The sequence below is a fragment of the Seriola lalandi genome, unplaced genomic scaffold (assembly GCF_002814215.2).
Source record: "Seriola lalandi dorsalis isolate HSWRI2012SDOR001 ecotype SW California unplaced genomic scaffold, Sedor1 jcf7180002054476, whole genome shotgun sequence".
NCBI classification, from domain to species: Eukaryota; Metazoa; Chordata; class Actinopteri; order Carangiformes; family Carangidae; genus Seriola; species Seriola lalandi.
The window spans coordinates 1,779,023-1,850,754 of record NW_019525029.1 but is presented as its reverse complement, the minus strand read 5'-3'; the positions used below and the strand labels follow the sequence as shown (position 1 = coordinate 1,850,754).

The 71,732-nt window shown below is 41.5% G+C and overlaps 3 protein-coding genes across 4 annotated transcripts in view; 2 read left to right on the top strand and 1 right to left on the bottom strand.

Annotated features, from left to right (window-relative positions):
• fam91a1 (family with sequence similarity 91 member A1) overlaps positions 1–23,094 on the top strand; it is a 23,956-nt gene extending 862 nt beyond the window's left edge. The window contains exons 2-24 of one of the 2 annotated variants that reach the window (XM_023412301.2): positions 925–1,009; positions 1,628–1,779; positions 3,578–3,635; positions 5,707–5,774; positions 6,163–6,276; positions 6,895–6,985; positions 8,410–8,472; positions 8,895–9,001; positions 9,146–9,184; positions 10,989–11,101; positions 11,746–11,855; positions 12,412–12,524; positions 12,628–12,714; positions 12,916–13,045; positions 15,240–15,388; positions 16,106–16,240; positions 17,387–17,500; positions 17,653–17,725; positions 18,332–18,478; positions 19,011–19,109; positions 19,303–19,426; positions 19,560–19,629; positions 20,584–23,094. In XM_023412301.2, the coding sequence (XP_023268069.1) occupies positions 925–1,009; positions 1,628–1,779; positions 3,578–3,635; positions 5,707–5,774; positions 6,163–6,276; positions 6,895–6,985; positions 8,410–8,472; positions 8,895–9,001; positions 9,146–9,184; positions 10,989–11,101; positions 11,746–11,855; positions 12,412–12,524; positions 12,628–12,714; positions 12,916–13,045; positions 15,240–15,388; positions 16,106–16,240; positions 17,387–17,500; positions 17,653–17,725; positions 18,332–18,478; positions 19,011–19,109; positions 19,303–19,426; positions 19,560–19,629; positions 20,584–20,769 (2,427 nt within the window). In that variant the 3' untranslated portion in view covers positions 20,770–23,094. Of the gene's footprint in view, positions 1–924; positions 1,010–1,627; positions 1,780–3,577; positions 3,636–5,706; positions 5,775–6,162; positions 6,277–6,894; positions 6,986–8,409; positions 8,473–8,894; positions 9,002–9,145; positions 9,185–10,988; positions 11,102–11,745; positions 11,856–12,411; positions 12,525–12,627; positions 12,715–12,915; positions 13,046–15,239; positions 15,389–16,105; positions 16,241–17,386; positions 17,501–17,652; positions 17,726–18,331; positions 18,479–19,007; positions 19,110–19,302; positions 19,427–19,559; positions 19,630–20,583 lie in introns of both variants that reach the window. The other variant, XM_023412300.2, reaches the window with a different exon arrangement.
• Positions 23,095–25,712: 2,618 nt separating this feature from the next.
• lratd2a (LRAT domain containing 2a) lies at positions 25,713–27,783 on the top strand. Its single transcript, XM_023412133.2, has one exon. It carries the CDS (start codon positions 26,200–26,202, stop codon positions 27,022–27,024), a length of 825 nt encoding a protein of 274 aa, XP_023267901.1. The 5' UTR covers positions 25,713–26,199; the 3' UTR covers positions 27,025–27,783.
• A 26,459-nt stretch (positions 27,784–54,242) lies between these two features.
• On the bottom strand, positions 54,243–62,066 carry trib1 (tribbles pseudokinase 1). The gene is made up of 3 exons (XM_023412294.2): positions 61,339–62,066; positions 60,169–60,461; positions 54,243–56,786 (listed from the first exon to the last, which is right to left on the bottom strand). The coding sequence occupies exons 1-3, from the start codon at positions 61,657–61,659 to the stop codon at positions 56,312–56,314; spliced, it is 1,089 nt and encodes a 362-aa protein (XP_023268062.1). The 5' UTR covers positions 61,660–62,066; the 3' UTR covers positions 54,243–56,311.
• Positions 62,067–71,732: the final 9,666 nt, after the last annotated feature.

The following is a 71,732-nucleotide window of genomic DNA, read 5'->3' as shown; positions in this document are numbered from 1 at the left end:
ACAGATCCCTCATCCTGCATAAACGTTTTGCCGTTACGCCAACATGTCGTGGCAAAGAGGAGGCGGGCACGTGCACATGTAGAGTATCTGTGTGCTGTTGTTCCGGCTGCCTGCATCCCAGTGCATCCTCACCAAAGCTGAATAACTGATCAGAAAAAGACTTTCAGGCTTACTCTGTGTCAGCTGGGTTATGCCAATATAACTGATCATTTTAAGAGTGCACCAAGTTGTCAGGTTTTTTTCCACTGATACCGATTTTGTTATTTCAATTCTGACAATAGGAGTATGATTTGATATCAGTGTTGATTTCCCTTGAATTTAAAATCCATATAACTCACTGCCTGGATGTAATGAGGCCATAGATTGCCATGGCACTAAAAACTGAGTTGGTGGTCTAAGCTGATAGTGAAAACGTTAATTTATAATAATAATAATAATAATGACATTGACACAGAAACAGAATTTAATGTGGATTGGTCATGTCACGGCCCATATCTGATTCACTTAATAAGGTCAGTTCTGGTGCTGATACTGATCAGGCATACTAGATCAGTGCATCCCTAGAAAATCTGTTTGGAAGTATGCACTACTAAAACACTATATCAGCTGACACAACAAACTTAAAATGGCCCTTCCTTGATTACCTGGTCCTGTTTTGGGTCCCTGTGTCAAAATCTAGTTTTTAAGACCTTCATTGTTTCAGTTTTGTGTTTACATCTTGCATGTTTTTAAACTGATGTGTTAAATCAAATTACATTGTAGTAAATCTGGGGCCAGGTCATATTCTTGCATAGAAAATCTGTAAGCATTGCACACACAGTGGAAAGAAAAGGGGGTTAAAAGGGGCCTAGTAGCTAGTTTATTTGCACCCTAGCAGGTTAATTCAGGCATGGTCCTCACCTGTGTGCTGTGTTTGTTCTGCAGAGTTTGGGGAACTCTCAGCGCGAGTATGAGAAGCATGTGCTGCTGTACAGCATCCGCAACCAGCTGCGATTCCGCAATAACCTAGGTAAGTAAGTTTGTCCATAACACCAGTCCAGTGCTAAACAGGCACATTCTACTGTATGACATGTCATGATTCGGTGTGAGATTAAAAAGAGACGGAGCAAACAAATTCTTTTGCATTTTATGGGTCTAGAATAAAGCATGTGAGTACGTTTCTGGATTGGCCAGATATAATCTCAATCATCAAATACATTTAGGATAAATCTAATTGGTTATTCTGCATTAGCTTAAGTGTATGTAAAAGTAAAATAGCTGCTTAGTGTTAATTGTAACTGCACCAGACCAGGTTAGCATGTTTTATTGCAGGTACATTCAGCAAAATACTTGACTACTCTCTCGGTTCGTTTGTATGTGTATGAGTTGCTGTTATATTATTGGCATTATCCTTAAGCATACTTGTCTGCAATGATTGAGAAAGTGATTATATTACGACTTAATTAAAAAGTCCATGACACTTTATCTAATCAATAATGTTATTTCTCTTGTGACCATTCGGAGCTTGTTCCGGATCAATATTCCTTTTTCAACCTAGATTGATCTGGTATAGATTGACTAGAAGTGTTCCCTCATACAGTAACCCTGGCTGTGACCTGACTGCTGTGTCTGTGTGTTTTATGAGCAGTGCGCCACGTGAGGAAGGATGAGCGCAAGTACTATGAGGAGCTCCTGAAGTACAGCCGGGACCACCTGATGCTGTACCCATACCACCTGTCTGACATCATGGTCAAAGGGCTGCGAGTCACTCCGTTCTCATATTACATAGGAATCATGGAGGTGAGGAACTCATGCTGCATTGCAGAATAGAAGTGGCAAGACTGGTGTTTGATGTGGCTAAGCTTCGACACTTTTTGTGTTATCATAATCTCAGTAAGCAGGTACTCTCACACCTGAACATCTATCTTTGTGCACATAGTATGTGAAATCCCTCGCTGATTCAGGAGTCTTGCGTTTTATTCAGAAACCCAAGACAATAACACTGGTGATTTCACAATTTTACGTGAGCTTTCAGAACAATGAGCTGGGTAAACTCAAAAGAACAGAGCAGGAATTCTTGTTGTGCAGCAGCAAAGATTCTGTAATTGGTTTGGAAACATCCAGTCTCTGTTCATTTAAACTGAACAATGTCTTCAGTTTTGTAATCCCTGGAAACAACTGCAGAAATGGCAGTTTCAGGCAAAACAGGGAGTCGAAAGAAACCATTATAATAAGAAGGATCTGAGCTTTTTACAGCTCTGTGCTTTCATGTGTAGTGTGTTCTTTGTTGCACTAACAATGGCAATATACCAAATTATATGCTACTTCTCAATAAATCTAATAAAAGGTATCATTTTGTGCACTGAAAGCATTACTGTATGGTCAGTATATATAGAGGAGAAAGTCTTTGTCATTGGCTTGCATGGGTGAGTAGTGCAATTGAAATTTCATTTTGTTTGCATGCCAATAAGAGGGGAAATGTTGTAACCTAGCAACAGAGTTGTTGCATTTGATTATGAGATATACCCAGGTAGTTTATTAAATAATCTGCTGTTTTAGAAGAACATGTGGTGCAATATTGTACATGTAATGTTGCATTTCCTCACGTTGATAGTCTTGGCATCAGTCAGGCACTAGGTGTCAGTCAGTGTCTAGTGACAGTGCCTCATGTAGCAGTTCAGGGAGAAGACTGATCCCAGGACCAACACACCCAGAGAAAAATCTCTGTTTGTTCTGCAGTCAGTTTGCGCTTTGCCTGCACGGCGGCTCACTCCCACTGCTAAAGCTCAGTCTGTTGTTTGAGGCCGTCACAGCCGGGCTCACAGAGAACCAGTCTGTCGGAGACTTTGACCAGCCGGGTTCTCCTTGACTTCTGAATTTCTCAATTACATTACAAAGTCGACCAAGCACACATGTTCACGTGGCTAGAAGTGTTGCTTCTGAAAAGTAATCCATACTACATATATTGTAGTATATATGTAGTAAAGTACTTATCATTTCTTAATGATAGTAATTCAGTTACCTCTGTTCTGTTACACTTGAAGCAGATTATAGATATATTTATTATGTGATTTCTGTACATAATTTCCTCAGATGTATCTCCATTACTTCACAGTGTGTGTGTGTGTGTGTGTGTGTGTGTGTGTGTGTGTGTGTGTGTGTGTGTGTGTTCATTCATACTGTGTGTTTGCGGATGCTAGCTGCCACATTTGATTGTTCCACATTTAGCATACTTCCCATTTCATCAGAGCAGATGTGACTAATATGTTCTTTCTTATGACTTCACTTACAAATGTGAATAAAGATGAGCCATTTAGTTTTTAGCTCACTTAAAAAGGCTTCACCCACTTTTATATGCATGCTAAACTAAACTTGACTGAGCTTTAACTGTGGCCACTGAATTGCTGAAAGCTATGTCATATTCTTATAATCCGTCTTAAGCACTTAATGAAAACGGGGAGTAGAAATTAGCATGGCCGCCCAGATCTGCTAATCCTGTTATTAATCAGAGGCAGGGGACATAGAAAGGGGAGAGGAAAAATGAGTTTAATTCTTCTTTTCCCTGTCTCCTTTCTCCTTTCTTTTTTTGCACCTCCAGGATATTATGAACAGTGAGAAGAGTTACGACTCCTTGCCCAACTTCACTGCTGCTGACTGTGAGTTCTTTCCCCTTATATTTTTCCCCCTTCTCTCCTACACTGTTGAAATGACTACACTGGGCTTCTGTGTAGCCCCCCACCACCACCTCCTTTTTCTGTGTGTCTGGTCTCTTTTCTACATCTTTGTTTTTAAAATGCTGTCAGAGTACAGGGCGGTAGAACAGTCTCTATGAAAAGATGCAAAGTTTTCAGGAAGCTGAGGGTCAGGAGGTCATTGGAGGGGCACTTTAAAACTTTAGAGATCTCCAATGGTTATTTGACTTTGCTGTATTATTCATAGTGAAAATCAGTTCTTCAGTACTGACCCTTACAAATGAGGGGACAAGGTAATTAATGGACAGAAAATTAATTGGTCACTCTTTTTAAAATCAGTTAACTGTGTTTGTGTCAGAAAAATTTGGAGATGTCATCTTTAGGAAATTGTCACTGCCATTTTTGTTTTACTTTTCTGGCGTTTAATCAACCAAGCAAATTAATCGGGAAAATAACTGACAAATTAATTTACTTAATTTATGTCTTGTTTCTTTTTTTCTCATTGTGAGACTGCGTTTCTAACACAGAGCAATTAAAAGATAAATTAAGCTAATCAAAATGTTGTTGTTTTTTGGAAAATGGGCTATTGGCACCTGAGTGCCAGCCTTTCAAGCAGGTGGAGCGTATTTTATTTTTTTATACATTTTTCTTGGCAGGTGCATCAGATTTGTTTCAAGTGTTTTTGATCTGCTTCTGTGTTTTGGTTTTTAAGTACTGGGGGTTTGAGTTTTCTTAGAAAACTTACTACTACTCCTCTTAAATAACAGATCCTACAATAATGTTGTCTGTAATAGACATGGTTTTCATATCTCCTGACTAGCATAACTAATGAACATAAATTATTTCATTGTATTTCCATAACCAAACCAGAGCACTGGCCAAATGGTTTTTGGATTGGTTGTTATAAATCCTATTTCATAGTAAATCAAAATTGCTTCTCAAAAAAGAAAGCTGTCGCTTCTCTGATGTGTTACTCCGTCATTGAGGAGCCGTATTCCTCAGAAATTATTGCAAAACCCAATTAAGACTGCGTCAGCTGAAAGTCAAGTGTGAGGTCAGTTGTAGTGTTCTTTGACTTTCTGCTGTCAAGTGAAACAGGCTTTGGCATTGGCCGGTGAGTGACTGAGTCCTGGCAGTACAGGACCTTCATGCTGTGGAGACAGAAGGCTGCCAGCAGGCTGTCGGAGCCTTGCTCGGAGGGGCCTCTCTCCTCTAATCTCCCTGGAGGAGCTTTGGAAGTGTGTCATGCAGAAGTGGGTGGATGGAGAGACAGTGAAAGTGTGTGCGTGAGAGGTTTACGTGGGTGGATGTTTGTGTGTTGTGTCTGTGTCTCGGGGAAAAAGCAGGATACGCATGTTGGATTATGCCGCTTTAGGAGGCAGAAATGCGAACGTCCCTTACTGGTCACTGCTTGCATTGGCAACCGTCCCAGCACATTTTGCTCTGCCCCTTGCAGGCCTGTGCAGCACAGGCAAGAGGAGGTGACAAGGTGGGATTTGGAGACAAATTTTCATAACTCTGCTCTACACTAACTGTAAAACTTTTGCTATATGGCACAGCATCTCCTCAGATTCATAATGTACAGGTTAATTTGATTACAGATAGAAATGCCTGGACACACTTTTATTGGTAGACATACCTTGTGTGTATGTTGGTAGGTGGATTAGAGGTGCTTTAGTGTGTCTGTATATACGTGCGTGGGTAAGTGTGTGGACGTACACTGTCGGCAGAGTTTGGATGAGTCACTGTTACCGCTTTCGAAGCTCCTTCGTTGGTTGAAATAACTCTCCAATATGAAGTTGGAAATATCCAGAAAAACTCATTCTCCAACTTTGCTTCTTGTTGTAATTCTCTCCCATTTTTTCCCCTAAAGCTTCAGAAGCTGTAATTGAAAAATGCCAGGGACACTTTTGCAGCTGCATTGCAGCCAGATTTATTTTCTGTAGGGTTAATGTGTAGTGATTACAATTTCATAGCCAGTTACTGAGGCATGATTGAGTTTTACTGAGTCACTCATTTCCCCATCGTCCCACAGGTCTGCGGCTGCTTGGCATTGGGAGAAACCAGTACATCGACCTGATGAACCAGTGCAGATCCTCCAAAGTAAGACATGTTTATAAAATAGGCTTTTTAAGATAGCTGGATAATTTATAAAATGCAAACCTAACACTTAAGACATATAGATGTCATGTCTCTGCTTGCATTATGGACTCTGTTATGTTTGCACCTTTAGTGTAAAATACACATGGGAGTATAGGATATTGAATCCAGTAGTACTTAACCTGTTTGGCATCCCAACAACAAACTGCGCAGCAATATTCAATTTAAAAACACATCCTCATAAATGTAATTAATTGCTGTGATATATAGAGTGAATATTTGAGTCTTGTTCCACGATACTCTTTATAATCAAAATATCAACACTTCACAGTCCTTCTCAGTTTGTTTGGGTGACTTGAGCTCTCCACACCTGATGATCTTTTTTTGTCAGAAATTCTTCCGCAGGAAATCGGCGCGGGACCTGCTACCGGCCAAACCTGTAGAGATCTCTGTGGAGCCATGGTGGGTTGCACAGACAGGCTACATCACCGAGGACGATATCAGGGTGAGATAAGGACTTTGTTTCTTTTCTTTTCCATGTTTCAGTTTAAGTTTGATAATAGACATGTGTGTTTACATGTTTTATTTGTAGTGATAGCAGTTTGAGATTATGAGTAATATCGTGGTCGTAGGATGGGAGGAGAGAGAACAACATGAATTTTTTGTGAAAAGGTCTTTGTGGTGTGTCAGGTTTATTAAAGTTGAGCTATTTAATGAGTTCAATGACAAAACCACTGAGGAAGCAACACTTTATTTTAAATCTTTTTATAGTATGAGCAGTACATGTATAATAGATCTACAAATTGAATGAAAGAATGAGTGTTGATTTGATTTTTAACCTGAGCTTAAGTTACAGCTGTTCATCCCATGAGCCCCCTCATTGCATGTTGAGATCTCACCTGACTAAAAATCATTATCTGCCAAGTTTACAACAGTTTTTTCTGCCTCCCACAAAAGGCAACGCTGGAAAACAGTCCACACTGTTATCGCATGCAAATGATTTCATCCCTCCCAGTAGCTGCACTACCACTGTTGTTCGCTGGAGGTGGTTTTTGACATCCATGGAAACAAAGCCACAAGTACAGGTGCACTCTAATGTTGCATCTATTGTGTGTGATTACAGATCTGTTCTCCAGCAGAGAAGAAAGCCATAGATAAGATGATAGATTCTGGTCCTCAGCTGGCTGGTACAATGGAGTACAATGTAGTGTTAAGTGAGTATCTGCGACATGTTGATATAACTGTATCTGTATACATTAGTCTTTAAGATATGATAAATGTAATACTCTGATACCGTACTTTGGCAAAATGAGCCAAAATGTACACTAATGTTCAGTGTGTTTTCCTCTCTAATTCTCTGGTAATGCTGTTTATATATTGTTTTAATTCTAATAACACAATCCACTTTCTCGCTGTCAGTCTGTCAAAAACATTCAATAAATTCCTTTATCTTTTGTAACACTATTTATAAGTTTATGGTAAAATTTACCATACATGGAGATAGAGGGGGACTAAAAATATGAAGCACTTTTCAGTATAATGCAGACCAGTATAACACCATTGTTAAATAAAATACCTCCCATCTTCACACCCCTCATAAAAGCATGTTAACTGCATTGTCCACCCTCAGGAGTATGTTTTATTTTTTCTAATAAGACATGAGAACAGCAACATGATAACTATGCGACGACTCAAGATTTTGCACATAGCATTGCTTCATTGTCTTCCTTTTTCCAAATTTGATTTGGTCCAGTCTCTTGTTGAATTATGTCGCATCATATATCTTGTTTCAACAGGAATTATGAAAACAAACTGTCTGTCTGAGTAGAAAAAGCACAGGTATTACTAATAACATTAATTATGGCTCCTTTCTGTTAACGTGTGACAGTGACAGTGAACCAGCATGAACAACACCACGACCCTGAAACTGAAGCAACTGAATGGAATTCAGCCATCATTCATTTTATTATTTACACAGTGACATGTCAAAATGTGTTTGGTGAGAAAGGTCTATTGAATATATCTGCTTTTAAACCATTAAAAATAGGCTGATGAAATCATAAAATATTAAAAGCAGTTTGTTCAGATTTAGGTCCACTGGTGCAGGACTAGCTCCATCTATTAAAGCTCCACCCTCACTTAAGGGTACTAAGAATTTGAAAAATATGGGATTTTGATATAAAATACAAGAAAAACTTCTCATATAATGCCAAAAAATGTTAAGTATATTTAATGGAAATTTTAACATGGGCAAATAACGTCCTCATCAGTGTTCTGGTGTGAATTTAAAAGATGAAGCATGGGGACTGAGGTTGTGTCCAAGCAGTTTAAATGTTAATTAGAGAACACTTTGACAGTGATGAGCCTCTGCCACTGGAGTGCTGGTGACTGAGTGGGAATAGATACAGTTAAACACAGGAGGTGCTGCGTGATTTGAGTACAAGTACCTGTTTAAATGAGATTTTATTTCTTCCACTGCTCTTGAATGTCTACTCTTTCTGTTCTAATCAGACGAAGTTCAGTATCTAGATAGTAATATTATATATATATTTTTTCGGAACAACAACAGAGATGTTAATGTGAAGAAGCACAATCATGTTTAAAGAGTTGTTTTTGTATTTTTGTTCTTTTATTGCAGGCTTGTACAACCGGGGCTTCATTTACTTGGATGTTCCCATATCTGATGACAGCTGCATCTCAGGTGTGTGTGTGTGTGTGTGTGTGTGTGTGTGTGTGTGTGTGTGTCTGTGTCTGTGTGTGTGTGTGTGTGTGTGTGTGTGTCTGTGTCTGTGTGTCAGTGTCTGTATCTGTGTGTGTGTGTGTGTGTGTGTGTGTGTGTGTGTGTGTGTGTGTGTGTGTGTGTGTGTTTTAACATCCTGTTATTATCTTCCCTGAAAAATTGCCTTCACTAAACACTGTATGTAATTAAGTGGCAACTGTGGGAACATAAATGAGCACTATGCTTAATGGACTTGCATTGCAATGCCTTATTTTGTCATTACAGATACATACAGTCTTTAAAAAAGAAAGCAGAGAAAACACTTAAGCAGCAAAATTAAAGAATGTAAAAAAAAAAAAAAGGAAATTTTTGTCCAGTTGTTCATCACTGTTTGTGTTTTTCAGTGCCCCCGCTGGAAGGCTTTGTCATGAACCGGGTCCAGGGCGATTACTTTGAAACGCTTCTCTACAAAATCTTTGTGTCCATTGATGAGCAGACAAACGTAGCGGAGGTAGGCTTTAGAAATATGTTTCATTGAGCCTGCTGTGCTCATTAAATGTAATATGACTGTGTCTGTGTGTCTATTGATCAATTTTTCAACCGAGTCCTATGTTCTTTTTTTCTTCCTGATCCTTTCTCCCTCTGTGACTCTCAGCTGGCGAATGTGTTGGAGATTGACTTGGACTTAGTGAAGGTGGGTGTCCATTTGCTGCAGAATGCGACAGTCTTACTGTAATGCCTAGACTAAAACACTGTTTTTCACAACAGGATGGTAAAACGGTAGATATGAGAAGTATGGCCCTGTAACTTCTCAAAAAGTTACATAATGCTCACATAGTGCACCTCTATCATACTGCTATATTATATGTAAAGGATAATTATGTAAAGATATTTTAAGGATGTTTTCATGGTCTAATGCAAAATACTTTCACAGTCGACTGCATGAAAGAAAGCAAAAAGCTCTTTTCTCTTTCATTTTGGAGCCAAATGTTGAGATTTAAGTTTGGAATCTAATCTGAATATATATTATAATATATATTATGTCATTTTGTTACAGTGGTACATTGGCTTTGCTGTTATTTTTGTTGCACTGGCCATTTCAAGTGGAATAAGGTGCAAATTGGTGAGAAAAGCAGGGACACAGTGTAGCCTAGGTGGTTTTACTCTGAATACATACTCACACACACCTGAGAGGTACACTGTGACACTCATACGCAGCACACACACAGTTTCAGATTAGATCCATCATGCCCCATGACTCTACCAGAGGGCTGAACAACACCATTTCAGTTGAATTGATGCTCAAGTTTGACCCAGTTTTCCCCAGTTCCCTATTCATTCTCTATCAGACACAGAGCCAAACTGCCTGTCAGTGTTACGACCTCCAGTGTGAAGCGCTGAACTCCCCTGTCCCTTGCTCTCATCTCATTCCTGCCGCTGAAAGGCAACACTTCAGAGAAGTGGTTGAAGGCAGCAGTGGCAGCGATTCTCCAGGAGAAACCCTGTAACGTCAGAGATGATTGAGATGTCTGAGAGGTCTCCTTTGTGTGCAGAACTTTTCCCATCGTGACCTAAGTTTAACTTTCTCTCATGTAATGACTACCTCATAGACTAAGTCACTCGAAAAAATTTTCTTCACTGTGCTTCTTTTGATATGATAAGAGGATAGCTAAGAGTTGACTTCAGCTTGCACCTCTAGGGCATCAAGGTGTAGAAAGCAATCACGTCTACCATACTTCACTGAAGTAGCCTGTTCAGTCTGAATAAAAGATTTAACAGCAAGGCAAGTTGACGACTGTATATATTCAGGAAATAATGGAAAACCCAGCCAACTCTTAAGTGGAAAGTACACAGTAGCACCTTTCTTTTCTTCCTTTTTTGAGACAGTTTGAGTCAGTGGACATGTAATGACTTTTTATTGTAGATGCTGTCTGCTCATCAAGTGAGCATCACCCCAAAGATCATTCAGGTAGTTTTTAATCTCTTTTAGACTCTCATAACTCAACATTGATGTCAGCAGAATTTGACCATGTGTTACAAAAGCAATCTTCTTATAACCAGCAAACCGTCGTGTCTATCAAAGCGGCCATATTTTTTTGGACTACACTGTCACAACCTTCACGCATTGTTTAAATCGTTTTTTCTGAGTACAGTGATGGTTTCTAGTTATCTCCTCCGAATGAAGGTTCAACTCTGACCATTTTGAGTCAATGTTAACACCAGCAATCATACATTAAGAGATAAAGCTACCCCTTTTTCCAGCGACAGTCTCAAGACACTTTATTGTGAGTAAGTGCTGCAACCCGACTTTCTCTTTTTCATTTCCTGTTCATTGCCCTTTCTCATGGTCTATCCCCACCGAAGGTATAACTCAGGCAAACACTAAATGTAGTATAAATAGTAAAGGAGGGTTACAGGTTTGTGATATTGGCAGTGAAAGAGTAACTGAGGACCTGACTAGTGAAGTCAAATATTTTGTCTCTACTGTGTTTTGTTAGAATGCAGTGTCCATGTACTGTCGCCTCGGCTTTGCTGTAAAGAAAGGTCAGGTGTTCAGCTCAGACCAGCTCCACCCGACCTGGAAGAACGCTCCATCTGTCAACAGACTCAAGTATGTGCATCCATCCATTACTTCCACAGAACAAGCAAATTGCAATACGTCGTCTTAATTCGATCCATGGTCATCCCATAACTAGGAGTATATTTTCTTTTGAGAAGGTTGAGACGGTTGCAGAGTTTTACAAAATTGTGCTTACACTTGAATCATTTTTAAACACCAAAGGAAAACTTACTTGTATTTTATTGTAATTACAATGAAAAAAGAAACAAGACTAGGTAGATAAAACACCTAGCATGTGGCTGGACCACATCGTAGGCTATTTGCATTCTGTCTTGTGTCAGCTAGTTTCAACCCTTCATCTGTTTGCCTCTCTGTGCTATACAGTACTTTAATACAGCCAAATTTCCAACAAAGCTGACATATAGTCAGGACATATAGTCCTTTTTAAATGAACCAAGGACTCATTCCTGCAGCACTCTATAGGACTGGCCCCACTGTTGTGGTGCAGCCAAAAACGTACATATGTGAGGATTATTACATTTTACATGGTCAAGGAAATTATATTATATTGAAAGACCTAAACCACCTTTATGGTTAGGGGCTGATGATTTCAGTACACAATGTTTTGATATGTTCAATCTGCATGTTGAGTGTGTGAGTACCGGTGTCAGTACCTTTTCTGTGCTCTGTGTTAGGAGCACCATGGACCCTCAGAAGATGCTGCTGTCCTGGGAGCAGGGCAGTCCTGTCATGGAGGGAGGCTCCTCTGCCACCGACACCGACACCACCAGTCTGGAGGACCAAGGTCTGGCCACACACACACACACACACACACACACACACACACACACACACACACACACACACGGCTTGAAAGCATATTCAGCAATGTATGCAAATTAATACACATGCTGATGAATGCACACAAAGCACTTTCTGAATGTTACTTCAGAGGTTTTGAAGTAGCAGTGCTAATTAATCCCTAAGAAAGCTTGGTCATGCGTTTGAAAGTCATTCTCACATTAACAGGTGTTTGTCTAAAATGGTCTAATTTTTGGTCTGGTTTTAATATTGTTGTGCATGTTAAGCTTTATTGTTGGGTTGCTCGAACTAACAAACTGGATATTATGAAAGTATCCTGTTCGTCAACCACATTTATATGTTAATTATCAATTAAATTTAATCTATTTGAAAAAGAAAATGTTTTAGTCCTTATAAAAACATTTAATCTTCACAACATCACAGGCTAATGTCATCAGTTCAAGAGGGATAACAGCTGTGCAGTTGTGCAGTATTACATGCATTAATCTTACTGCACATAGTTCTTACTCTTGCTATGTGTCTTTTTTCTGTCTCTGTAGCAGACACAGCCAGCGTCAGCAGCCTGAGCATCCCAGCTGCACCCACCAAGAGGATCGCCTTCCTCTTTGACTCCACCCTTACAGCCTTCCTTATGATGGGCAACCTGTCTCCGGTTGGTGAATGGATGTGAACTTGAACAAACTTGAGCTGTCAATGTTAAAAAGGCTTATTACAAACAGAATCATTTTAATTTTGTGTCTTTGTCTTTGTATCAGAACCTGAAGAGTCACGCGGTGACCATGTTTGAAGTGGGTAAGCTGTCTGATGAGACTCTGGACAGCTTCCTGGCTGAGTTGGAGAAGGTGAGGCCATCAGTTACAACAAAGAAAATAAAGCTAGTGAAGCCTTTGTCAGAACCTTGTCTGATTGGCTGTCATTTGCGGTTAAAAAAACTAAAGGCTGTAAATTCGATTCAGCAAATTATTGTGTATATACTCATGAATACGACATGCATGCACACGAACACTATGGTTTAACTTCTCCGCTGGTTTCTGCGGCTCCAGGTGGAGAGCACAGCAGAGGGCGAGGCACAGCGTTACTTTGACCACGCTCTGACCCTGAAAAACACCATCCTCTTCCTGCGCTACAACAAAGAACTCACTCAGGACCAAGGACCTGATATCCCAAATATAGGTAACTAGACAGTTACACTCTCTTTTCCATTGCCTTTACGGGTAACCACATACAAGAATCAGACTTCATACACCTGCACGTGTCTATAGATGTGTTGTGCAGACCAGATTTGGTTTCTTGTGTTTTGCAGCTGTCATTCCGGTTTTGGTTTTAAGTTCTTGCTGCTTTCCCACCTCCAACAGCAGAAGGGCACAAAATAGAAACTCAAATTTTTGTCTACTATCTGCACAGTCTGTGCTTCGTCTGTGTTTTCTGGAGTCAGGTGACATGACCTGTGGAAAAAAAAAAAAATGCAGGTGACATTTTGTAACGATCGTTTCAGAATCACTCTCAAACCTGCACATAGCAGTCAGACTGAAGTTTAACGTGAGAGCCGCGTGGTGTGAAGTGAATGACACACACACACACACGCACACACGCACACACACAAGAAGAGAGACTATAGCTGTTAATGTAACATACATTTGCTCTGTAGCATGACAGATGCAGAATCATTAAATCTTGAAGTACATTAATTACACTACACCTCTACGTGTCTCGTAACATTGTCTTTTGATCATGTGTGTATTAATTGGTGTATGATTCAAAGCGCAAATGACTCATTTTAGTAAAAACAGATATGTATTTCTCTATGTAAGTCTTTAAACAATGTGCAATTCAGGTGAAAAGAGAAATCAACAGCTCTTTAACACTTTGTCCCAGTCGTTTATTTTGTCTCTGTGGTAATTCAACGATATTCTGAACTGTCAGTACCACATTTGCAACAAACAGCTCCTCTAAATGATTCATATTCAGCTACCTAAACCTGTTTTGTGGTCATAGAAAATCAATAACTCATTAAATGTTTAGGTTGTGTATAAGGCTGGGAACACTCTTCTGGGAAAAACAAAGAGGAAAGTGGCAAACTACTTCTTTGTGTCACTCCCGGCTGTCTGTTCCTCACCTGTGTCTGAACAGTTTTTCTTGAATATGGTTCTGGATGAAGAGGCATAGTGCGAGTCCACAGTAAAGCTGTATTGTTCTACTCGTGTCTCTAGAGGGAGCAGCAGAGACTGAGTCCTCCAATGACGACAAAGCAAATCTCTGAGTTTCCATGTAGCTACCATTGTGCCACCAGATGCTGTTTGTTTGGTTTGGCTGCGTGCCTCATTCCTGATTGTCTTATCTCTCAGTCCTCCTCAGCTGCTGCTCCAGGCCTCTGCTGAGGAGTGAGTGCAGCGAGAGCCTGCTGCCTGAAGCTAAACTAAGCCCTTAATGATACAAAAACTCTAGTGATGATTGCTCATTTAGGAAGTGAGGAAAATTTATATTGCCAACAAAAATAAATTTTGTAAATTCTCAACAAACCAGACTTAATTTGGCTGCAGATTGTATTTGAAAGGCTGTAGAAAAGAAAAGAAAAAATAATGGAGAGTTGAATTGTGATTCCAACATATAGAGTTAGTTAATGATGGCCTGTTCACTATGGAGGCATTGATTTAGTGAATATGAAGCAGCATCATTATCACATTAACTGGATTTGTAAAGAACTTGCTCTCTCTGCATTGTGAAATAAATATAAACCTCTTGACCTTTTTGGCTGGGTTTTAGTCAGTTCTTACATCATACGTCTGTGACACTCAACTCTGGTTATAATTTATCTGTTAATTATCACTATCAGCAGCTCACAGACACTTCCTATATTATTTATATCTTCTGTTGGAGGCATGAGGTGATTCTTAATTTCAAAATGTCAAGATGACACTTGTGTCCTTTGAGAGGACGCTCTTCATAAGTCAGCTTGGAGAGAAAATTCTTCTTAACACCACTGTTATAAATGAAGGAAGGATCTATACTGTGCCTGATCCACTGCTCTTCAGCTGCGTCAGTGTCTGATGCAGCAACAATAAGTTGCATTTTGTGAAATGTGGTTATTCACTTCCCTTCCTGAGAGGTAGATCAGAAGACTCATACCACTCTCCTATCTGTGATTAAGCTTTAGCTAGCAGTTTGTTTAGCTTAGCTTAGCTTAGCTTAGCAGAAAGACTGGGAACAGGGGAAACAGCTAACCGAAATGTTGTTTTATTGCTTGAAAGAAAGAAATGTACTATATAGAAGATACAATAGTGTAAACTAAGTGCACACACCCAATGACTTGCACTCGGCTCTCAGCCTATCCTGTATAAAAGTTGTGACTGCCCCCCCCCCCGACTAGGATTCCCCTTGGACATGTTGCGCTGTGAGAGCCTGCTGGGTCTGGACCAGGCCACCTGCAGCCGCGTCCTCAACAAGAACTACAAGCTGCTGGTGTCGATGGCGCCGCTCAGCAACGAGATCAGACCCATCAGCAGCTGCACGCCTCAGGTACAACGCCAAGAGGGAGGGAGAACAGAGGGGGTACTAAGTAGCATGCTTGAATACTGGATCCAATATGTGTGTGGGTGTGTGTGTGTGTGTGTGTGCGCGTTAGGATGTGAGAGTGCTCTGTGTGTTTGTGTTTTAGTCAACAGTTAATGCGCTTATGCTTGTGTGTTTTGTGAGGTTGTGTTTGCCCTCTCGCTGTGTGTTCACACTTGTGTGGCCTGAGTGATTTGTGACTGTGTGTGTACGCTTTGTGAGTGCTCAGCCCGCAGTTGCCCCAACAACAAGACTACACAAAGAGAGAGAGGAGAGGGAGGGAGAGAGGAGGAGGCAAGGCTCATGAGTAATTCCTCTGCCTGGCCACACTCCAGATTTCTAGCTGAGCTCAGAGAGACAGAGGGAAAGAAGTTAAACTCTTGTTGTGCCATTCACGCTGCTGTTTATTCTTACACCACCGGGACTCGGTGAAGTGGAATTCAGTGAATTCTTCTTTGTTTTCTACTCACATCTCTCATAGCAGCTTCATTTTCTACATCTCAGACAGAAGAACAACATAAGACCAATTATTCCTCTTTGTGCTCGTTGCTCGTTTGAAATATTTGTTTATGTGAGAAATGAAATGGAGAGGTGTCTGTCTGAGGATGTGTACATGCAGGTGCATTAGTTCTGCTCCTGTGCACTTGTGTGTGAGTACATGTGTGTGTTTGTTTCTCCCTGCAGCACATTGGCCCGGCCATCCCTGAGGTGAGCTCCATCTGGTTCAAGCTCTACCTGTACCACGTGACCGGCCAAGGCCCGCCGTCTCTGCTGCTCTCCAAAGGCTCCAGGCTCCGCAAACTGCCGCTCATATTCCAGGTTAGTCTAAACTAATTATTAATCAGGCAGGTTAAATATGTGTAGGTATACAGTGGACTGAGGATATGTGTGCTGATGCAGGTATAAGCAAAAGAAACCTCTTTGAAGTTAGATAAGAAAAGCCACACATGTGATTACAGAAACAGTACTCTGGTTCTGATCAAAGACGTGTACGGGTAGTTTTTCATTCATCTTTGACACCTGCCCTTTTAAAATGTTGACCTTGCTGTTTCAGTTGGACGAGCAGGTAATCAGAACACTGGAGGTGAAATTCAAGGCTTTCCTTCATCCACCGTCAACCTTCATTTTTTCATCAAAGCACCAGAGTTCATCAGAGTCACAGTCGCACCACACTGTGCACCTGCATTTTCCTCCTTCCATGGCCTCCCAGTGGTCTTGGAATTTTATGAACTATTCTGGGAATGCACAGCAGGGAACAAAAGAGAATTGGATGTAGTGAATTCTCAGGGGAGGACGGGTAATATCGTGCAAATGGGTCACTTTATGGAAACATGGCAGCTTGTATTCCTCTACACGTTTCAGACGACAGACTGTTTGTCTTCATGGTGAACCTACCTGTAGTAAAAACCGAACTTCTTACCCCTTCACCACTTTCAGAGCATAATACAACTATTTAAAAAAACAAAACAAGAAAAAATAATAATATCTTAGCTTCATGGAAAAGTTGAGGCTTAATCAGGCAGAGTCCCCCCAAAAGTCATAGCAGGTAAAATCAGTGCCCGACTGGAGCTTTAATTACTTTAATCAGTTAATGTTTGCCATAGTGGGAGGTTGACAAGTTGACATGTTAATTTAATTGGAGGATTGAGGTTTCCACTGCTTCTTTCTTGTTTTTTGCCTCCCCAGATTAAACCGTTTCTAATATAAACAATAGAGAGGTTTCGTATTAAATTTAGAAACTTGATAAGCGTTATCGCCTTTGTACAGCTGGGAGATACTGAACAATACTTTATTTCATCTACCTTTAACTTCACTGAAAATTACTCCAATATTAAAAAATGTATAAATGTTTATTGTTTTGTATGTTGAGTTATGAGCTGCCTGAGGAAGATGTGCTCGCATGATGGTTTCAGTTATTAGCAGCTGTGGAAGAATTCATTGTTTAACCATTTTTACTCTGTTCAGGTGTATGACAGGTTGTTGATCACTTCCTGGGGTCATGACCCTGGAGTCGTCCCTACGTCAAACGTGCTGACCATGCTCAATGATGCTCTCACACACTCTGCTGTCCTCATCCAGGTGAACACAAATACATGAGCCTGATCTTTCTGTGAGGTGTTTCATGTTATCTCAAGGTGTTTTTTTGCATGTTTATTTCAGTTGTAACTTGTGTATTTGGTGCCAAGTCTCTCTGTGTTGATGTTCAAACTGTATGTGTGTATAACCCTCAGGGTCATGGTATGCATGGCCATGGAGAAACGGTTCACATCCCGTTCCCTTTCGATGAAGAGGACCTGAAGGGGGGTAAGATACTCTTTGTGCATGAGGCTGTACCATATGTTATATTATAAAGAATAATTCATTCATATAAAACCAATTCAATATAAGTCTTTAACCAAGCAATGTTTGTTTTTGAAGTTTTTTGAAGTGTTTATTGGTGGTGTTGTAAAATGTCTTCATACATATGCAAACTAATTAACACACAAAAAAGACATCATATCTGTTTATAACTCCATTATAATGTAATGTATGATTTAATTATATAACAATTATGTGTTTCTTTACTGCTTATAAATGATAAATGGGGGGTTAAAGTGTCAGCCTCTTTTCTTGTGTATACAGCAGAATTAACTTATTAATTGATGATATTATACCGTATGTTATTATATTCTCAGAGCAATGTTGTGTATAAATGACTGAACACAACCTCAGTCAAGCACAAAAACTCAATTCATTCATATCAATCTTACCCATCTTCATCATTGTGAGGACTCTGGCCCGTCTGGAGTTCAAGGTTACACTTGAAGCATCATTCCCATTGGTCGTGTTGTCTCTCTCTCTCTCTCTCTTTCTCTCTCCCTCTTTCTCTCTCCCTCTCTCTCCCTCTCCCTCTCCCTCTTTCCTGTGCAGAGTTCTCCTGCTCCAACATGTGTGTGCACAAAGCGCTGCAGAAGCTGAAGGAACAGGTGGACCTGGAGCACCAGTGTGGCTACATCACCATGCTCAACTCCAACAACAGGCACCGTCGCAGGGCCAGCGACAGTGCCGAGTGCAGAGGTGAGGGCAGCCAACGCAAGCACACTTTGTTTTTGTTTTTTTTTGTTTGCACTCAGATGTGCGTCTATGTGAGCACTGAACAGGCAAGACTTATAGTTGAATTAGTAACAATGTCCTTGCCTCTGATGGCCATTGGCACTGATGGTGCAAATTAGATAAAGATTGCTCACAGTCCACTTTAATTATGCTGTTTGTCTGCATAATTGTGCCTCCTATTGTGATAGCCTTTGCTAATGGACGTGGATCGAACTGCCTTAGCCTTTACATGGAGAATCACTGATTTAATCTTGCTGACAAAAGTGATCAAAGATTTTGTTTAATGTAGGTATTTATGCATATTACAGTACGCAGTTCATGCAAATAGTCAAACTAATATTTATTGAGCAAAAGGGAAATTATTCAAAAGTTCAGCCTTTAACGAAGCTTCTTAACTGAAGGTCATTCGAGCCTTAATCCAGCTGTGATCAGTTTCCCAGAAAAAACATTTCAATGCCTTAATGTTGATGGAGGTTTGTTGACTTTCTCCAAGGAGACACTCACCTAGGTGGAGGCCTGGACACCAATGGCAGCACTGAGTCCTTTGAGCTTGTGACAGAGGAGAATAATGGGGAAGGCAAAGGAAAGACTGACAGTAGGTTTACTGTTTTGGTTAATGTATTTATTATTCATTAATGTCTTCAATAACTTAATCAGATGTATGAGAGTTGGACGAGGTGGTGAGGACAGCAGAGAGTAAAGGATAACCTGGCACAAAGGTCTCACGTCAGCTTCAAAATGAAAGTCATCCCCATCCCTCCTCTCTCTTGTCAATCCCTTTCTTTCAGCCCTTTCATCTGAAGATGAATGGGTCCCCCTCGAACTGTGCTTCGGCATGCCTCTCTTCAGCTCCGAGCTCAACCGCAAAGTGTGTCGAAAAATCGCCTCGCACAAGCTCTGCAGCAACGAAAGGTGAAAAAAACCAAACCAAGAAAAAACCCCACCCAGCTTCCTCACAAATTTCTCTTTTGTTTAAAAACATTGAGACAAGTGTAAAGAAAAGTGTTGCAGCAGTGCCAGACTTCAGGCTTTGTTGTTCTTTCAGCCTTCAAGAACTACTTCACTCAAGCCGAAAGCTGTCGCTGAAGGTGTTGAGCTTTGTTCAGTCATTCCAGGTAAAAACATGCTGCTGTCTCTTCAGGCTGCCACTTGAGAAAACTGACAGAGAAGAAAAGATGGAGCTGTGTCCAATGAAAATATCAGGAATCAGGAATTTAATTTTACAGATGGAGTTTGTTAGAATGAATCAAAATTAATGAGTGATTAATAATTTATAAATACATTTAGCAGAATTGTTGTTTTAATCTGGTTTTGATTATTCAACGCTGTCCAGCAGCCACATCATTAAACCTTTTGTTTTGAATCAATATCAATCAATCAATACAGTGTGCTACTCTTGCACCAATTAGTTCATTTAGAAGGCATCTTAATAGATTTGCCAAACGCTTAAATATATTAAACAGCGACTTAAGTTTTTTTATTTTATTTATTTATTTATTTATATATATATATATTTTATATATATAAAAGACAAAAATCCAAACATGTAAACAGTAATGTGTATTGTACATGTAGTGTCCTGAAATTATAGGAGAAATAAAAGAAATACATAGGAGACAAATAAAAGAATAATATGTGACTGTTGAAAATTGAGTGCAACAGCATGAGAGGTTAATGCGAGAGATGGGTTGAGATGTAATAAGGTTTTCTGTTGATTTGCAAATGTATTGGTGTGTGTGAGAATGTGTGCGTTTCAGTCAGTGTTGATGTGTGTAAAGGTGAAGAGAAAGGTGGAGAAAAACAAGGCAATTTAAAGCAGAATGTAAAAAATAAGAGAAAAAAATAAAAAGGAAGTGTGAAGGACGTGGTAAATATGTACTTTTAGTTTTAAACATCATGTCTCTTCTGCATGAGGTCTGCTCTGTGACACACAGACTGGAAATCAGACAGGAGCCATTCTACTTAGCCTTTCCTGATTTGTTGTTTTAATCCCAGAGAAACGTAACCTTGTCCCACATATCCTCTTTGCCCGGTGTGCTGATCTGTGACCTTTGCCCTGTGTTTGGCAGGACGGCAGCCAGCCCTCTGACCTGGACAGCGGCGTGTCGAACCCTCTCAGTCAGCCCCCGGCGGAGTCCGGTGTCCCCCTGCCCGCCCTTAACCTCCTCTTCAAGGACGGACAGCTGAGGGAATGGAGCGGACGGGCCCCTCCTGCTCTGGACATCTCAGCCCTGCAGAAGGACCAACCCACATAAACCAACCACCCCCTCCCCACCACCACCACCCCAAGATTTGGTCACGAAGAAAAAAAACAACATCTCCTTGAAAAGGACCGCCCTCTCTTGCAGCGTCGCGTCTCTTTGAGGAAATTGTTACTCGAGGGTCGACCCTACATCTTCATATCCGACCACAAGGAAACACTTCATAAAACTTTGCCCTCTCTTGTTCATCAGTATCCAATCACGGGAAAATTAGCCCCGCCAGCACTTTGTCATTTACCTACTTTATGAGGAATCATCCTTGCCAACACTAGTTTGACCCCCCCCCTCCCCCCGACGCTTCCCTCTGTGATTCCTCGTATTCGTAGCACGGCAGTGTTATTTGTTGGAGTGGTGCTATTATCACACTATATAAAAGTGATGCAGGTAAACATCATATAACCTGGAAGACCATTTAACTGGAACACAAGTGCTGTTCTCTACTGACTCCCCCTCCCCCCTCCCCCCTCCCCTCCAACCTTTCAATCAATGGATGTTTTGTGATCTTTGAGAGCGGAGTGTAAAGTGGTTAATATTGTATAGATGTTCTAAAAATGACCCACGAAATAAACAATGAAGTGTTGAACAGACTTCTTCAGGAATCAATTGGTGATATGCATATTCTAGGACCAAGTTATTTGGACTTGCCAGTCAAAGGAGAGTCTAAATACAGACTCTCTCGCTGCCTCCCTGTGTTGTCTCATGTTAAGTGATCTGATGCATGATACCGTTGCACAACCTGTACCATAAAAAAATACTTCACTCTTGTAATCAATATTGGGCATTTTTTTTTTTTTTATTTGCACTTTGCAGGATTTCACCAAACCTGGGGATGAAGAAATGACATTTATTTTTTTGTTTTTAAACAAGGGATCTCTACTAGTGCGCACATGATTTTAGAGCTCACGTCTACCACAAGGAAGTGTTTCCTCTTGGAAACTCAGACACACTAAAAATCGACGGGGGCGTCAGCGAAACTGCTGTTTTTTTTATGCTTTGTTATCATTCTTTCTCAGTGCAAGAGAACACCAAAGACCAATTTTTCTCCCTGTAAAATATTTTATTTCACTTCCGTTTTACTGTCCTTCCTTTTCATTTTGTTGCCTTATTACTGTCAGCCAATCAGAAACTACCAGGTCTCGGCTCAAATCAGCTGATTTAATTAGATGTTTTTGGGTTTTTTTTTAGGTTTTTGCAAATTTAATGATTTAAAATGATTTATGTGATTTTCATTGAGTCTATATAACAAATACAATCAACAGCATTGGGTCACAAACTACCAACCATGACCCCTGCTCGAGAGGCTGGCAAGATTAACCAAGTGTAACTAACGGGACTGAATGGGAACAGTCAGGTCTGTGTGTTTGACCCAGGCCTGTTGCCGCTGTTGCCTGCCAGTATCTCTCCCTGGATCGACTCCAGTTTGGGTGCAGTGCAGTGCAGTGCACTCTTGGCTATCCCCGCAACACTCTCCAGGGGATTCTGTTTACATCATGTTTTCAAAAAATGTGGTTTGTAGTCGAGAGAGAAGAAGTCGACTTCGCTGTGAAGGCTGTCACAGACCCAAGGGATGGAACTGCTAATGCTTTGCCCAGCTTCTCAGAGATGTAATGGCCCAAAAAGTGTCTGAAGTCTGTCATGAATTTTCAGTGTGGTTCCAAGAATATAAAGTACTTTATATTGCATAAAGAATGGTAACCCATTTAGTTTTGTTTTTTTTGTTGGTGTTTTCTTTTTGATTCTGGCCTTCTGTAGTTTTTGACCCACTTGTGGTTGTTGTTTCTAATAACGTGATGCTGAACTAGAAAAAAAAAAAGACTTAACATGAGGTCCCATTGAAGCATGATGACTGTGTAGAAACTGTTGTGTGTATGTTGTGTATGCGTGTGTATTGTACACCTTACTATTGGTGTGTTTTAATACACGCCTACCTTTCACAATAAGAGTCCCCACCCCCACCCCCAATCCTGCCTGTCTGTTATCTGGTTGCAGTTATTTGGTCATCCCAGATATCCCCCATCCTCTCCCAGGTATACATCCACCACAGTGTTTCAAAAAATGCTAGTTTTATATGTCAGCCTATATTTTAGGAAATCTTTGTTGTAGCTTGTTTAATGGGACTGTGAATATCATTGACTGAGTTAATGATGATGCTCTTGAAATTAAATGGGGAAAAAAAAAGAAAAGAAAGTGACATTCCTTCAACATGCCCTCCTCTTCCATTCTTGCTCCATGTCCGATCTGCTCAAGATACATGTTATTATTACAAATAAATATGTAAAAAGTATATGAAAATATAAATAAATATGTAATAAGAACAAACTCTTTTTCCTCCCTGAAAATGTCTCTAAGTGTTGTTTCTTTTCTGATCTATACTTTGAGGTTTTGTATCACTGATTCCAGCCTCTACTTGCTCTGAATTGTAGCCAATCGCATTACACGATATTAGGCCGCTAGATGTTTTCGAAGCCAGGTGGAACAGATGGTGTGCAAGACGCAGCGGCCCGGATGCTCTGTCCATCTGCTTCAAGTATACACTTGTTCACCAATCCTTGTAGATGTAAATGGATGCTGAGCTGAAAAACAATGTCTGATACATGGGTGTGAAGCCTTTGAGAAGCTATGAAAAGCCCACATTTCAGTCTGTGACTGGTTGTGCCCCCACTGGACAGGTGGAGTCCTGCCTAATTGACTGTGTCTCCCAGGTCTCCCTGCTTCAGTAATTTCCCAGCACCACAAATTACACTGTGTCACCTGGGGGGTGGGGGCGGCACCAGGGGCATAAACTGGGTCACACCACCTGAGGATAAGGAGCTCGAAGAAGCGGTCAGATAGGCTGCATGTCACCACTCTCACAGTTCATTTCTTCCCTAACACCCTCAGCCACACACTGATACAGAACCTTGTGCTTGGGAAAGGTGTAATGCGGATCTGCTGAATTCATTTTGCAAATTTGGTATTTCTGAATCCCATCATATGTATTGTCAAACTGGGAGTGCTGCAAGGCTTCACAATGAAATAGGAGCAAAACCAGGAATAGAAGACAGAGAAAAAAAAAAAGGTTGTGTGCATACACAGTACCTGCATAAAATTGAGCCAAAGCTGGGGAAAGGTCTGTAATGGTGAAATTATACCGGCCTCTTGCATGATGAATTCTGCTGCTTTGTCATCTTTACATCATTTTTAGCAAAACTGGAAGTTGATAATGATCCTTTGAATCATGTTGCGTCATTATCGGATCAGCTCATCTCTCTGGGTGTTAGCTGTCATAGATGTCCACTTTTGTACTGAATGTACCTAGACTGCAAGAGGACTTATAACTAGTCTGTCTGTATCGCTAAAGATGACATGGGAAACACAGATCTGTGATCTGTACAAGATTTCATGGCACTCCATTCGATAGATGTCCATATATGGATATGTCATCCACAGAGCTGCTCCGCTAAGGTAGCTAACAATCACGTGATATCCACTGGTGCAATCTTGGTTTGGTAACCTGTATGAAGAAATCTGAACTCTGTGACCCAGGTTGAATTTTCTAACTAACCAGGGAAAACATTCAATCTGGATTACACAGTGCTGGAAATCACACAGTGTGATCCTATGCAGCTCCAAGAAAGCTCAGTCTCTTAATTAACCTGATAGTCGTGCTGCCCAAAGGCCTCCTAACTAATCTGCTGAGTTCACTGTGTTAACTGGGGCCTTTCTGCCTGTTTAAACCAGACGGACGGATAAAGGGAGCACTGCTTCTACTGAGACACGTCCTTTGTCATATCTAATATACTGAATGACTTTGCAGTTGTAATGGGTCCCTCCTGTGGGTACCCAGCTCAGTAATGGGGTCAAACACAGGCTCAACCGCCCTGTTAACAAAGTTTGTGTCTCTGTCTGTCTCGCTTCTTCACAGATATGAACATTTGTTTCCCTTTACAGCCTGTGAAACAGCGTCTCTTGCAGCCTCTCACTCACAGCCATAACGTTTGCAGCACAGGTGTTTTTCACACAGAGGCTGCTGCAGCGTTTGCCATTTTTGGGGCATACTGAGCGCATTCCCCTTGCCTGTGGGATACAGTGGTGAGAAAATAGCCCATAACCGCGAGCGAGTCTAGGCAGGACACAAGCCACTACAAACGTAATGGAGACATTATGGTCCCAGCAGGAGATGGAGAGGGAGCGAATGACTGTGCAGCTTCAGTTCACTCAAGGACAGACAGGTGGTCAAAACAGTAAAAAAAAAAAAGATGTTGGAGCCCTCACAGTCCTCCACACTGTGTAGATTTGTAATGTGCCATAGGGCCACATTCACCTACAGATGGAGGTTTGTCTACTCTGTGTAAACAGATAGTTTTTGATCACAGTGTTATTCACAACAAATAAGATAAAGTAAGAAAACTAACAAGATGAATAACTAGAATAAAATGAAATGGAATGGATGTAAAAATACCAGTAAATCAATAAATAAAATAAAAATGGTCAAACAAAATACTAAATAAAACAAAGTACAGTAAATATAACCAACTATAATACAAGTACTAAAAAGTAAATAAAAAAAAAAAGGCTACATTAAAATGACTACATACATGTATATTAATCAAAAAATAAGTGTAATGATATAAAATAAAACATAAAACAACATACAATAAATGACAGTAAAAAGTAAGTAAGTAAATAAAATAATTAAACTAATAAGTAATTAACCAACTAACTAAATAATTCACAGCACTTTTATTTCAGTATTACGGTAGCGAGGTAGGCCTATCAGTATTTTTTTCTTCATTTTAATTAAAGCCAATCTGTGTATCAAATTAAAAAAAAAAAAAAACTGTTGAGCATTTCAAACAAGCTTTCAAGTTTTCTTTTCCTAGGAGCGGACATTAAAGGTGCGGCGATGAAAATTACGCGCACTTCCGCTTTAAAAGCGGAGCTGTGAGAGTCGCTGTTGATGCCGAGGCACAGAGCTACCTTCACTTCGGCGGGTGTCTGCTGCACTGTGCGCAGTCTGCTCGCCGTCAGCGCAGTGGACTGGTTTATCTGCGGTGAAGACAAACACGTGAAACAGTCCCGTGTTTGGATTTTAAGTCCCTTTGTTTTTTGTGTGCGACAGCTGGGGGACGGAACTTTACGCAGGGGAACGATCGGTGAGTCTGCGAGGCAACACCTGAGGATATTTGTTCAGGGTGAATGTGAAACCAGTTTGCGTTCTCCTCCCAACTCCACACTTGTTGATGGGGCACTAACAGGTTTTCCCAGCAGTCATCACGGGGATATTCTTATGCGTAATTTGGATAAAACCCTGTCCGACGGCGGCAGGGCGACGGAAGTTTTAAGCTGTGAGGGTTTGTGGCAGATGGTGATGATGTTTGGCGACCGGTAACAGCTCTCGGCATCAGATCGTGTTACACAGGCTGCTACCAGGTGAGCAGCGGCATGGGGAATCAGATGGACAAGCTGTCACATTTAAGTTACGCAGAAGTTCCCACAGTGGACCCGAACGGCGTGGACACGGAGGACGGACCACGGATCGGCGTCTCTTACATATTTTCCAACGATGACGACGAGCTGGAGGAAGGCTGTGCGGTCGACGGCACGGAAAAAGACCCGAATCAGGAAGAGAAACAATACGACCAGCGCGACGAGGTGGAGTGCGCCGTCTACAACAGGGATGAATGCATTTACGAGAAGAGCGTGAAGTCTGCCAGCCTGGAGGTTTACTCCCCGGAGAATCTACTGAACAAATGTAAAGCAGGTGACCTGGTGGAGTTTGTGGCCACGGGACAGTACCCGCACTGGGCGGTGTATGTGGGGGACTTCCAGGTGGTGCACCTGCACAGAGCCGAGGTGAAAAACAGCTTTCTGACAGACGCGAGTCAAGGGAGGAGGTGCCGGATTGTGAACGACTTGTACAAGTTTAAAGCTCTCGGTGCGGACATGGTGGTGCAGAACGCGATGGAGCAGGTGGGCTTAAAGGACCGAGAGCTGAGCTGGAGGAACTCCGAGTGCTTCGCAGCCTGGTGCAGGTTCGGCAAGAGGGAGTTCAAAATGGGTGGGGAGATACGGATAGGCAAACAGCCGTACAGGCTGAAAATATTCATGTCGGACAAACATTCACACGTGCTGGAGTTTCAGAGCCTGGAGGACATGGTCATGGAGAAGAGGAGGAACGATCACCTGGGCAGGACAGCCGTGTTGCAGGAGCTGGCAACTCATTTCAACAGCGTGGAGGAGACAAAAAGTGAGCCGGGCGCTGACTGACGCCTTTCTCATGCTCTTCAGAGATAATTTGCTTTGCAAGTAGAGTAGCCTCTACCAAACACAAACTGGTACAACCTGCTTAAACCTATAGCAAGCCTGCACTCCTTCGTTTTGGTTTTAATTGGATCACACGCCATGATTTCTACTTGAATTTTGTCATTTTAATTGCGCATTTTGGTCCGTGTTTCCATGAGTTTATAGCAACGTTATTGCCTTAAAGCCACAATTCACAACATCCTCTGACTCTATATGGCCTTAGCAATTATGAATTCAATTATCTGAAAGAAATTGAATCGACTGAATTAATCGATGGGCTTGTTTGTTTGTGTGCAGCCCCTCCAACCCCCCCCCCCCACACACACACACACACACATGCATACATACAGAATGTATAGTTTTATAAGAGCTTTACACATCTGTCTTCAAATGTCATGATTCTGTAAGTAGAGTGAACGTGTCTTTATTCATAGTGTGTCCTGTCACTTGATCCTTGTGTGGTTTAACTTCACCTCTCAGCTCACCCAGACAGTAAAGTGTCAGAGCTGAAAACAAGAGGGATTCTCTGCCTTTTCGAGGGTCATTCTCGCACCAGCACATCTGAAGAAAATGTTGTGGAGCTGGCCTGTGTTACACTGATCGAGTAAGTCTGTGTGAAATGTACCCAAAGTCCGAGTAAACCATGAATCATTGTTTCTTTTTCAACAGAGTCTTCTGTCATATTGTCTTATTTACATGCATTAAGAATCTTTCCTCCTTGAACACACGGTGTCTGTTTGATCAATTAATGCTGAGTACATGAGCTGTGTATTTAAATGGGCAGTCCTGTCCTCATCATGTGATATAAAAGTTTTTATTTGTTTTTTTACATCAGTATAACTTGCTGGGTTACAGAGGTTAAATGTTTGACTTGTTGCAGAAGAAGCATTTTCTGAACTGTTGTCAAAAAAGAGAAAATTCAGTGAGTATTTTCCCTGGTAATAGTTCATGGTCTGTTTTAGCATGTAATCATTTGAAAATCGATGAGTGGTGACTTCACAAACACAGGCTGCATCACCACAGCTAACACTGACATAGCTGAAATGTTCAGTATTTCATCCGCATGATTTTACTCCAAAAATGTATTATTTCAGAAAACTCCTCGCTGCTTTAAAGTCAAAGGTTGCTAGACTTTTTATTTGACTATCACCAAAGTTTTTAGACTTCCATGAGGCTGACGATCCATCCAGTGAAAGATTACAGCAAGATTTCTAACAAGTCTCCTTCATGTGATAATGCAGTTATAAGCCATTAATGACCCAGTTTTGGGTTTCCCAATTGTGAAAGAGCCCGCAGAGTGATTGGTCCGTATGACTGCTTATCTTGGGAAAAAGTGGCTGCAGAAGATCTGGACCAAAATTAATTTATTAAGAACTTAAGAAAAAATTAGTTAACGATTTATTACCCATTAATAAAGCCATCAGTTACAACCTTTATAAAGTGCCTTATTAGAAGGTGGTTCTGCTTGATTTATGGTTGATTCATGGGTTGTTGTGAGCTAACTTTTGGTTTAATCCTGGTGTTTTCGTCTCAAATTTGGCTCACTTTTAACTGAGGTGTCACCATGGCAACCTGCACCACGGGGCTAATCTACCTTGAACTAGGGCAGACTATCAAAATATATAACACCTGCTTCCTCATCAATCAACTCTCTGAGAAAATTAAGGCCTAATTCCTGCGGGCAGTACCGTGACTAGTTGGGTGAAAGATTGTGTTGATTCCAGGAGCCAACAGCTGGAAAGGGCACACAAAAATTGCATTAGGATTAAAAATGAACAAATAGTAAAAAAGCTAAAGCAATATTCTTTCAAGCGATCCAGAATTCCTCCTTGGGGCCACGTTAGGGCATTCAGCTGAAACTGACAAATAACAAAGTGGAACTATGAATAGAAACAAATTGATCATAATATCAACAAGCTAAATTTGTCGTTGTATATAAATTCCCCTGCATATTTTTTGGTAGCGATTTAGATAACAGCCCTGAAGGACATGTGGAAACACTGTAACACAGAGTGTTTTTACAGCATCAATGTGATGACACACCTTTCTGTATCAATGGAAAGAATAACTGCTGCGACTTCATCATGGCAGCGATAAGCTTATTTAGTTGTAGTTGTAGAAGCCTACAAAAATCATCCACACATGTTCACTTCACATACAAGGTATAAAAGTTTATTGTGTGCAAACGGATGTGGCGAGAATGAATATAATGGCTGCTGGAGTCAATCTTTATAGACTTTATAGACTCTGGTGTGGTAGACTCACATCCTCCACATCTATTTGTCTGCTCCTTTGTGCCTCAGTGATTTTTTCAAGCAAAGATTGCAGTTTTTGAAGCAGGAACAACTGCGCTGTGTGCACTGAATTGTTCCATGCAACAGAATGAGGATACAGTCAACATCTATAGCTTAAAACCTGTAGCTGCTTCCCCCACAGTTTGAAATACTAGTGTATTTAACTTGAAATCATCTGTGACAGTCTGTCAGAGGTCTGAATATTCTGTTACAATTACCACAGGGAACAAACAGTCGAAAACGGTATGCTACATGTGCTACATTTTGACCACATTTGTACTGGCCTCCTTAGACACCATGTGCTGCCTTTCACAGAGGTTGGTTTGATGTCCCTTCCAGCACTCTGATTAAATTAGGACATTTTAAAGCCTCCATAGGGTCTTGTCAAGCTCAGCCCTTCCTGAGTGTATTAGACAACTTATATTGAATAAATTGTAATTTAACAAGACAGGAGCGCAGCTGTGCAGATGTTACTGCTGTAGCTGTGAAGGGGTAATAGTCTCATGTAAGTAATGTGGGAACATCCTGTATGTGAGGTGCAGTGGTGTTACAGGTCTTGGTTCTTGAGAGGTTTGGCAGAATTTGAACTTCACAAGAGATGAATTTCAGTGCGATGAGGCTTAGAAGGCGCCTTGTTTGAGGGTGGACGTGAACTGTGAGCACGTCTTCCTTGTCAGACTGTTTCATTTGAAGGCTTGAACAAGTCAAAGTATCCAGTTGCTATATGACAAGAAAAAAGGGCAAAGCATTACATCATTTTGTTTTATATTTCGTATTAAGTTTTAAAAACCTCCATCTGATCAATGCATTTCTGTCCATAATTAAATCCTATAAACCTCAAAATGTGAAAAATCTGCATGTTCAATGTCAGTCTGTTAGAAAGCCACTTATTTGAAGGATTTTCTAGCAATTAGTGTTTGTGCCTTGAGACAAGAAGGAGGAAGGCAGGTTGCTGCACTAAAATACTTGAAACAAATTCATTTAAATTGGAAACAAATAGAAATATTGCCACCACAGATGGGCAGATTTCTTTTCACAAGTTTTAAGAAGAGAGGAGTTTAAGATCTCAATTTAGAAGCAAAATTCACAGTAAGACAGAGATTTTTAGATCTTCTGATCCCAGACATTTATCTTGGACGCCCTTGGGGAGGGGGCTCACGGTTGGGAACTGCCCCATTAATGAACTCTTAACCACCGGCTCTTTACGCAGGAGGTCTTCTGACCAGGACTTTTCCTGCTGTGACTCAGTCAACACTCAAACGCAAAACTTTGTTTGACCATGTTGGCGCAGGCTCTGGAGCAGCATTCAGGTCAGATATAAGTGTAAACAGTTTTAAATGTCATCTGAAAACCCTCTTGTACGAACAGACCTTTTATTGATGTTCTGTGTGTGTGTTCTTAGTTTGTTTGTCGGTCTCATGCTGTTTTTGGATTGACTTGGGAAGCACCTTATGATATTTGATATAGAAAAGTGCTTTTTAAAATAAACTTAACTTATTGTAAACTTCCTGAGAACTGTAGGTGAGGTAGAGAGCAGGTTAAACTGATCATAGATATGAACATGTGAGTGACATCATCGTCTCTGTGATGGACATATCCTGGATGTTTCCCTCCCTCCTGCTGCATGCAGAAATGGCCTGATGGGATCGGCTGCACGACCTCCAAATTAATATCACTAAGGTCATTTTATTTATATACAGAGCGTTCCCTCTGTAGTATACAGTCTGACTGCACTTACAGTGAAGCAGCAGTCTTCCAGCATTAACTGTCTGCCAGGCCATTCCTCCGGATGGGATGTGAAAGCTTGGACATAGCAGATGCAACCCAATTATAATCAACTGCCAGTGCTTGCCTCCAGGTACCTCAGCCTGTCGCTGCTACTGTGTAGATTTTGTTTCTGTCGGGTGCTGATGAACTGATGAAATTAGTTGTGTTATAAGAAAGCATCACAATGGAATTCATGTCCCACTGTGGCTTAAATGCAAACACTCAAAGAGACATTTACCTTATAGTGTGTGTTGGACAGTGCATTTTAACAAGCTGTGTTTTCATGATTTTGAAAGTGTGCTTCCCATATCTTTACTGTCTGTATCATGTAGATAAGTAGATTCCTATGAACACATGAACAGTCATAAACAGGTTTAAAAAACCTGTTTGGGGGGCTCATCTTGATGTAGTCCTGTCCTCATTCTCACCACACAGGATTGATTTAACATTGGAAATACCCTATTTCCCAGCCTGTTATTTAAACACTAACAGAAGACTTAGCACACCATCAGAAGCTTTCAATTCAAGGACCTACAGACTGTGACAGATAGGCAACATTTATTTAGTTTTGCTCAAGGTTGTTGATTCAGTTGAAGATTCTGTAAACAAAACTTTAAGCAATAATATAGCAGCAAACTAATTTTTATTTTATTTAAATGCATAGTGGAATAATGGCGTCCTGAGCAGAGAACTAAGTCACATCACCACCAACACATATGTTGTAATCTGAGATTCTCTGTTCTTTGTTTTGGTATCCCATCTGGCAGCGCGTTCATGTTAGTGCGTGTGCACGTGCGTGTTATGTCCTCCGTACCTTTATGAAGACACAGGCACCGCCCACGCACAAGATGGCACCGTGCAGTGCCCTGCTGTTCAGGTGAAAGCTACCTTTAAGAATTTCCCACTGAAGAAACCACGTTTTCTGCAAAAAGGAGTCCTACAAAAGAAGAGATGAGACCAGAGCACAGGTGGGCTGGTCATGCGGACTACTGTCTTAAATCCCGGTCGCGGTGGCGTGTAAAAACATCTATAAAGGTTTCTTTATTTTTTAAAGTTTTACCGGCTCCTTCAGTGTCTTTACCCGCCGTTAGCGCCGCAGATACGAGGCTGAATTTCTGCCCGCGGAACCAACACTGGTCTGGCAAGATGGAGAGCTCCACAAGCTGATGAAGAGCTCCCGCTTGACTCAGGAACTGGCTTTTCTTCTCCTGGATGCGTAAGTAATGGCTTCATAATGTTACATGTCTGTTTTTACTAGTGACTGGCCACAGGAGGCATGATAACGTTAGCTAAGTTGCTGTTAGTCATATTATGAATGTGCTAGGCAACGGTTGCTACCGCTAGCTTGCTTACTGCTAGCTTTGCTGCGGAGCATATCATAGCAATGACAGCGTGGGCTAAAGGTTGTGGCCGGATTGATTTTTATTGGCTGTCGTGTACGCAGAGTAACGTTATTCCGTTGTGCTTCTTGTTGTGTGTTTAGCGTCGCTTTCACTGAGTTTAGTAACACGTTGCTGACTGAAAACGTGAAGGGAGGAGAGGGGGAGTTGTGGCCGCCGAGGCGTTTGTTTTGGTCTGAGTTGCTGGTGGTTTAGTGCGACATCTAGTGACAATCGTCTACAGAACATTTAATGCCGATGCAGCTAGTCTGGCCAATTCCAACGAAAAATACCTATCAACACCTTTACATTTAATTAATTCCTTAAAACTCATCTAACAAAAGCTCTTATTTCTCATATCTTTAATGATCAAGAAAAATACCATTAATGCCAAAACATAACAAGATTACGCTAAAGTCTTTTTTTAAAATCACTATAAAATGAAAGATGTGTCACAAACCTACATAATTTCACCCCAGCTGAATAAATACCACATCCCAGCTTTAAAAAGTGAAAAAGTCAGTGGAAAAATGAGTGTTGAATCACTGCAGTATCCAAAAAGAGATTGATTCTTTTCCAACCGCAAGGCAACATGCATAAATATAGGTACACACACATTTATACAAACCTATACTTCTATGAACAAAAAAGAACAAAAACCCCAATTTAGCCCAAAAAATGGAGGACCACCTGAGGGTTCTTTCCTGATAAGAAATCAAGTGTGAATAAACTCATTAAAAGCTGCAAGTGCTTATTCAAATGCTTGTAAATGTTTTCGGATTCAAGTCTGGTTCTCTTGGTGGCATGACCTGTCTGGACAAACAGAGAGGATGATGGGAAAAGGTCGGCTGATTACACCTGCCATGATTGGAGTGAATAACAGCCAACCACAATAGCAACACAGCCTTTCTTTGTGTGTTTGAGTCATGCCAAGAACAATCCCCAGTGCCCAGAGGACAATTAAGATACTGTGATGTCGTGCTTCTCCTGATAGGTTGACAAAAAACATTTTTAAAGGAGAAATGCCTGAACAACTCGCATTAGCCAAAAATCATTGGAATAAAACAAAACAGACTGATTCATCACTGACATGGTGAATAATGAGAAATTTGTGAGGTGGTTGTTCTGAGATGGAAACAAACTTAATTTTAAAGCGGGACTATAAGCATGTTTCCATTTTCAATTTGTGCTTTAAAAATATATTATTAGAAAAAAATTTGAATATTACAAAAAAGTTTTTTTGGTTTGTGTATTGAAAAAAATAAAATGCGACCAATTGAAACGGGCTTATCAAATAAATAAGGAAGCATGTGACTGAAACTTCCACTTCACTGAAGAGACTAAAAGTTGTAGCGCACCAAAACATCAGATCTATGTGGAGGGATGAGGAGCCTGTGACCTTGCTCAAATTAATATGTGGAACAAACATAAAAGCCATTTCATCACATTTCCTACATTGCTTTCCACCATTTGTGGTCTGGTTCTCTTTTAATTATGTCATCCCATCATGCTCTCTTCTTCTGCAGTGGTTTAGTGGCACCTGACTGCAGAAATATGCTGCGCTCTTATTCTGACTTTGCTCCTTATTGTGACTTTGGAGCATTCACTCATTATTCCAACTTGGTTAGTGCTAATGATAACTTTGTAGAAACATAAATAGGATAAATTAACTTTATTTGTGGTATTCATTACCAAATGAAAGATAGGGAATTGCTCCTATAAAATTAGCTGAACTGATTGTATTAGTGTTAATATTATATTTTATTTTGATGTAACTGCCAGTGGTGGTGCATTTGCAGCCAACAGTTTGTTGACATGTATGTAGTTCTTTTAATTAAGATATTGTCAGTGTCAGTGATATCTCCGATTCGGAATTAGGATTTGGAGGTTGACGTAATTACAGTCTAAACAGTATGATGTGAACACAGTATTAGTGCCGCCAACTGTTGCTCTTGATGCGTTCAACTTCTAATATCTGCATAACAGTAGGTGAAATGAAACGCACATTCATTTGCATTTACTTGTCTCCATATTATCTGTGATTTCAGTTAAACAGCAATATCTAACTTTGCTACCATTCGCTGAAGGTGGCCATCATAAGCTGATGGTCATACGAGATGAGTATGTAGCATTTAAGACTGTATTGAACTGAGCAACTTTAGCAAAGTTTATTGCTCATGAATTTAGCTTTTCATTTGAGAGAAGAAGAAGCTGATTCTCTTTCAGAAGTTACCTTTGTCTTGTTTTTAAAGATAGAAAAAATCATAACTGTCGTGACGGATTTAATTAAAGTGCTTGTAATACATTTTTACCAACAAGCTGGTTTTAGCTTCTGATACACTGACACCAGTTTTTTTTAGATTCAATTATTCTTCTCAATTTTTTCAATTCTAATGATTAGGAAGGCTGCCCGGGTGTTTTGCCCACAGTGTAGCCTGGAGCAATGGTCTTTCGTTTGAAGTCCACAGTCGAGTGGCAGCAGCTGAGTGGCTTGAGACGCAGAAGAGGCAGGTGCCGTCATTGTCTGTCCAGGCTTTGTTTATCCGTCCATGGCAGCTCCCACTGGCAGGGGTGCTTTGAGCTGGTCATTTTGAGATGATAGGACTTTGTGTTTGCAATCACATGAATTGAGTTGTTTTAAATAATTTGAGGTAATTTGCATCAGCTAAGTAAACACAAGCTATTAAAGGCATGCTTATGTTAAGCTTTTAGAAAAGTGTTTAACAGTCTGATGCATCAGAATCACGTTATGTCTTCCAGCAGCCCTATTTATCCATGTTATGGGAGACTTGTCTAGAAAGTCATTTTGCTGCATGACACGAGTCTGGGAAATCAAAAGCAAATTTACATACTGTAACCCAACAATAAAGGCTTTTCTCTTCTGTGTTAACGCACCATTAAGCTGCTAAATTGGAGAACACAAGGGCAGAGTGTATGAGTCAAAGGACGCGGTGGCCCAACAGTTTCTTCTTATCACACCCTTATCTGTTTACACAGCTGTATATGCAGGCAGAGATCAGATCTGAAAGGGCAGAACACCACGACAAATTAGCCGAACTCTTCAGTTTGAATGATTCTAATGATTTTTTTCATTGCACCAGACACCAGACCAGACACCCTTTATCAAGTCAATTAGCAGCTCCTATCTGAACATCTGGGAAGCTATATCATTTAATTTAGCAATAATTTCCTATTCATGGTTTAATGACTTTGCAGTTGTTCTAAGTTAGTGAGTGCTGATGTCTTTTATTTACCTTACTTCTAATTATCCTTGTTTGCAAGTTCAATTGACTCAAAGTGTCTCCTTAGTTCTGTCAAACCATGTGTGCAGTTGTGTAGGCAAATAATCATAATTGGCAATTCTTCTACTAACATGTAAGTATGAGCTCATCCAGTATAAGCTTCAAGTCTAGCTGAAAAATGTACATGCTGCTGGTGCAGAATAACACCTAAGATGAATCAAAGCTCTGACTCATTAACTGATGTTTTGCATAAATTCCAGACTGTGTTAAGTGAAGGTGCAGTGAGCGTGCTGTCCTTCTCCTGCTTAAAAAAATCTCTAAGATCACAAAACAGTGGGCTAAATATATTAAGTGCTGTGTGAATTATATGTAAATATGTAATATGCTATGTGAGCCTGCCAGATCTAGGGGACATATTATAGCTGAACTCTGCTGCCCTGGCTGCATCCCTGCATTTACATCCTCATTATGTGGCAGCCTCTGCACAGGCTGTGTTGGTTTGACTCCCTCCTGACCACAGCTGTTCCACTGTCTAAAATAATAAGCCGCCTTTAGACTCTTCAGAGGCCGTTTAAAAGTAAAAGAAAGCTTACAAGATGGGGTAACAAGCAGGAAGGAGGTGCTCCAAAATCGATTTGCATTCTGCCTCTCCTCCTCATGCAGCTACAATTTCCCCCTTAACAAACAAATTAACAGCAACTTTCATGAGGCTGCCTGAGCAATTACTTGTTCAAAACGCGATGCTCTTGAAAGCACAGAAAATTGTGCTGCACCACATTGCCAATTTTCATATTAGTTATGAATGCATGTGAGACTTTGTAATGACTGTCATCTGCTTGCTTACAGTTATTTTCAAACAAAAGGTAATTTTCAGAATTCACTCAAGTGTACCCCGTCTTTCTCATTACATCATCTGGCTTTTGGCCATTTGCATAAGTGATGATGGATATCTGTTTACATTGATTAAGTTATAGATAAAAGGCAAATCACCCTCTCAAAATAGTATAAAGGAGAAAATGTTTGTGTACAAATGTGGTCTTTGTGTGTTTTCCAAGCTTGTTACCCAAATATTACCCTGCTCCTCAGACATTCTGTTTTATTAGATTGGAAGAGCACATGATGCAAATAGGCCATAATGGCATATTCTCCTGAGCCCCGGCTGAAACAGAGCATATTGGTCATATAATTTTGATGGCGGACAGACTGTAGTAGACGGGTAGATTGTCGAGCGATGGCTCCTCTCTGCCGGGCTGCTGCAGACAGCTGAGGGCACGCTCTAACTGGCACATGCCATCTGTCTGGAGATCCGGGGACCAAGGTGTTGCTCCAAATGCGTGTCACACATCATCTTCATTGTGAAATCAGAGCTGGATAGCAGTCAATCACTCTGAGGCTGAGCTTAGGTTTTCATGTTTTACTTCAACTGCAGCTGAGGTCAGGGCTCAGGGAAACTGAGATGATCCAGGGCTGAAGACTGATGGTGTACAGCAGGAAGTGAATTTGAATTGTATGCTTGATAATCAGCAGGGACTTGAGTGCCCCCTGTGACTTCATCAGCTTCAGGAGCAAGCAGTCTCGTCTCTCTCCATATAGTTAAGGGCTTTGCTTTACCTGTCTCTACAGAGAGGCCATTTGTTCAGATAGAGTGTCAGCATGCTGAGCTTCCTCTGCTAATGATTCTACAGGCAGTCGGCAGTCGAGGAGCTGTCACTAACAGCTTTGCCAAAAGAGAGGACTGACTCTGGTTTTCACTGCAGGGAGGTCAGCCAGCATGTTACACGACATATCACTATTCATGAAATTTTACCCTCTCCTGTTTAAACCCCTTGGCTCTCTCTTCCTTGATTTCCGCTCGTCTTTGGGGAGCGCACTAGGGCAAATGAGCATCCTTGTACTAATTGCTGCTCATTTGCATAAATGTTTGGCTTCCAGATGCCAGGAATGAGGCAAGTAGGGATAACAGCTGGTTGGGTCACCTCTCCACCATGTGTGAGTGAACTCTGACCTTCACTGTGGCTCTAATTCTCTGGTTCTCTGTCTGAAATTTCATTTATTCAAATCCCTTACTTTAAAGCAGCTCTAATCAAGGTTTTTACAAATATGTATAATGTATGTGTAATGTGAAAGTGATCACTTGTGATCACACTACCCCACAGAGAATTATCACCTGACCCTGCAGTTTCGCTCAACTATACGGAGCATTTTGGCATGTTATGCTCATTGTTTTGGTTTTATGACCTGGGATGAACCCACACCAACAGTAATGGTTTATTCTCACTGATGTCAGTGTGTTGTTTGACAGCATTAGGCAACTGTTCTCAGCAAAAAAGCTCTAAAACTCCCCTATAAACAACCTGTTTAGCACAAAACACAGCAAAAAGACAATGTTAGCAAGTAGTTGGTGAATAGAGTGGAGCATTTAGCAGTTTAAAGGATCTATTTCTAAGTTTTGCTATGGCTATATGGCTAGCATTAGCATTTACAGCTGTTTACTCACCAGTCTTAGCAAAAGCTACAGCCATGGTCGTGTTTACAAAATAAAGCAGCCTTGGTGCTGCAGTGATTCGGTATCAGATAATGACGAGACAGTCTGACCAGGCTGGGGCTAGTTCGTTCGCGTGCTAACTTCAGGACAAGAATAGAACCGAATAGAGATAGAAGCAAAACAAGAGGGTTGCTTTACATTGCTGGAGACAGCTCTTGTCAAGTAAAGGAATGAAGTCTGATGCTGGACTTAAACGTAAACAGCTTTTAATGCTAATGTTGGCCATGTAGCCATAGCAAAACTTAAAAATAGCTCCTCCAAGAAGCAGGTATTTTTTTTCCGGATTCAGCGCAGACAAAAATAGAATTAAACGTGAGTGAATATTGGACTAACTGTATATTTGCCAGTTTTCCTGACATTTCTCCAAATTAATTCTGATGTTGTTCCGTGTCTTCTGGATGTGCAATAGGCAACCATACACTAACAATTTCACCATATGAACCCAAAAGGTGATAATATAACTGTATGGTGCTCACAGCTCGTTTCCGCTGCTCCCAAGTGGCCAATCAGTTATTGCAGCTTTAAGGATCTGTCAAACACCACTGGATGAGATGAGAAGGCTGCACCTCATTATTTCCTCACCCAAACTGTGTTAAGAGAGAGGGTGGAGGATAAATTCAAAAAGACACCGTTTCAGATTTGTGTCATTGGTGCTCACCATGTGGTCCAGCTTCTGCACTATAGCTGCTGCCAGGCAGGAGCAGAGCCCCTTTTATGTCCTGACACACAATACTCACCCAAAGCTGGTATGACAGAGAAAATGAACCTGACAATCAGGCTTAACCTAAAAAAATATCAATATCTGCAGGTCTCGCTGAAATTATAACACGTTTGATGACAGGAAATTATATTATATATAGGTATTAACAGAAAAGAAGTAACATTCAGTATTAAATACTAGTGAGGCATTGTCTGAAACACAATGTTTTACATTATGGTGCAGTATGCTTTATTGTGTCATTTCTTCTGTGCACCATAAGAGCCAGACAATCAGAAGCTTTTAAAGGACACCAATTCTCTTCCTGTGAACATCAGGGGACAAAATCTGAAAAGAAAAACACGGCACGACTACAGTATTTTAACTATTTGGTTGTTGAGGGGACATTTTTAATCTAAATTTAAATTTGTGTTTGCTGCAAAACTTGCGTCATCAGTGAATTCAAAGTGAAGATTATGAAACGGTGGCAAAATAAGAAGTAAAGCAGTGTAAATCACACTGTAATCGTTCCAAGAAAAACAAAGAACCCAAGTTATTCACTTTGATGTTTACCAGAGGTGAGATATACCATCCAGGTACATTTACTCTGCATTTGTATTCAGTGTGTGTGTAAAGCCTAAAATAATGAACTCACCCTCATGAGGTACATTTTCATCACTCTCTGCCCGGTGGGTCAGCCAAAGCACAGGAAATTCCAGTACTTCAAGAGGCTTGATTACGATAATAACAGCAGCACAGAAAACAAAGGATCAAGTCAGACGTTTGGGGAGTATAAGGCTCGAGAGCCTTATTCTGATTAACACGGGGGTGTTTTAACAGCATGTAATATCAGAGGGAATGTTAATAACACCGCGAAGAGTCATGCAGTGCCACCATTCGAAAAGCAAGTGTGTACCAATTACACTGCAAAGTGCAAGTAGTCCATATTTTATTTAGATCTCCCGTACCTCAGTGTGTTTGGCACCGACTGTGCAGTAATGTTGATATTAAACTGATATAATGAGGCTTTTTTTTGCTGTAGGAGGGTATAGGTTTAACAGTTATACAGCTCCATCTCATTGAAGCACTTTAGCGGAGTCATTTCTTCTTCATCAAAAAAAAGGGGCCTGCAGGTTTATAGAGTAAGACTCAGTCATCTACATTGTTAGTAAGAAAAAGCAAATGTCCTGTTATTGTTAACTTTGTTGATATTCAGGCTTGCTTGTTTTCATTCCCGTAATTTGGTTTTTATTCCAGTTTTATGAGAAGCAGTTTGCAAAATTTGTCGGCGACCCTATGAATAAACGTCTTTATTATTATCCTCACACTGACATATCTACCACGAGTCGGTCATCACATTCAGCGTCCCTTATCACAGGAAGCTGCATTCATGGCTCTGCGGCTCAGTAAAAGTATGGCCGAGCTCTCAGGCCCAGCTGGAGATGGGTTGTGAACCCAGTCATTAGGGAAAAAAATATCAGTGTGTATGTGTGTTTGTGAATAGACTGCAGAGGGCTGCATTCGCAGGGGCCGCACAGAACCCTGCCATCAAGGTAACTTACCTGTCCTTGTATGCCTGAGGCTTGTACTGTACAGGTTGAAAACTGAAAATAAGCCTCACATCCTCCATACCCACACCTCAACCCATCAACCTCTCCCTTCAACAGCAGCCGTATGTGTCAACCAAGAGAAGGTCCTCGTGTTTGCTTAGGTCAAAGTCATCTGTCAAACCGCCGAGACGGCTGGCTGACTCCGCTGAGGTAATTGGTAGCATTGCTGCCTCCTAGGAGATGCTTGACAAAAATCTTGCCATGTGTCAGGGAAATCCGTTCAGGGGGCACAGACTCTTGTTCCTCTGATGGCTCGCTGTGCTGGGAAGCAAACGCACGCTGAATGCGACAACACATGAAAGAGACACACAGCCGCGATCAGGCACGGCAGCAATCAAAGGCAGTTGACACTTTTTTGCTCCAGATGAAATAACCACTACATACAAGAAGCTTTAATCTGCGACCCAAGTGCCTCGAGAAGTCCACAGTTGCGAAGTAAATTGTCGGTATAATGAATGGTGTTTAAAGACAGGCCAGAGTTTTATTGCTGTTAACAATGGATATGTATGTCTGAAGAGGTGGTTTGAAATGTGACATATTTGTGTCTTAGAAATCACCCCTGGTGATGTTTTAGCTCCAGGCCAGGGATAACTTCCAATCACATTTCAAGGCCAATTCTATGGTTGCCTGGATACAGACTTTCATATAAGGAGGAGCTCCAGTTAGGTTTTTATGATGGCTCAGCCAAGTAGTGAAAATCTGGCACCTAGTTAACCATCTTCCTTCTAATTCTCCTGTTTTAAGTCTGCCAAGGAAATTATGTTTTTCTTCCCTTTTGTCTATTTCCTTGTCAGTTAACAGAAAGTATTTAGCAGACAGCAACGAAATTTGGGTGAAAGTTAGACTACGGGCCAAGTTAGAAATGGTTAGTGCTTGGTGATTATGATGTCATTAATAAAGCCTGTTACCTTTTTGCTCATAATCCATGGTTTGAGATTAGATAATCATCACTGAACTCTGCATTTCCATTCAGCTCTATGGAGCTGTTAGACCTCTGCTTAGACCTGCACATTTTAATCCTCACCGTGGTGTTTGCTTAGTGGTAAAGTGGCGTCAAGGTGCACAGGGAGACTGACACTCCTCTGTTCCCTTTAAAACTCCTCTAAAGGAGGAGCAAGTTGTCTTTTAGAAAGTGCTAGAAACTAAATGATACAAAACCTTGAAGTCAGAACTCTAATAATTAAAGTCTAAGCCCATCTTTGTCTCATAGTGGGGGGCCTTTGGCTGGCAGGATGACATCAAGGTCTTCTGAACATCCATCCGTCAGCTAAATCTGACACAGGATCACAATATCTAGGGCATGAAGTTTGTGAATTGTGTACGAATTTAAACAAATGCAAAATTACATTTCGTCACCAATGTATTTGAAACAAGGGATATATTTCATTGTAAGCTAGTCCTGAATTTTAAGCATGTGATACAGTAGATGTTACATTAGGAGAGTTTCCACATTACTTCCTGTTCAGACAAAGGAATGTCAACATGTCATAAAACTTTGCTGATAATGTATCCTCCTGTGCTCTTTTCTCTGCCGCCCTTTGCTATGTTATTTTGCCTTTCTTTGCTATTCATCTTCTCTTTTTCCTCATGACTTTACTAGACATATATTGGGTGAAAAAGGTCACGGGGTGAGGCAAACATCATAGCCAGATATCAGGTTGGTCTGTACCCTGCAGAGATGTTCCTTAGCTTTGCTCTTGACAGATGCACAACAAGCCGAGAATCTTTTGACTTTGGTGCGACTGAAGGTCTATTCCAGCTCTTTTGATTTTGCTCAGCAGGAAGTCGCTGGACCGCAAGATGAGCATGGGGCTCTGAGACCCCGAGCAGCCGTATGAGATGGCTCAGAGAGGTGCGACCTTCAGACAATGGTGGGCTTGTGGGATGTGGACGCTGAGAGGTGGGCTGCCTGGCTGGACAACACTTCAATAGACACCTGCAGCTCTATCTTTATGCTATCGGCTTCACCCTTTCTTGGTCCAGTGGACAGTGATTGCAGGGGAGAGAGAGAGAGAGACAGAATGGCAGGGGTTGGGAGATGGAGGAAAAGGGGAGTAACAGAGATCAGAGGCACAGAGGATTTAGGGACCAGAGAGAGAGAGAGAGTCAAAAAGATGCAACAGAAGGTTGGACAGCCTAAAAGCAAACAAGGCAAACAACAATGATGGGCAGGAATGAAGTTTTTAAGCTGCAGTAACAGCTAAGTCACTTCATTTATAGAGCACAAAAACAGCCATGCTAACTGCTCCATGAGGCTGCACAAAGCAACATATCGCTTTGAGCTAAATGCTAATGTTGACATGCACCATGCTCACAAACGATTACATGTTGATGTTAAGCAGGTACAGCATAATTTACTATCTTAACTTTGCAAGTTAGCATTCTAACATTGGCTACGATCTCTCTTCTTGGTGCCAGTGAGGAGTGTCGCTACTACAGTTTGAACTGGACTGACGATGAGGACCTCGATCTTACTCTCATTAAGCTGGAGAAAATCTTTGTCCATCCAACATTTGGCATCATTAAGACAATAAAGACTGAAGATACAGAGCATCACCTAGTTTTGAAGGGAAATATAGGTATGTGTCGTCAACGTAGAAATTATGTACACTGTATTTTCTAAAAACAGACCACAGTGGGTACATACAGTATATAATGCAAATAAAATAGGACTGAAAATTGAACTGTGGGGTACACCACCTTATTCTGAATGTCTATCATGTTTCAGAGTATGCAGGAGTATGAAATGGTTGACTGAATCAAATGCAGCAGAGAATTCCAACAAGATTAAAATGGCATGAGTCAAAAGACAGTATTAAGTGTGTTATCCTGATGCAGTACTGTGGTGTATCCTAAAACCTTGTCATCTGAAAAGATGTGAAAATACTTTTTTTTCCAGGTCCTCAGATGAAAATGAGAATTTGGAGATTGATTGCAAGTTACTGCATTAAATTCAGATTGAGATTGAGTGATGGCATGCTTGAATGAGAGAATGTGAGCTGGTGAATAAAAAAAAAAGAAATAAAGTTTGTAAAAGTTGGGATGAGAGGAAGGTTGGGGTGTCACTGCAGTGCTTGGGAGACAGATCGACACCATGTGTACATATGGTTGACTCTTGGTGACCATGGAGACGGATGTGTTAAACAGGAAATGAGGCTTTATCACATTCATGGCTGTTATTTATTATATCATCACCGCCTTGCTTACACAGTGGAGGAATTTGGGCGTGTGAGGTAGTGGTTCCCTTTGTGCGAATCATCGCCTTTCACAATGGCAGGATGATTCTGTGCTTTATTGTGCTGTCTCATTATGAATCATCACACTTCCTTTTGCAATCAGTTCCTGTTTTTTTTTCTCTCTGCTTCTGTTTGCAAGTCAGCCTTGAAACTATCTTGCTATTAACCTTAAGAGAACAGAAAGAAACACAAATAATTACACATACAAACCCGCTAATTACATTATTTAACCCAATTTATGGATGTACTAGCCTTAACCTTTGAGTTCCTCAGCACTGTGCAGTTCAAGCTAGTAGAGAAGGAGAGCACTTGGATAATGGCTTTGTAAGCTTTTCGACGTGCTGAGACGCTCTCCAGCACAAACGTAATTACGGCCTGACAGCGGGTAGAGGCCCTCACAAAGGCCCGATAATCAGAGGCGGGTGATCAGAGCATGCAGCTCATGACCAGGAGAGGCAGTGACGCTGAAAGGTAATTAAAGTCACCCGCAGAGTGGAGCCATGCAAACTGCACTCGCAGCTTGCTACAACACCCCTTCTTGACTTCTCGCTGTTCTATTATTCTCTCTCTCCTCTTTCTTGTTTCATTTTCTGTCACATCCTGCTGGATTTCTTTCTTTTACCTCCCTCCTAACCCATGGCCATCTTCCCCTAAACTCCTGTCTTGCTTTTCTCTCGATCTGTCCATCATTCCTCCTGTGAGTGTTCTTTTCTTCTCCCCATCCATCACCTGCTGACTCATGAACACAGTAGCTACCTTTTTAAGTGCAAAACCGGTGAATAAATGGACCACGGTATCCCTCAACTCTGTGCCACACACATACTCATGGTATATGTTCATCCCAAAACAGAGTGAGTTAAATTGATTTTACTTCAAGCTTTTATCTTATAGTTTTTTTGGTGCTAGTTTTAAATGCCATGTAGCTCAAATGCAAAGTAAACATTTTCACGCCTGTGTATTGGTCCTTCTTGTGCATACATGTGTATTCCTGTATATCTGAATGTATAATGTAGTGGTTTATGTACATCTTCACAGATTTCTCATATGCGTGACCAACTTGCACCTACAGATTTTCCTAAGGGCTTACCTGGTGTTACCTCTGAGGGTGGAGTCATTGTTGAATGAAAATAAGTTTAATAAGATTATAGGAATTGGGTATTCCAGGATTTTTTCAAGGTACTAAGCCACCTTAGATCAGAGGTTATAAAAACAGGAAGGTATGTATCAGTATTCTGGTGGCATTTAGTTTAGTGTGGACTGTCTGTGAGTTTTATTTTGAGGCGCCTGTATAATATAGCATAAAATGTATGTGCAAACCTATAGTGAATGAACTGATGTGCTGTTTTTGATTAGATACATATGTTATCCCAGATTTTGTCCCAGTCAAGTTCAAGGTCCTGTATCTCGAGGTCAGCAGCGTTTTGGCATTTTTAAAGATTAAATCATTATAAATGGTGGACACAGTCCTGGCAAAGGATGTTCAAGGGTTAACCCCAAGTGCTCAGTGTATGAGAGGGTAAAGGAAATGAAAGGGCATGGATTGCTGATCTCAATTGCAGGTACAGGAACCAACAAAACCGAGAAGCTCTTTAAGCTTCTGACCTTAATTCTGTAGTATAATTATAACAAATTGGAGATAGGTTACAGAGCTTGACATTACAACCTTTATATTTCTAGACATCGGTCTAAATTTACACAGAACTGCCTATAATTAGTGCAAACATCCTACATGCTGATCTGACTTTTACTCCACAGAATCTTACGTCTGCAATTCTGTGTGGTTTTACCAGTTTTTTACTCTATTTGGTGCCAAGGTGTAGCAACTTCTTTGTTGCATCAAGTTTTCAGTAGCTTTATCTGAAATAATCAATATTATAGTTTAAAATCAGGTGCTGCCAGACCTCCAGAGGGCTTTGAACATTGAAGTGTACGCAGCTGTATGCAAGGTCTTTTACCAATCCAAATGAATTTAGAGAGGGAATGTAATTCATCAAAGTATTTAGCTGGTGGGAGCTAGGGATCACCAACTTTCCTTTTAAAGCGGGGGGGGTGTCTATCTAATATTACTTGCTGCAGAGTGTGAGCTTATCTACAGCTAAGCCTTTGTGCTATGCAAAGGAGTGAAAGATTACCCCTTTTACTGTTCCCCTGTTCATAACCCCCTCGCTCACCCATGGGGAGCTCAGAGTAAATGGAGAAAAAGGGTGGAGGCCATTGTGCAAGTATGTGGATTGGGTATTTAATCCCTTCGTCAACTTTTCATGTTTGGCACAGTTCAGGCGCCGTACACAGCCCGGTGTCTCTCCTGCTGACACTGTAACTAATGACAGGATGTTGAAGAAGTAAATACTCATTCTATTAAGTGCCCACAATTTCTCCCACTCAGGGGCAGCCAAAGAGCTTGCATGTAAGATGGTGATGAGCCAATAGAGCGGGCATCAGTAGTGGATTAAATGAGAGTGTAAACGGCATGTCAGGGGAACGTGTGTGTTTAATCCTTCCCCTGAGGATCAATGAACTTCAGTTCAATTAGACATAACACGCTTGTCATTTTGTAAAGACTACAAGATCATGCAGTGACTCAATTTGCTCTCATCCTCAAATGTAGGAATACCGCAGACTGAAAATTCTCCATTGCAAATATAAGTCCTGCACATAAAATTTCACTTTTAATTTATATTTTTATACTAAGGATGTATCAAGTGACAACATGAAAACTGTTATAATATGAAAGAGGTCACAGGTAGTGATGAACCTAATTATCACCTGCGGTCTGCAGCTGTCCTCTGCTTTACGGAGGGAGGTTTATAGCGAGTCTCAGCTGTTTTGCTTTCAGGGCCACGGCTTTACTCTGTTGGTTCACTCTCGCCACTGTCATTGCATCGCTTTTGGACGCAGCGGGCAGCTGTGTGAAAAGCACCAAACAGCAGACATAGTTAGTGACTAAGTGGTGAACAAAATACCATTATTTTGACAGCTAAAGAGACCGATATTTCCCTCATCAGTTGGTTTAAAGCAAAACAAACCTAAAAGGAGAGTAAGTATTTGACTTGCCTGCATCAGGTGGCCAGAAACAGAAGCCCGACTGAACGCGTATGTTGCTGGATATGTTTATAGAAAAAAAAAAAAAGAAAAGTGAAGCTAGTGGAGTATTTGGCAGCTAAAAGCTAGATATTTGCTGTTTTGAAACCAAAAACACAGCTGAAGGAAAAAGTTAATGTTGGACATATATACTTCAGTTGACCCGAGATGAATGCTAATGTTGCTTCTTATCTGCTGCTGTAAAGAAACAACTGTTTGCTAACAAGTCACTGCATCAACTTAAAAGGTCATGATATGTTGTTGTGTTCACTATTCGATTCTGCTGCCCCCAAGTGGCCAAACAAATCTGTTTCTGCAGGTTTAAAGTATCAAACATACAACTTCTTATTATGCAGAATAATAATTGAATAAAGATAATTATTATATAATTGAATTGTAACATTAAACATTGTCGGTGATATGGAGATAATTTAATTTAATTACCTTATAGAGTTTTTAGAATTGCAGTAATGTTTTCCTTTGAAATGCAGTGGAATGTAATGGTGTAAAATAGATATACTCCACTAAAGTACACGTATCTTAGAATTACACTGAAGTACATCACTTGAGTACAAAAACTCTTCATTCTTTGATTAGCTACAGTACATATGCAGCGGCCCTGTGGTTCTCCATCTCTTTTTTCCTCTCAAGTGTGCTGTTGTGGATGTGGGTCCACAAGCAGGACAAGGGTTAATGCTGCTGCTGCTGGGTAACACACAATGGTACCTATGTACTCAACATCTAATCCACCGGCTTCAAGTGAGCAGCAAGTTAGCTAATGGGCATTTTTAGAGAATAAGAATCATTATAAAGCTCAATGGCATTAAAGACCACAAAGGCGGTAGCCATAGCCACTGTATACCAATTTAGTCCACACTGCCCTGTGTGGCAGAGCAAATCCCCTTACACTGTGCTCTTTGTTTAATTTTGAGCTAATCTGTTTGGTCGTTGCACTATTTTCTCTCTGCCATCAGTTAGGGAAACTGCTGATATATCATTTTTGGAGCCAGGGGGTTAGGAATTAAGCAGCTTATATATACAATACACCCTCGTGTAGCAATACAAATGTCAGGTCTCTTTCTAACTGGTTTAGTATTCAAATACCATTTTTTATTTTTTATTTATTTATTTATTTATTTTTAAATAAGGTGAGGTCTCGCTGTTCAGTATTTGGTTTTCTTTCTTATGACCGTATTTTGGAAGCACTTTTAACCTTCCTACAAGAAATAATTAACTCATGGCCGGGCCAAATTCTAATTCATATCATGGATGATGAAAAACGCAAAGTTGCTTAATTTCTATTCTCCTCACAGGCATGTGTCTATTGCAGAGAGATTAGCAGTGATTGTGTTCAAGCACCAGAGTCTGTAGAGGGAAAATAAAAAGTTGGGTATTAGGCAAGTTGACACTGTGCCTTTTGAACAAGGCAGCCCTGGAAGCGCAAGATACCATGTGCCCCTTGAAGCATGAGTGACATGCAAGAGAGGTTATGTTTTATGCGAAAACATCTCACAGGATGACAAAGGAGGACTGCTTCATTTCAATATTTCCCAGAAAACAAAAGTACCAATACACTTGAGGAGAGCATTTTGTTTTCAAAAACAGATAAATATGGAAAGCATGGTGTCACAGCGGCAAGCTACTGCAGGAAAGGGAAAAGGGAAAGAACAGGTCCGACCTTGGCTTTTGCTGTGTGGACTTTGGATGTTTTTGAGGTTTTATTTTTCCCCACAGCCCAGTGAGTTAGTCAGATCAAAGTGTGTGAGATTGTCTATCTGTGCTTGTCTTGTGATGGTTTTTCAGCCTGTTTGTGACGCTTCCTCGCCTTCTGCCCAGTGCATGCTGGGATGGGCTTGAGCACCACATGACTCTGACCACAAATAATCAGAATTGGCACTATAAGTAGAGCATGGCAGAATTTTTAAAATCCAGATTATTCAGCGCTGTCTGTCAGTGGGGTTTTATGAATGACACAAAGCTTTCAGGGAACGCTCTGGTACACCCCATTGTCTCCATTTGTGGCAGCCGTGAGTCAGTGATGTCAGTGTTAATACTGCAGCCTGAGTGCACAAAGCCAGTGGTGGAATAACACATTTCTAGGAAACTGCAGCAAAACATACAGTGGTTCTCCTGAAACAACATGCAGCCTATTTTCTGTTCGAGTGTAGCTCTTAGGGATGAGTGGACGTAATAATGAGTTTATGTGGGATGTCGAAACACCTAGTATATGTTTTATACTTAGAATAGATCACTTCTCTTGTTCTAACCCGTGATTGTTGGTACGGAACAGATACTTGTTGGAAGGATGTCGGAAGGATGTTCAAGGAAGTTCAAGCCTCTGCCTCCCTTTCAAATTTCTCTTTCATCCATAACATAATTAAGGAGGAAACACTCCAGTCAAGGTGAAATCTCATAGAAAATTAATAAAATGGAGATCACTCACAATACAGCATGTGGGAAACATAAATTCACCTCATTAGACATTTACATTTTCTTGGCTAAGTTGAGGAACTATTACTAAAATACTTATAATACTAGATAAAATAATGTAGATGTTCTCAATAATAATAATAATAATAATAATAATAATAATAATAATAATAATAATAATAATAATAATAATATTGTGCCTGACCTACACGACAGAGCTCTGTGCAGTAACAGAGTTATTTTAGGAGCAACTGAGAATAATTAAAATATTCCACATTTGCTTTGTTAAAACCATTTTTTAAGAGGGCGTTTTTACTCTGATTGGCTAATTTGGTGAGATCTTTAACAGTCTGAGCCGAGGCCAGGAAAAACTGATTGGTTCCACGGACAGATGGACGGTTTTACAACCAAACAATTTAAACAATATTGGTCTGTTGCCTTTTAAGATCCCATAAAACCCAAATCTGAGGTTGTTTCATGTTGTTAGTTTCAAATAAAAATATGGGTGGTACTGCATGAGTATGGGACAGCCAATTACAACGAAATGGTGTGGGGTGGTGTGATGTGCTTCAGTTATATCCACCAGATGCATAAAAAACATGCATGCATGCAAAAAATAAAAAAAAATCCAAGCATATTAATCTGTGAAAAAAACAAATAATTTCCACATTGCACTTTCTTCCTCACTGTGAATATCCATACCATCATATAGAAGAGCCATAACCTCAGGTCCACCTGTTCCCTGTGTGAAATAGACAGTTTAATTACATAGATGAAGAATACACTGCCCTCTCCTGGACATGTGTTGTCATGATGCGTTCTAACACCTCAGACCATGAATACTGAGTCGATGGTTAGAAGTCTGATATGAAGAGTTCTCACAAGTGTTAATCTATATAAGTGTATATCTATATAATCTGTTACTATGATATAAGAAAGAAAAGCTCTGATGCTCTGTCTCTATTTCCGATCTAACAGTGAAGAGCATTCATAACACATTTCTTAAAATTGAGAGGACACAAACTTGCACCAGTGTGTCAGTATGTCACAGCTGACCAAGCCAAGCTCTGAAGCACAGCTTTTACTGTATACACAGTTAACCGGTTAATCAGTTGCTTTAAAGCAGCCATTTGTAAGTTTTGCTACATAGACAGCATTTGCATGAACAGCTGTTTACTTACCACTCTTGGCAAGAGCATCAGCCATTGTTGCATTAAAAAGACAAGAGGTTATAATACGCCTTCTGAGCAGCGCTACTTTTTCAGGGCAGCTTTGACACTACAGTGACCCTGTATCAGAAAGTGACGTGACTCAATCGGCGCGAGGCTAGCTGGTTAGCACGCTAACTTCAGTACAAGAAATGGAGTGATAGAATTAAAAGCAAAACGAGGGTTGTTTTCCACCACTGGAGACAACTCTCGGTGAGTAAAGGAATGAAGTCTGATGCAGAACTTGCAATGGTGCTTCTAGACTAACAGCTGTTAATGCTAATGTTGGCCATGTAGCAATAGCAAAACTTTGATCAACAAAATGTATCAACATTATGCATGTTGTGTCCAGTCTGAGGACTAACTATAAGAGAGGATTCTTACCTTAAGTAAGCACAAGCTTGTCTATCAATAGGAGGGTTGATAGCAGTTGAAAAAGAAAATATTGATTGATTGAATTTTTTCCAAGTCATGATAAACAAATCCAGTAAATCAAGCCACCCAGGGCCATTCCATCAGCGAATTTTAATATGTGAACAGTGTTTTTCTATTTCGCCTTGTCTGAATAGAAAACAATCATGATAGTAACATGGAGCCCCCCGGGGGCCACTTTGCTTGAAATAACCTCATCTGAGAAATACTCTTTATTCCTCTCCTGTCGGTGTTTAAGAGGCTGTTGACCCCGACAACACTCAAGACTCCCATTTACCACCCACAGGCTTACACTGTCAGAGGAACATGAAACATGATTCTATGCCATGTTTTCTTGCAAACTCCATTTTTATAGGGCTGCAATTACTAATGGTTGTTGTCATTGCTGAATAATTTTATGATTATTTTTTCGATTAAAGTTTTTTTTTTGTGCTACAGAACAATATTTTTATGAGCTGATCTCCGTCTTGTTCGTTCTTGTCCTTAAACATAAGGGAGACATGATACACATACCTGCCAGTGGTTTCACTGAACAAAGACCGACAAAAGCAGAGAGACAGAAGACTGCTAGTCAGTACACATGGAGGTAAACAATGTAGGTGGCAACTTCAGATGTCTTGTTTTGTCCGACTGAACGTCAAAAACCCAAAGATGTTCAATTTATAGTAAAAAAACAAACAAACATATCCTTACATTTCAGAAGCTGGAACCAGAAAATGTGATTATCAAAATAGTTGATAATAGCTGATTGATTTTCTGTAAATCATCAATTCAGCTCTTATTTTGAAAAAGCTTCATTTCAGCATAGACAAAGAATTGTAATAAATTAGAAATTTTCTGTGGCACATTCTAATAAGGTATACTATGTGACTAATGGCTCTTTTAATGGTAAAAAAAAAAAGTTATTCATGCTTTATTGATCTGATATTAATTAGGTAGTGAGAACAGCATTGGTCTTACAGTAGCTCGACTGCTGAACTTCTAAAAAAATAAATAAACACAACAGTGGAAACAGTTACTATTATCTGACATATAGTTGCAGTTTGCTGCACCTCCACAAGATGGCAGCAGACATCACACCTTGACTTAATTCACATGCATTCAAGGTATGTCTTTGTGATTTAAGATGACAGTTGAACATACCAGCATTATTACAAGCATTCGGTCTCCTCTCTGAACTACGATCAGCACAACCTGCCTCAGATTCCTTCAGGGATTTTTATGATGAAATAAATCAGGTCAAAGAGTCATTTAAACAGGGGAGGCTGTTTCCATTGCATCAGTGGAGCGCTCTGCAGTGCCAGGGAGTTTCAGGAAGAAGCACAATACCTAACATCATCTCAGAGTGGAGACTGGAGCAGGTGCTTTACTGTCAAATCTCAGATCTGCTTCTTCACTTCCTTGTGTTGTGTATGTGTGAAACCCAGAGTTACACCTTTATCTCTATGCTCCATGTGGAAAATCACAAACAACCAACATAGTTATTATCAGAAAAGTTTAAATTCCTCGAATATTTAATAGGTGACTGTAATTTTACACACTGTTGTGTAATTTCTGTTTTATCAAATGAGGTCACAGATATCGAAAACAAATCTGATGAGGCTCCCATGTGCGCCACATGCAGCCGGTCATGAGGAAGTTTGTGAAGTCTGTTATTTAAAGGCTTACGGTACATGTTTGGGAAGCTTTAATGACCCCAGATCACAAGGAAGGATAAAGTTTACTTTTGTGGCCAAGGGACAGGATGAGCTCACACAGCCACACAATATAGACCACAGCCCATTTCCTAACACCTTGTCTCATTTTACACCTCACTAATGCTCGCACCCTGACTGTAACTTTAAAGTAATGTTACCCTTGTTTGACATTTTGCAAGAGTTGGCTGAGAAGATTTGCACCACTGTCACTTCTCTATGATAAATATGAAGCTATAAGCAGCAGTCGGTTAGCTGAGCTTAGCACAAAGGCTGAAAATGGGGAAACATCTAGCGTGCCTCTGTCAAAAAGTAACAAAACCTGCCTCCCAATACCACCTGAAGCTCACTTATTAAAACTTTATGTCTTGTTTGTTTAAAGAAGCAAAGTGTAAATACAGGACCTTGTGGTTTTCGGGCAGGTTATGAGTCAGACTCTTTAAAGGTGTTGTTAGGCAGTTTTGGTTTCCTTTGGGCTAGCTGTTCCCCATTTCCAGTTTTTAATGCCATCCAAGCTAAGCTAAGCTAACTGGCTCCTGGCTTCATATTGAGTGTGCAGACATGAGAGTGTGTCATTTAAGTGCTTCTTTACTTCTTTTAACTTGTGAATGACAAACTTCCTACGCGCACACACACACACACACACACACACACACACACACACACACACACACAACCCTGATATTCATTACTTGACCCATTATTAGCCTACTTTTTAGGGCCCCTGTTGTCATCCCCGGAGGAGTGCGACTCTGATGTGTTAGGCAATCATCGGTTTGGCAGCTTCCCAGCAGCTGAGGCACTCCAGCTACCCTGTTGATACCTAATCTGACTCTTGTGCACTCACTCACACACTCACACACTCTCTCTCACATACACTCACACTCACACACACACACACACACACACACACACACACACACACACACACACACACACACACACACAAATGTAGACATGCAGGCAGGTATGCGCATGTACATGCACACACAATGCTTACGCAAGCCCTGGCCAGCCATGCCTAGAGTAGTCATAACACATGGAGGGTGGAGACTTGCCAAGCTCTTATAGGTCAAACAGTGAGTCACAAGAAAAAATGGAATGGATATAAAAGAACATATGTATTTGAGTTTAAATGGTGCCTGGTGTTCAGTGTTTGATGAGTTGACCTCAAGAAAAAAGGAAAGTATGCTCCCTCTTGCGTATTCCAGGAAAAGACACTGACCTATTATTGACATTTGTGTGTTTGAGGAGGTAAATGTTACATTACGCAAAGGTCAGAGAAGAGTAAGCGGTTAGCGGCAGAGATGGAGAGAGGGAGAGTCTTTTATTTATTTTTTTCCTCACTCGCAAGGATGAAATTGAAAGTGCTGAAGAAAATGAGAAAATGTATCGAGTTCACTCACAGTGATGAAGAGCTGTGTGGTGAGAATTCTTGCAGGGAAACCTTCCAGGCATCTGGTCGAGCTGTGTAATGTAATGTGCATGTGTGTGTGTGTGTGTGTGTGTGTGTGTATGTGAGAGAGAGAGGGAGAGAGAAGCAGCAGTAATGAAAAAAAAATCTGTATGAATATGAAAAAATGTGATCTTTATTCAACATCTCCACACATATTTCAAATATACATATTTACATCTTTTGTACAATGAATATAACTCTTGTGTGTAACCTGTCTGGAGCAATAAAAGCCTCTAGGTTGTGTCACAAATACATAATTCACAGTGCAATATGAAGTTTGTGCACCCGTGTCAGTTTACTCTACATGTCACATGAACGTGTGACTCACTCTACATGTATAAACCGAACAAAATCATAAATCTCTTAAATTACTTTCCTGCAAGGAACAACCCAGATTGTCACAAGTCTGTTCCCATCTTAGCAGATGAGAGAAAATAATGCTGCAACATACGTTTTATTAGCCTCCTGCTTGACCCACACATTAAATGCACAGCACTTCTCAGATATGCCAGATTTAGTACCATTGTCAAAGTTATTGTACCAGAACAAAATAGCTGGCTGCAGACCTACAGTAGCCTGTAAGGCTAGACGTCACTGAAATACTGCATCCGCCTGTCACTATCCAAGATAAAAAAGATCTTTTAGAAAGTGGTACATCATGTCACTAACTATGATGACAAGTCTGGATCCACAGCTTTCAACGGCAAAAAAAAAAAAAAAGTACCATTAAAGAGGTGAAACAGTCAGAACAGATTCTTCCAGCCAAGGTCAGGACCATTCTCTACAGACGCGCTCAAGTGTTGAGTCATCATCAGACAACCAACATCAAACATCGCCTGACTGTGACTGATTCAGAGCCGTTCAGTTTATGAAACACAGTGATACGGGCACAACACTCGGCACAGCTCCGCTTTTGTTAAAGCAACACAGCTTGACATAATGTTCCGACACAAATGAACAGAACAGGTTCAACTGCTCAACTGAGAAAGTCTTCATTTTTCCTGTAATGTCTTTCTCTCCTTAACTGGATATTTGACAACATTTCTTTAAAAAAATACAAGCATCGTTGGACTGAGAGAAAATGTGTATTGCATTGGTGGGAAGTACCATTTGAGTTCTGTGTGTTTTATCACTGTAGCACGCATTCAGGCTGAAGAAATAGCTATCTCCTACCTCTGTTGCTGCTGAGGCGGGTGACCGATTTTTAAACCAGAAGCATTAGTGTTAGGTTTCAGTGTGGCTAAATGCGCACCCTGCATTTCAGAAGAGTCAAATTTGCAAGGTCCGACCCTGTTATAAAAGACTTCCTCTTTGGAAGCAACCTTTTCCTATGAAATATCCAGCTTTTAGCATGCTTTTAAAAAAGATAATGATTTAATTTTAACTGTTGGCCCTGTGCCACTGCTTATTTTTGAGTGCGTGTGTGTCTGTGTGACAAAGTCGTCCCACTTTTCTGTGAGTCTTACACCAGTAACACCCTGCCTTTCTCAACCTTCTGCGCATGGTGCGAGATTTGTAAATGCTCTCCACTTGCTGAGATGTTGCCAGATTGGCAGTGTGACACCTTCGTATCGTCCCGCTGAGTGTGACACATCAGTCCTCTGCTAAGCATCTTTCTCACTCTATGTCACTGCCTGCTGCAAGACGTCGAGCTTGTGCTGGGTCCTCTTTGAGCCGGTCGGTGACTCAGCCGGTGAAGCCTCCAGCCTGGTCAGAGAGTGAGAGGAACAACATCCTGGTCTCCTCGCTTCCCATTCAGGATTCATCTAATGCTTTCTGAAGCTTCATGAGTCCAGGCTGAGAGCAAGCATTGGTGACTACTGTTTGCCACGAGTTAAATTTCTGTGATTCACTCGTAGTGGCCTGCAGAGATTATTTTGTTAACATAATCTGGCAAGTTTCGAGTCCTTGTTATTTCTTTTAGCACCAAATAATTTCAAAATCGCACATATAGAAACACAATGAATGATCATTGTGAGCAATGCCCTTAGCAAGTAACACATATACGACAACAAAATACAGTACAGTAAGTTTTTGTAGAAAGCTTGAGGGTGTATGTACACACAACAGTAGACAAATGAGTTTCTGAAAAGTGCCAATGTAAAAAAAAAACAACAATGAATCCCTCATGGCAATTTTTTGTTTTGGTCCCTCAGCCAGTCTTAGCTGAATCAAGTCCGTCAGCAGAATAGATTATCGTCCTCTTCCACGTCAAAGGAAGGCACCATCTGTTCTGCCGAGTTCACTTCCTGTTCACCCAGCGCCGCTTCCTGCGACGACGGCGGCTGGTGGAACCATGGGTGAGCGAGCAGCTCAGTCGCCGTGAGTCTCTCCCAGGGTTCTTTCCTCAGCAGGCTCTGGAGCAGACACTTGGCCTTGGGCGACAAGCCCTCTGGCAAACAGCACTGGCCTCTGCGGATTTTGGAGAACAGCGTGGCCGGGTCTGGGTCGTGGAACGGGTAACGGCCAACCAGCATGGTGTACAGCATTACCCCCAGGCTCCACATGTCAGCCATCTTGCCCGAGTAAGGAGCAGAGCCGCTGAGGATCTCTGGGCTGACATAAGCAGGGCAACCGTGGGTGTCCGACATGGAGTCGTCGTTAGGGTCTTCCAGGACGCGACAGTCCTCGAGGCTTTCTAGTCTCACCTGTGTCCTGTGAAGAAAAAGTCAGAGTAAGGTCAGAACATGTGGCATGACCTTTAAGAGCACAGAAAATGTTGAAAAATGTCTTGTTTAGTACACGGGGGATTCCTCTCTGTTAGCTTAATGCCCACTTACAACAACTACCCCAAAGCCTCAGACGCCGTGTGACACAACCTCAGCTTGAAGTGAGTGCCTTAGTCGTGCTGTAAATTAGGAGTGCTGAGAGAGATGCCATGGCAATGACATCATCTGTTATCTTTTATTGCACGCATCTTTGCACGTTATGGTGAAACCTAAGAACTCAATGTTCGAAACCCCATTCAAATCTGCATTACAGAAGTAGAATATTTTTGCTCAATGTCATGTTGGAAACGATGTTATCTAAGTTCCTCCGTACAACAACTTTTAAAGCACAAGATATTGTCTTTGATCTAGTACACTTCTGTGTGTGTGTGTGTGTGTGTGTGTGTGTGTGTGTGTGTCTGTGTCTGTGTCTGTGTCTGTGTGTCTATCTAACAGTGACTTTGTTTAACACTGTCAAACATTTCAGAGATCTGTTAAATGTAAGCCACTGATTGCATCATGGAAAAACAATCATCCATCCTTTATCCTTAAGCTGCACAGAAGACAGACAGATGGACGGACACACACACACACACACATACACACCAGTGAACTTAATATGACCTAAGTGCACAATAGTGAGTCCTGTTTAAGACGCAGCTACTGCCTAAGCAAATTTCCAATGACTTCCTGGTGCACACATGCTCAGATAAACACATATATAAATATACAACTCCAGCACCCCCCACCCCCTCCTGTACTCACACACACAGTGCTATATTTAGCCATGTTAATGACAGGACGTGCATTTAGTTCAGTACTAAAGCAATTAAGATTGTGAAAGTATATTTGTAGAACGAGTCATTTAACACTCCTACAAAATGATTAATGGGACAAAGAAAAATATCCCTAAATAATTTCAAGAGTGATTAATTTTCTACAGCAACAGATGTGCAGTGTGTTTAATTAAAAATGAATGTGAGTGTCTTGAGATTTGCTCCCAAGGCTGACACACAGATTGAGTCTCTTTTTTTTTTTTTAATCAGGTCAAACACACAAACACACATAAGAAGTGTGCTGTTTTATCTCACACTCAGAAGGGTCGACTCTGTGAGACACTTCAGTCGTCGAGACACAGCGGCCGGAGAGACACAGAGAGAGAGAGAAAAACAGACAGCCAGAGAGAGGATGAAAAGATTGACAGCCAGAAGGACCAAGATAGAAAGCAGCTGATATTTAAACACCAAGATAGTGGAGGAGATAAGTCAGCAGAGGAGAAAAAGAGATGGAGACAGAAAAGGAAACAGAACAGAGAGAGTTAGAGGGGTGGAGAGAATGACTCATCCTTCTGTTGAGAGTACATATCTTCTCTCCTCCTCTCTCTCTCTCGCTCTCTGTCTCTCTCTCTCTTTCTCGAGCCGAGGCTATCTGCACCTGGGTCCCACACTCGCGGCGCCAGCCATCCCATAATTACCCTCAAATGGCTGTTGCCACATCAGTGACGCACGGGAAGGCTGGCCCGGCAGTGAAGCTCTGCATGCTTCACAGTGCTAGTCACCTTCCCTAAACTGGATTTTTCAACTGCACTGTGTGTGTGTTTGTGTGTCTGTGTGTGTGAGTGTGTGTTTCTGTGTGTCTGTGTGTGTGTCAATGGAGACAGCATTTGTCAAATTGTTGTGACTTTCTCTGTTTCTGGCTTGAGTGCTGCATTGTCGGCCAGGACATTGCATCACGGTGTGATTGTTGGGGTTTGAAAGATGCCTGATTGTGAATTTGGAAGAATGTGTGACGGAATAAATGAGGTCATGCAGAATTGCAACATTTCAAAGAGACTTATGTTGATGTGAGTCAAAAAGTCAGGCTGTGATTGGACAGAAGCGGCAATCTCAGGGTGCATGAAACTGATTTAAAAAACAAATGCCATGATGTCACACAGCCATTTAATGGTATCATCAAAATCTGCAGCTGTATCACAGTAGAATCAGTTTTTTTTTTTTTTGTGGCACTACGGCCAAAGAGTAAAGAGAAGTTAAAAAAAGAAGATGTCATCCCACAACTCTAGGATCAAATGGGTCTTGTGGGTCAGTCTACCAGCATTAAAGTTGCCATGTCGTCACCTAGATAACAAAATACTGAACTGCAGACATTTGAGCCTGCAATGGACTACAGCTTTACAGCTCTGAATGTGTAATCAGCACACATAACAAGCACTCATGTACGGACACACGCGCACACACACAAGGAAAGAAAATGAGCTAGGCAGCCCCCCCCCCCCCTTCCCCTCCTCTTCCCCTCTGCGTATATACACTGTGACTCATCGCTCTGCAGCCGTATAGCTATCAGAGGGGGCACAACCAACTTCAACTTCTCTCTCACTGGCTGTCTGCGCTCATTCATCCAGCGTGACCCTGAAAACCCAGAGGTCACGGCTGGAGAATGTTACTGTTGAAAAAGTATCCATGAAAAAGGGCATTTTGAAAAGCCGAGTGGGGTGGGGGGTGGGGGGCGGCCGGGTGGAGGGGGTTGTGTGGGATCAGCAGGCGCTTACAGGAAAGAGAGTGACGCAAGGGCAAAGAGGCGACAAATAGTTTTGTAAGCAGGGATTTTGTGTGTCTTCCTGAACAGTGAGGCAGACATTAAGGCCTGTGTGTGTGTGTGTGTGTGTCTGTCTGTGTGGGGGAGTGAGTTCAAAGGATAATGCTTTGAACTACTCCTTCATAGATGAAAGTGTATGTGAATGAATCCTTGTTGGGAGCACAGTTATGATGTTATTTATTAATAAATAATGAGTAATAAATATATTCTAAGATACAGACCACAGAAGGGGGTGATTGTCTCATTCACCAGCCTCGTCTAGCAGCTCTGCCAAACTACCACCCACTACGTTCACACATCCGGGCACACACACACACACAGGCATGCAAAACAAACACACAGCAACACGCATACAAAGAGACACTTCGAGAGTGAGAAAGGAAGACAGACAGAGAGGGCGAAAATCTGGGAAGCTATGCAGTCTGCCTCCACAAGTACAGAACCTCCTACTCTATCTGTACCCACATTGATATCTGCACACATGGCCTGTGTGTATCAGCTGCTGCCATGTTTGCTCTGTGCCTTCGCCGGCAAGTCCCACCGCACTGCATCTACTTAAGTCTGAGAGCATCCGAATAAAAGCTATCTGATACTTTTAAGACCAGATGAGAGCTGGTTTCAAAGGAACGTGATGCTGAACAAGCGGATGGTTCCGCGCGGCGAGAAACTTGTCAGCTTTCCGGGTGACGTCTGAAAAAGTGAGCACAGTAAAGCCAGCGTTCCTGTCATCTCACCTTTTCTCATCAGTGAAGACGAACTTGCGCAGTTTGAGGTCGCCCAGCACGATCCCAGCCTGGTGACAGTGCGCCACAGCCAGAGCCACCTGACGGAAGAGCCTGCAGGCGTGCTCCTCCTCCAGCCTGCGACAGCTCTTCACCAAGGTGTGCATGTCCCCAAAGTCTTTGTCAAGGAACACGTAGGCCTTGCATTCGCCGAGGATGATGTCCCTGATGCTGGCCACATTCTTGTGGGCAGGCAGGATCCCGTAGGCTCTGATCTTTTCCTGGTATACCCCCATATCAAAGACCTGGGAGAGACATGGGAGTAGAAGGAGAGGAAGGACAGGGTTGCAGGATGGTAATTAGGAAGATAGGAGGAGGGGGAGAGAGTGAGTGTGAGAGGGGAGGGAAGGGAGGAGGCAATGGGTCAGTTTGTTCTTCATGATAATCTGAGGAAACAGCCATGCAAATTTGGCAGCCAGTTAAAAACAGGCGTGGGATATGCTCTGATTCCAGCTCAATACATTGCTTTTGCAAGACCATGACAAATGAATCATCAAAGCCTTTAACTTTATTAATCAACAAAGCCAAACGCCTGCAGGTCTCTCATGCAAAATAAACGCATGGATCTGGAACAGTGGAGGGACCGACCGTTATCAGGAGCAGATCCTTATCGAGGATCATTCTTTGCCTTACATGTTTGCATTTTTGTGTCACCGCTTGGCGTATTGCAGTGACGTGTATGCAAATGAGCCGAGTTGACAGACAGTGTGAAGCCATACAGTGCAAAGGATAGGTGGACTCAAGTAGGTAGGCTGTGTGTGTGTGTGTGTGTGTGTGTGTGTGTGTGTTGTGTGTGTGTGTGTGTGTGTGTGTGTGTGTGAGTGAGTGAGTGAGCGAGCGTGCGTGTGCGTGTCCCCATAGCACCGCACAGACTGGTCTGTCATGTATTTGTAAACACATTCAAAAATAATCATAGAGCCTCATATGGTCGGGGATTTCAAATCATGAAGCAAACGCTCCTGCTGTTACGCAAAGTGTGACACATTTCGCGTGAGAATGACATTTTGGCGAAAAAAAAAGTCTGCTAAATACTGATGACATGTCAGACAGGCTATTGAGCAACACCGTGTCTTGAAACACCATTCATTCAAAGAAATTGCACAATGACGGGATTGCGCATACCTTGCACAGTAGCTCATCTCCAGTGTCGGTGTTCATCGCGCTGTGCATGCTCTCCCGGTCCGCCAGAGGTAGAAGCAGAAACGGTCCTATCCTGGACGGTCCCTGGTGGGTCGCCGGGGGAGGGTTTGAGACGGGGCTGACCGGGGAGCCAGGAGAGGTGCCGAGGAGTCCCTGCGTGTCCCCCGCCTCGGCGCTCAGCCTGGCGCATTTCGCCGGCGGCTGATCGTCGGAGTCCAGCCGCTTGTGCGCGACTCTCACGGCGCGGATGCAGGGTGCCGGGCTGCCCCACTGCAAGTTCATCCTGATAGACCGATTCACCATGAAAGCAAACAAAACGAGAGCTGTTTAGGATGTGTCCTTCGATGGTTAAAATAAACTACAAACGGTGCGCTCCATTTCTCCGCGTGAGACTCATTATAGTTGAGATATAAATGAAACTTCAGCGGATTCTGTGACGGCGTGCGTTTTTTTTTTTCTCCCTTTTTTATGTAGTAATAATCCAAGCCTGGTCCTTTCAGAGAGTGAATGCCCGCGGCTCTGAGGTCTGTGTACTTTTGGTGAGAAAATCCTGATCCGCGAGAGCCCAGACTGAGAGAGAGGGAGAGGGAGAGGGAGAGAGAGCGAGAGACAGAGAAAAAAAAGACAGACAGAGAGAGGGAGAGACAGAGAGACCGCCTCACACTCCTAGAGAGGCAGAGAGTGAGTGAGAGCTCCGGTGATGTTGAGCTCTGAGCTCAAACACTCCGCCCGACCAGTCCAGCCTCCTGGTGACACAACCATTGAGCAATTCTGTAACGGCACCGACTCCAGCTCCAGCTCCAGCTCGGCTCTGATGAAACTGCCTGCTGTATTACCTTTCGCACATGACTGCCAGTGTGAGCACATGGTTCAGACATTATTATGTTATTTCTTTTTCTGTGTTTTCGTCAGGGTGTAATGAATCTCTGAACTCCTTAAGATTTTGAATGAAGAAAACACCATGGCCACTTATGATGGCTGCCTCATCAAGCAGGCACATGTTTTAGACAATAATTAACAATCTTTCAAACTCTTTTGTCTGACTCAGTTGTTCCTTAATGTTCACCTCTTATTGCCATTTATTACCCGTTGCAACAGTCTCTCCGGAACTGTTTGCTCTCCAAATGTTAGGCCTCCAGTGTGAACTAGTCAGTACAACTGCTCCAGTGTATAAACCTTAACTCTAGCTTTAACATCACTGTGATATTTTCCCATGCTGGGCCTTGTTTGTTATGTGGCTATGACTCACCCCCATAAAGCCTTACTGGTGCTGGGCTATAAGCATTCACATAAAATAGCCTATGCCAGCACAGCTCTGTAAACTGCACCATAGCAGCTGGGCTCCCAGAGACACTGATCCTAAGTTAAAGCTACATGTATACCCAGATACCAACAAAAAGAAACAAGCTGGTGCTGTGCAGTCTGTGTGGAAAAAAAAGAAGCATAATCAGTGAACTATGGACTATTACTTAAGGATATATCAGAAATTGAAGGGTGAAGTACAGTATACAGTCAGATCCACAAACATTCCTGTGATGAGTGTTGCGATGAACTGTAGGTATGAGGTAATTAAATGTGCGTGTTTGTGTGTGTTTGTCGGGGTGTGTACATACGTGTGACCATGTGCCCGTTGTGCAAGAGTTCTCTTTTTTTCTTCTTTCCACTGCTTTATGTCGAACAAGCGCAGTGGCAGCAGTAGAGGCATACTGAGCGTTCACTAAAACACAGAGCACCAGCTGGCCTGTGTGTGTGTGTGTGTGTGTGTGTGTGTGAGTGTGAGTGTGTTTGTGTGTGTACGCACTATCACCCTTCTTTTGTGCAGCCCCCAGTCCTGCCAAACAGAAGCATGTCGTCCCAAACTGTTCCTTTCCACATTTTCCAACACGGCTCCTTCCACAAGAGGTGAGACACTTAACCAGGTCACAGCAGCTCGGCTCAGCTTGACTCAGAAAGGTCATGTGAACCTGTCTCTGCAGGCCGTCCAAACATGGACGAGCTGCAGAGTCCATAGAAATGATGGCTGTTATTTTTAGGCCTCGCATTCTTTCTTTGTGCAGTGGTCGTCCTACGAATAAGGTGACTCACCAGCTGATTGATGTGTGTGCGCCTCTGTGAGCAAGTGTGTTTGTCATGCTGTCGAGCAGGCACAGGAACAGGTTTCCTCTCTTGCTGCGGTCTCCCTGCCTCTTTTGCCTTTTTTTTTTAAGAAGTTCAAAAAGCAGGATGAACAGTCACTGTGGGAACGAGTAGCAGAGGTACAGGAGGCTGAAAGGTTTATTGTTATCTGACAATAGTCTGGATCCGGTGTGCCAGCGCATCAAAGTGATGATGTATGTTTGTAGTTTCTTTGTGTGTGTGACACAGTGTTTAGGTGTACACTGGAAAAAGTGACTTATTTGTGTTGGCTGTGATTAAACAAAGTGTGTGTGTGTGTGTGTGTGTGTGTGTGTGTGTGTGTGTGTGTGTGTGTGTGTGTGAGAGATATAACGATTTGTCTCAATGTAACTGAGAGTTCATGCTGGAATCATTACACCAGGTCACACCATACTACATGTTGAGGCTGTGCATTACTCATATGCAAGATAGTTTATGTTGCTGGACTCCAGCGTTTACCTCATGATGTACGTGGGTGTGTATTATATGTGTGTGTGTGTTTGTGTGTGTATATACAGTGCCTGTGTAGGAGTGTGACTGCATCTCCATACCAGTGAGCTAGAAGAGAAAACAGTATTCAGGGCATGCTCTCCCTTGTAATAATTAGCTGAGTCACTCACCACCAGCAGCGGTAAAGGGAGGCTGGGGATTGATCTGCTCTGAGAATAGTTCAATCTGCTCTGGCTGACAGCCAACCATCGCTGTGAATTATTCTTCATTTGAGCTGCTCCGTCACATTCCAAATACGCACACATGCAGACATGATAAATGAACAGAGCTGTAGACTTGAGACTAGAGCGTAGTTATGAAAATCGGGACTGGCAATTCGGCTGTCTAATCAGTTTTGATCAAGTACGACCCCACTGAAATAACTTTTAAATGATCCCTGGCACAGGCTTGGATCAACCAAGGGCTTTGCTCTCAGATGCATCTTTTTGTGTGGATAAGAAATAATGATGATGTGTAGATGTCTAATGATGCGATGAACCAAACAAATAATTAAAAAAAAAAAAAAAAAATTATTCCACAAAAATACACAGCCAGCTGCTTTGACAGTGTACAGCAGACAGTTTGACTTGTCATTGCAGAGAAAGCACAGATGTTACTAATAACTTCAACTATCTCAGTGATGCTACATTCACAAAGTGTTGGAAAAATGGGATAGGCAAAAAAAAACCCAAAAAACAACCTACCATTAATCCAAGTTGGGAGGCGTTCCTGCTTTATTCATAGATTGTTTCACTCCACAACGAGCCGAGGTGTCACATCAGATAACTAGCTGAAATTACCTTCATGCATTATTGTGTTTGTAGTAGTTTGTGCACAGTTAAAAACAAATAGTGTATAGCTTCTTTTTCGATAACTGAATTGAATGTGTTTGTGTTAATATTTGGTTTTATTTAGATGTAGCCATTTTGGTTTATTGGCACCAAGTGGGAGAAAAATAGTAGCTGTCAGATATTCCTGATATCTCCGACTCACAAAACTATGAGGCTCATGTGAAAGATTTTTTTCAACTTGGCTGCTTGTAATTACGGTCTGGACAATATGACGGCGAGCCAGCGTGCACAACACCAGGACCCTGAAATTGAAGCAGTTAAATGGAATTCAGCCATGATTGATTTCTTTTAATTTACTCCTGTACTACTTCAAATACCCTATATGCTTACAGGGAGCCTACAATACCCCACACGTGCCAACCAGGGCTGGCTAAGTTTAATTCACCTTAATGATCATTCACATGCACATTTGCTAAGTCATGTAATTAAATCATGCTGATTAATGATCGTCTTGGAGATGTACGTAGGAAGATATACTGTATATAAGCCAAAAATCCAGTCACATTGTACCACAAATACAAATACTCAACAGCAAAGATGCAGAGATCAGATCAGTATTCGTGTGACAAAGTGTCTACATGCAAAAGTAGCTTATTCCAAACATGGTAAGTAATGTAATTACATCTGAACTTTGACCCCATTGTTTAGCATCTGAGAAGGGTCACATGAGGATAGAAGGAAGGATGCTTTATGCAACAGTAGTCTTTTGACAAGTTCATTATCTTCCTCTATTGGTTTTACACCGACTGCTGCCACTGTGTCTTTTATGAATTTTGTGAAGTAATACTTGTTTTCTGCAGATGTCTGGTTGTGTCTGCCGTTACCATTGTATCTGTGGACAGCTGACAGTTTGCTCTGAATGTAGAATTAGAGTGTGGGAGATAGAAGTGGGCCAGTGGATATTCAACTGTATGCTTGCAATAAAAATGATTGAATTTCTATTCAGAGTGTAAATTCTGCCACTAGAACAAATAAAAGAAGGTCTTATATGACTGCAGTACGCCTCTGGTCTACTCTATATCTTGATATAAGCTCCTAGACTCTTTGAACTGTATGAACTCGAGTGTTGAGGTTTCATCCAAAATTAGTCATCAGCTAGCTATAACCATCTCTACTGAATATGCTCTATATTTTCACAACCTCGGCTGACCTCAAGGACAATCAATCAAACCAGGAGCCGAGATGGGGAATTGTTTCATGTGGATGGACTCCAGACTGTAGTCTGGCCAAAAATCTCTGCCTTCTTTTGCTAGTTATCCCAATCTGTCCATCACTGCTCCTTTGATCTGCTCGCTTCAGTTAATGTTGGTTAGACTGGAGAGACTGAGTTCTTGGCAACACAGATATTTGTGCAATTCAAAACCCGGTTTAGGTATAAAACATTGTTGGGATTTTTACAATATGCTGTGCTCGGGACTTTACACATCACAACTAATTGTTTTTACATCGGAACACACACCTACACATTGTTCCCCAATGATTCAAAACATTTGTTCTCACACAGGGGAGTTGTCATGTTTGCACACACTCAGCACAAAGACTTCCTCAAAGGTCCTCTGAGAAGTTGTAAAGCTTTAGCTGAATATAAAGTTCTCCATCCACTGTCCACGGCGTGTTCACGTGAAGTGGTCGCTTTCATAAAACCAGCTGTAATCTTAATTCTAATTGGGGAAAAAAAAAAAAAAAATGCTGATCACAATGAATTTACTGTAGATGGAAATTCTCATTATGCTCGTGATCACATGACCTGTTTGGTTGATTCGCTTTTTGTTTCATACTGACACTGACACTCCTCCACACTGCCTCCAGAGCAGCTCCAGTTCTACAGGAGGAATTAAAACACCATTCTCCCAAAAGATAGTCCCAGATTTAGTTTTTCTTTATTATAGTTTGGAACATTGCTGACACACTGATCAATAACATAATCTCCCATAGGTGTTCAGCTTGGTTGAGATCTGGTGACCGTGAAGCATATGATTCACATCAATTTCAAACTCATCGGACCATACAGAGCCTTGTGTGAAAGCAGCTGCAACTGTTATATTTTTCCGCTCATTTGCACAAGTTTTTTCCTTTTTAATCTGACAAACTTCCTCACAGAACTCAACCGCCCATTTGCACTTAGACTGCCGAAACCCCTCATGTCCCGAGAAGGTAATTATAATGACACGGGGCGAACACCAGGCGAAGGTGATTGAGCTTACATGTTCCCAGCACTCATGTGATCAAGTTTGGGCAACGTGAGGTATTCCAGTGTATTGCAGCAGAATAAGGAAATGCATTTTTACCATTAAAAGTCAAAGTGAAACAAAATGCCTTTATCTGCTCTTTGTGCAATAACACCATTTCACTGGAAAGGTCATGCATATACCAGGTATCCCCCGTCAGGCCTTGATCAGCAGAATTTCACTTGAAAAGTTCAGCTCACTTCCCTTCACATCCTCAGAACTAAATTTCATAACTCCTATCTTAATCAGTCAACACATGATTTCACTGAAATAGTCGGCCTTGCGCTTACTGCTCCGCTCCAGGATGACTCAAGGGGTTTCCTGTTGCTAATGGGAAGTAGATGGCATTTGTGCATATGTATGTGTGTGTTTGTGTGTGTGCTGTGGCCACAACACACACACACACACACACACACACACAAACACGTCACCACCATACTGTCACCAGCCCATCACTGAGGTTACACAAGCTGTCTCCGCTCAGCCGGGGCCGAGTCCATGATGTCACTCTCAGTGGAATGAGAAAACACCGATTGAGAAAAGGAAACAAGAAGTGACCGTCACTGATTGTTCTACTGAGAGGAAAAAAAAAATGTGTTGGTGACGATTCACCTTTGTTAGACAGTGGGGAAGTAGAGGAGGAAGATTTTAGATTAAAGCATTAATCATGTCTCCACTTGCTGATGCTAATGTGTATGAGGTAAAATGTTCACGGCTATAGTTTTAACATGTTAATGTTTCCTAATTAGCACAAAGTACAACTGAAGTCATTCAGTCATGTAATTAGTTTTGCAGGTTTTTCACTCATTTGGCCGTTCTCTTCTTCATGTTCTCTCCCGCTCGATTTCTTCCAGGTGTGACTTGCTTTGATTTATTTTATCGGCGCAGTAAAAAAATATTCTTTTACAAACAGCGCCTGAGAGGATGGCACATGAAACTGTCATCCGACATTAATCTCCTCCGCGCCGGTTGATCAAAGATAAACTACAGCTGCTGTTCAAAAGGGGCGTCCGCTTTTAACATACCTACACTAAATTATATTCTGAAGTGAGCGGATCCTCAGTCCCTCTTCATTTCAATAAGCGAGGACACAAAGTACATCCTCCAGCCAAAACAGAGGAGGTTGGATCATCATTAATGGCACTTCTAGTGAGAGTGTGAGACGGATACGCAGAGTAAAAACTGTTATTTGTTTCCAATCCCTTCTACAAGTCCCATAACCCCCAACCTCTTTCCAGAGTGAGTCACCCAGTACTGAATTTATCAAAGTGTGCGAACACGAGAGGGAGAGAAGAGCTTAGTGTTTGGAAAAAGCAATTAATTGCAGGATAATACCCCATGTAACAGGATTTCAATGACTGTTAGCGCTGCTCCGCTCCAAAAGGAGATTTATCCTCATAATCCCGTGATGAAAGGGATGGCCAATTATTTCCCATGCATTGGAACACACTGCCTAAACCAGGGCTAGGCCAGCGGGAGAAAGAGGAAGCGAGGAGCAGGAGGAAAAGACAAGAAAGTGTTTGTGTCTACGCATACACACTTACTATTTAGCCAGCAACAACAACCTGTCACTCTTCACAAATTACCTAACGCAGAGCTTTTAATGATATGATTGCACTACAACTCACGGGAGAAAGATGAAAGCCACGCGTTGCTCCATTAACTGCAGACTCCGTGGCTTCTGAAAATTAGGCCCCGCGTTTCTTGGCGTTTCATCAGTTTTGAAGGATGTTGAAAATGTGGGTTAACATTCATGAAGTTTGTGTTTGAGTTTCAACGGCAGAATGTCATCATAAAGGAGTACACATGATGTTATTGAAACAGGCACTAAAAATCTTTCAAAGGAATTCATTCAGTCGTTTGTTCGTGATGGTACAGCCTCCTAATTAAGGGGGTGATAGTCGACCAGAATGTGGGAAATTAATTTTTAAAAAACATCCTGAACAGTTGAAAAGCTTGAAACTGTTGATCCAGAACTGAATGGGAAGATGTTTTGCGAGTCATCTATTCTTCAGTTGTAGAACTCGCGGTGCATCATCACAGGCGTAAAGAATCAGTTCACTCACATTAGAAAAGAATCACATTTTCCCACTTAATCGTGATGGCATCTCGCCTGCAGATTGCTGTTGTTTTATTTGCACAGTGTAAAATGTTTGTGGTGCTCAAAGCAGTGAAAACATCTTCAGAGGAACATTTCTGAATGAAAACTGTTGACAGTACAGTCTTTGCTTTATCCTAGGGCTCTTTTCACAGAAGCAATTTGTCAGCACTGCTTACAAGCAGATTGCTAAATTGTGGCAACATCACCTTTCACACCTGATTTCCATTCATAAAGTGCAGGAATTTGCATGTCTTACTGGACTCTCTGGTGCTCATGCGTGTGTTGCAAGCATGGCATTTAAAAAAAAAAATGTATTTGTTAATGGTGGAATGTGTGCCACTATGAGCGAGATGAAATGATCTGTTGCAAACTGCAGCTTGCATGACGCAAACGAGCCCAACAGAGAAGAGGCCACTTCTGGGAAGACACATTGCAGGTTTTCTTTTTCTAATATTGCCTTTATTAGATAGGTCACAGGAGATATGCAGACAGGAAATGATGAGCGAGACAGAGACATGCAGCAAAGATCCCCAGCCTGTGTGCCTCTAAACCACGTGCCCAGGACATGGCCCTGCTTTGTGAACCACTAACAAAATTTTATTCGTATCCATTTTAATGGGGGTTGATACCAACAGGGTTCAGTGGGGGAAAAAAATGGGAGCTGACCCTTGAACAAAAGTAGTCAGCAGCATTCCCATCAATGTGTAGTTTCCTGTTTTTGCAACACTATCAGTTCAACATCAGATAAGGTGGGCAAGGTGCATGAGAATTGAGCCCTATCAGAATAAGGTGAGTCAGTCTTGAATCTTTAATGATCGAACTATGGGCTCTCTGGTGGTTCCCGGACTTTTTAGATATTAACTGAAAGGTGTCAGCAGGGAAACAGCCGTCATTATACACCTCATCAGCGCATAGACCTGTTCTGCAGCTCTCAGCCTCCGGGTCAGAAGTCCCCATCGAGATTACAGTCATCCATAATTTTTGTTGAATGGTGATTCACTGCACCAAATTTAACCCAGTCCGTCAGACTTGCAGGAAACAGGTTTTGTCTTCACCTCTGCGCATTAAATTGAGTGCTGAGTCAGTGTGACAGGATCACTATGGGTGCTTGACAGCTGAGTGAACAGCACGTCCTGCAGTGGGTGTTCAGGGACAGACAGCTGCACTTACTTCAAGCACCTCATCCAGTGTTATGGGTGCTGCTGATGTGTGCTCCCTCCATAGGGAGAGAGAGAGAGAGAGAGAGAGAGTGTGTGTGTGTTTGTGTGTTGATGTGATCGAGCTGGTGCTGACTGAAGGTTTGTATGTGTGCGTTTGTGTGTGTATAGGGTGTGGGCGGAGGTAATTAAGGTGTCAGGAAACATGCATTATTAATCGTAACACGACGTAATAATGGAGCGGCAGCGTGATCTGTCATGCCTGGCCGCTTTAACAGCCCTGGGCTCTGTGTGTGTGTGTGTGTATTTTTTTGGTGGGATTTTTTTGTGCAAGTTGTTTCCTCACTTTAAAAAAAAAAAAGTCACTACAGGAACACTTTATGTGCTGTGGATGTGTTTCTTTTTATGCATGTGTCCGTGACTGCTTCTGTCTTTGTTTTACTGAGAAAGAAAAATCAAATACATGTATGACCTATTTTAGCATGAGTGCTTAGAACAGTATGTGTCCTATTTCTGATACGATCTTGCTTTTGTTTCATGAGGTCATTTCTGCCATTCAAGCCACAACAAAAGCACGCTGTAAAGGACACTCGACGAGTGTAGTCGTGACAGAGCCATCTCACAAATGAGGACAGAAATGTTCTATTCGTGGCTCATTGGACTGAAGAGGAGCCACGCTTGTTTGTGCTCCAGTGTTGAGACAGGGCTTAGGTGTTAGGCAAGTTACCAGGCTGTGACTCAATGTTTGGTGTTGATTTTCCCTCAGTGTTTTTTAGTGTTATGTTATTTTTCCCTCAGGTTAAATTCTTAAAGGGGTTAGATTGATCCGGTCGTTTTAAATCCAGGTTGAGCAGTGGTTTAACCAATGGAACAAGAGCCTTGTGAGGGCTTAGGGAAAGTTGTTTCCATAGATCATACGGCAAGCCAAGATCCACAGAAAACAAAAGTGCAAACCCAAAGGCACGAATCGGCCTTTAAATTAGTTTCAAATGAAAAGCAAAGGTGCTTTTCAAGAACACTGTGCCTACTTCACCAACTTCAAATGAAAAGCACTGAACAGGTAAATCTACATTTGCGTTTACAGATAATGAGGGCTCTGCTCATTCCTGTGATGTCTACATCCTGATATGCATATCACTGCAAGATTAAAATCTGCGTTTAGTTTTGTAGTGCCAATGAAAATCATACAGTATAAACACAGTTATAAATGACTGTTGTGTTGGTTTTGTTATTTTAAACAGAATATCAGTGAAGCAGCCAGTTCAGATCTCTTTTTTTTTTTTTTATGGTGTGAGACAGCAGTGAAATATGTGTTATACAAAAATCCTATAAATAGCAATGCAATAATACTGGGATAATAGAACTCTCTCCGGTACTATTAACTTGTAGCATAGCG

What these genes read in the sequence shown, in the direction of transcription:
- lratd2a (XM_023412133.2), top strand. Translation starts at nt 26,200, where the DNA reads ATGGGGAATCAGATGGACAAGCTGTCACATTTAAGTTACGCAGAAGTT.
- trib1 (XM_023412294.2), bottom strand. Translation starts at nt 61,659, where the DNA reads ATGGTGAATCGGTCTATCAGGATGAACTTGCAGTGGGGCAGCCCGGCA. An exon ending in GAGATGAGCTACTGTGCAAG is followed by an intron (nt 60,462 to 61,338) that starts GTATGCGCAATC and finishes TGTCTCTCCCAG; the next exon opens with GTCTTTGATATGGGGGTATA. An exon ending in GTCTTCACTGATGAGAAAAG is followed by an intron (nt 56,787 to 60,168) that starts GTGAGATGACAG and finishes TTTTCTTCACAG; the next exon opens with GACACAGGTGAGACTAGAAA.